The following is a 72,089-nucleotide window of genomic DNA, read 5'->3' as shown; positions in this document are numbered from 1 at the left end:
CTACTGTACATAAAAATACACAACGCCCTTAGGCTACACCTACAGTAGACCAAAAAATGGGCCTTCTTATTTGCAAGTGCAAGGAATTTAGTATAAAAAATTATTTTTTGTAAAATACATACGACAGTAGGAGACACTAACTAGTGGTTTGCTGGTCAAGACAGCCTACATAGGTGTTAAGTGCCCTTTGTACAGACAGCTCGTCACGCTTTTCGTACACAAACATCATGGGTTTTGGGAGTTTCCTGAGTACCTGGCCACGAACAAATGGTACTTTTATAAGCCACCTATGGTCTTTGCTAGACCACACCTAATGCAAGAAACCTAGGTAATAGATCTCCCAAGCAGTAAAATGTGCATATGATTTAGGTGAATTATCTTAACTTTTATCATATCACTCATAGCTGAACGAAAGGTCGTTAATCCACTATACCTCTGTTTCTTGTACTCCTTGTAGGTGGCCAATCTACAAGGACATAAACAAATACAGCTGTAGTGGATTAACGAGGTTCCATTCAGCTATACGTTCATCAGTTTAACACATTTTGACGTCTAGATTTTACTTCTTGGTAGTTCAGTAAACTGTGTATAAGTATTTTTGTTGTGGTTTCCCTTGATGTAAAATTATCTATTGTGCTAAAGAACCAATCGATTTGCTAAATTTGCCTGTGTTGGAAGAAGTGGTTAAAATCTAAATTTTGACCTCGTACAACGGGACAGCTACAGCATGAATGTTTTCGCGATAGCTATACTAACGATCAGTGGGCCAAGGGGTCGTGCATAACTTTTAGGAACATACTTGGTCACTTGCACCGTCGTACACCGGTGGTTCCTACTACGCCTCCATGAGTCACACCCGATGTAGTTTGCATTTCTGTGGATCACTAGCCGTCCAGAATTAAATACCTGACTGTATTAGTCAAATATTCACTGAGTCAATGACAGATCTGCCATAACACTCTGTACGAACGTTTCTTGTTAAGTGGCACGGTTTCCAGCTCCTTTCGGATATCTAGGGAGGTGAAATATACTTATTGACCTGAATCTTTTACTTGCAAGGGTACCGAGCCAGGTGGCGCAGTGATAAGCACACTGGACTAGCATTCGGGAGGACGACGGCTAAAATCTGCGTTCGGACATCATGCTTTAGGTTTTCCGTGATTTCCCTAAATCGCTTCAGGCAAATACCGGAATGGTTCCTTTGAAAGGGACGGCCGGTTTTCTTCACCATCCTTCCCCAGTCTGAGCTTGGGCTCCACCTCTAATGACCTCGTTGCCGAGGAGATGTTGAAAACTACTTTCCTCCTACTTGCAAGCATGCTGTGTTTCGCATGAGCAATTTTTCCTGAATCCGTTTGAATTGACTGAAACACTACTTTTCTCCTGTAACGCTATAATCTTTGACTTTGAGTGGAAGGCACGCGGGAGAAACGATTGTTTGTACTTTTAAAGTACGAGTAACTTTTTAAAAATATACCTTGGTTGTTACATGCAAGGGTGAAGTTGGAGGAACTAGTATTTTCTTTGACTCTGGTGGAACTAGGGATGTCGGAACTCTGAGAGTAGGGGATTCTATTAATCACAAGATCTTGAATACTGTAGGCGAATTATCTTAACGTTTATCCTATAACTGACTGATTTGTAGTGTTTACTGAATTGGGACACTTACAGTGTAGACGCAGGTGGATTAAGAGTAATCACTACAGAGACGTATTTTTAGTATAGGTTTTTGAATAACGTGACTACATTTTCAGAAAATATTGTTTTACTCCCGTGCGGGGTAAAAGCGAGACGGTGAGATAAGCGGAGAATGAAGGAAGTAGTATTATGGGGTTACTGTTCCAAGTAATGGCTGCAAACTGGCCAGCTGTAGGTTATAATGCTCGCGATGCGGCATGATTGACTAACTTCAGTGCTAATCAACTCGCAAACGGCGCAACGTATCGAACTTTTATCTTTATATTGTTAAGAATTACTATCCTACCACGCCGTTACAGGCTTTTCCGATTATTTCTGACAATCCAGTATAACCTAAAAGAAAAATTAAAAGAAAATAGGAGAAAATGGAACGAAAATGTAGACTTTCTACACAGGATCTCAGTTATAAATGCAAAAAAAATGGTTCAAATGGCTCTGAGCACTATGGGACTCAACTGCTGAGGTCATAAGTCCCCTAGAACTTAGAACTACTTAAACCTAACTAACCTAAGGACAACACACACATCCACGCCCGAGGCAGGATTCGAACCTGCGACCGTAGCGGCCGCGCGGTTCCAGACTGTATCGCCAGAACCGCTCGGCCACCAGCGGCCGGCCTGTTATAAATGCACTGGCACAAGAAAGTGGGAGAGCCGTGTAGGAGATGGAGTAACGTAATGGACACTTGGCCTAATATATGGCGTGAAGAAGAAGGAGAAGAAGAAGAAGAAGAGGACATTATAGGTTACACCTGACTGTAGGCGCTACGAATATCAAGGGAATGTACAACTGCTATAACCAGACACATGTTACTTTACATAGTCGTACTCTCAAAGTTATGTCGGACGACAATAGTCCTTCAAGTTTGGTAGGTGGGGCTGTTCAGATGCGACGTTACTACTCTTTTACAATGTGACATTTCTTACTATTAAAACACTAACAGGTCAGGTAATGGCCTTAGTAGGTTTGCAACGAGGTTCTAGAGAAACAGTGTTGTTAACTAAAGGAAATTTCACCCGTAAGTTAACTTTTCATGACTTCTTACAGCGCTTGTCCGAGGTTTCATTAGTTCTGTCCTGAACCAACTAAATCACACTAAAAGGGGGGTTAGCCCTATTAGTGGTTTATTCTTTCTGTCGCCTTTTACGGCTGGCAGAACATACCGGAGGCCAATCTTCTCCCGGGCCTCCACGGAAACTCAAAAACAGGCACTTGTCGGTCGGTGTACGGCAACGATCTAAAATTATATATATAATAATATTATATATATGCTAAAGTCACAGTAATGATTACTATTGACCATGGGCTCACACGTTGCCACTGTCCATCCTTCTTTGTAACCAGATCTTGCTCATTTCCCAATACTCTTAGCTTTTTGCGACATCCTCAGATTTCCTTTCCCCCAATACTCGCTGTTTTGTTCACCTATAAATTCTTTTTATGTTCGCCATTATGATTATTGTTATTTGATCATTATTATTATTATTACTATTATTATTATTATTATTATTATTATTTCTCTCTTGTCTCAGACGTTATGTCTGGTTAAAAATGGAAGGTGACGCGGACCTTGATCAAGCGTGACTTCCTTTTAACAGTACGGTATATGTTACATTGCATTTAGGAACTTTCGGGTAATTGAACAAGTGTCAATAATTACAGATTTCTGTAGTTGTATGTGTAAGTTTGGATGTAGCTGTATTGCATTTATGTACTGGTGGATATTGTGTGGTATGACTCCTGTAGTTGATAGTATAATTGGTATAATGTCAACTTTATCGTGATGCCACATGTCCTTCCCCAGCCAGTTGGATGTATTTTTCAATTTTTTCTCCTGTTTTCTTTTGTATATTTGTTGTATTGGGTATGGATATTTCGATTAGTTGTGTTAATTTCTTCTTTTAATTGGTGAGTATGATGTCAGGTTTGTTATGTGGTGTTGTTTTATCTGTTATAATGGTTCTGTTCCAGTATAATTTGTATTCATCGTTCTCCAGTACATTTTGTGGTGCATACATGTATGTGGGAACATGTTGTTTTATAAGTTTATGTTGTAAGGCAAGCCGTTGACGTATTATTTTTGCTACATTGTCATGTCTTCTGGGGTATTCTGTATTTGCTAGTACTGTACATCCACTTGTGATGTGATCTACTGTTTCTATTTGTTGTTTGCAAAGTCTGCATTTATCTGTTGTGGTATTGGGATCTTTAATAATATGCTTGCTGTAATATCTGGTGTTTATTGTTTGATCCTGTATTGCAATCATGAATCCTTCCGCCTCACTGTATATATTGCCTTTTCTCAGCCATGTGTTGGATGCGTCTTGATCGATGTGTGGCTGTGTTAGATGATATGGGTGCTTGCCATGTAGTGTTTTCTTTTTCCAATTTACTTTCTTCGTATTTGTTGATGTTATGTGATCTAAAGGGTTGTAGAAGTGGTTATGAAATTGCAGTGGTGTAGCCGATGTATTTATACGAGTGATTGCTTTGTGTATTTTGCTAGTTTCTGCTCGTTCTATAAAGAATTTTCTTAAATTGTCTACCTGTCCATAATGTAGGTTTTTTATGTCGATAAATCGCCTTCCTCCTTCCTTTCTGCTTAATGTCAATCTTCCAGTTGCTGAATGTATGTGATGTATTCTATATTTGTGGCATTGCGATCGTGTAAGTGTACTGAGTGCTTCTAGGTCTGTGTTATTCCATTTCACTACTCCAAATGAGTAGGTCAATATTGGTATAGCATAAGTATTTATAGAATGTGTCTTGTTTCTTGCTGTCAATTCTGTTTTCAATATTTTTGTTAGTCTTTGTCTATATTTTCCTTTTAGTTCTTTTTTAATATTTGTATTATCTATTCCTATTTTTTGTCTGTATCCTAGATATTTATAGGCATCTGTTTTTTCCATCGCTTCTATGCAGTCGCTGTGGTTATCCAATACGTAATCTTCTTGTTTAGTGTGTTTTCCCTTGGCTATGCTATTTTTCTTACATTTGTCTGTTCCAAAAGCCATATTTATATCATTGCTGAATACTTCTGTTATCTTTAGTAATTGGTTGAGTTGTTGATTTGTTGCTGCCAGTAGTTTTAGATCATCCATGTATAGCAGATTTGTGATTTTGTGTGAGTATGTTCCAGTAATATTGTATCCATAATTTGTATTATTTAGCATGTTGGATAGTGGGTTCAGAGCAAGGCAGAACCAGAAAGGACTTAATGAGTCTCCTTGGTATATTCCACGGTTAATCTGTATTGGCTGTGATGTGATATTATTTGAATTTGTTTGGATAATTAGTGTGATTTTCCAATTTTTCATTACTATGTTTAGGAACTGTATCAATTTAGGATCTACTTTGTATATTTCAAATATTTGTAGTAACCATGAGTGGGGTACACTATCAAAAGCTTTTTGGTAATCAATGTATGCATAGTGTAGTGACCTTTGTTTAGTTTTAGCTTGATATGTCACCTCTGCATCTATTATCAGTTGCTCTTTACATCCTCGTGCTCCTTTGCAACAGGCTTTTTGTTCTTCATTTATAATTTTGTTCTGTGTTGTATGTGTCATTAATTTCTGTGTAATGACTGAAGTTAATATTTTGTATATTGTTGGTAGGCATGTTATGGGGCGATATTTAGCTGGGTTTGCTGTGTCTGCTTGATCTTTAGGTTTCAGATAAGTTATTCCATGTGTAAGTGTATCAGGGAATGTGTATGGGTCTGCAATGTAACTGTTAAATAATTTAGTTAGATGTGAATGTGTTGAGGTGAATTTCTTTAGCCAGAAATTTGCTATTTTATCTTTTCCAGATGCTTTCCAATTGTGAGTAGAATTAATTGCTTGGGTGACTTCATGTTGCAAAATTATCACTTCAGGCATTTGTGGTATCATCTTGTACGTATCTGTTTCTGCTTGTATCCGCCATGCATGTTGTTATGTTGTACCGGGTTTGACCATATGTTGCTCCAGAAGTGTTCCATGTCTGTTATGTTTGGTGGATTGTCTATTTTAATGTGTGTGTTATCTATTGTCTGGTAAAATTTCTTTTGGTTTGTGTTGAAGGTTGGGTTTCTTTCCTTCTATTTTCACTTTTTTGTATTATTATTATTATTATTATTATTACTGTTATCATTACTACTGGCAGCAGCAATAGCAGAAGTTTTGCCAATATTAACTTTATAAGTTCATAGTCAGCATTATTTACTCACCTTGTCACTATAAACACTGAAATCATTTTAATACCATTTGTCAGATTAAAATTTTTATTTCTAGGTAATTACCATGTAAGAAAGACACTGCACGTGTGAAAGGTCAAGTGTAAGAGAGGGCCTGATGACCATAGTCAGATCAGGTTAAACAAATCAATTATATTTATATGTTGGAAAGGAAGTAAGTAAACTTCGTAATTTTGTCGAATAGAGAAATATGAAGAAATGAAAATCATGATTAACAAAGATATTTGCAATGTCTTACACTGGCCCATCAAAAGCGCCCTGACGTCCTTAATATTATGCGTAATAGACCATTAGACGACACGAGAGGCAGATCCACCAGCATAAAAGGATGTTTTGGAGCATTGTATCGTCACTACAGAAGCAGCAACAGTAGAATGAGTCGACCACGGAAGCTCAGTAACATTGAACGTGATCTAGTCTTTGTATCTCACCTAAGTTAGAAATCCATTCGGGACATTTCAGTCCTTTTATAGCTACCCAGGAGGACTGTTGATGATGTGATTGTGGAGACTCGAAGGAAAAACCACAGCTAAAACTACTAGTACTAGTCTCTGTGCATCAGACTTAAAAATAAAGCGGTACATATGTCGAGCATATCCTCATGAGACATACATTTCTATAGTTAATGTTAAGCGGTCCCTAAGCTGGTGTAAAGAGTATCGAATGTGTAATTTAGAGTGACAGATCCCATTTCACCCAATCCGATGGAAGTGTTTGGTTTCGGTGCATGCCTGGTGGACGTTACCTGCTAACATACACTGATGAGCCAAAACATTATGACCAGTGCCCTCTTCGACACTGGATGACGCCTGGTGGCTTTGCGGACACGTGACGCATTAACAAAAGTATATAAGCGAAGGAGAGACGGACGGGTGATCACTCTAGCGAAGATATGGATTGCAAATGGAGAAATACATTGAGATAAGTGACTTTCACAAAGGACAAATTATTATTACACAGAGCCTGTGAAAGAGTATTTAGAAAACGGTAAAGTTGGTCGAATGTTCACGTGCTACTGTTGTGAGCATATACGGAAAGAGGTACAGTGAAACTACCGCTATGCGCTAAATGGTTGGACGTCCTCGACTCTTCACTGAATGCAGAGTTCGGAGGCTTGTATGCTCCGTAAAGTAGGATAGACGGTGGCATCCCTCCCGAAGGAGCACAATGCTGGTGCTAGCACCTGTGTTTCGGAGCACACCGTTCATCGTCCATTGTCGAACATGAAGCTCCGCAGCAGACCACCCCTCCTCGTTCATATGTTGACGCTATGACATCGTCCATTTCGATTTCACTGGTCACGGGACCATCGAGATTCGACCATCGACCAATGGAAACGTGTCGGCTCTGCGGGTGAATCACATTTCTCCTGCACTCGTACACAAACGCCATCATCGAGGTGAACGACAGCTCGAAACGTGCAGCGCGCCACGGACGTAGGCTGCTGGGAGCAGTATTATGCTACGAAAGACATTATCCTGCGCTTGCATGGGACCATGGACTGAAGACACGCTGATATCGTGCATCCCTTCGTGATTGATGCTTTACCCGACAGCGATGTCATCTTACAGTACTAAAATTGTCTATGTGTCGGAGACAAAAAAAATTACTCTGAGCACTATGGGACTCAACTGCTGTGGTCATCAGTCCCCTAGAACTTAGAACTACTCAAACCAAACTAACCTAAGGATATCACACACATCCATGCCCGAAGCAGGATTCGAACCTGCGACCGTAGCAGCAGCGCGGCTCCGGACTGGAGCGCCTAGAACCGCACAGCCAACGCGGCCGGCGAAACACGTAAGGTGCGGCAATCAAGCAGCTGGGCTGTATTTGCATACGCTATGGTATAATACCGTCAGGCTGTCCGCAGGAAGAGGTGGAGAAATGACAGACAGAAATATACTACAGTGATTTGAGGGGTATTAAAATAAACTCACTTTGATGTCTTTGCGACCAAATTCGCCTTATGCAAATCCCATCGCGTGCCATCGCCGCGTACTCAAATCAGCGGCCTGCTACTTATGCGAATTACATGACCTGCACCTAGACATCTAATGCCACATATCGCCTTGAAACTACCATCGAACTGCCGGACCCCCGATATGCAGAATCAGTTATGTATATCGTTCCAAAGACGGACAAGCAATTAAACAGGTGATTATAATATTTTCGCTGATCGATGTATGTAGTGCCACAGTAAATTACGGACGAACTGGTGCTTCAGTATGGTGGTATCTTTTATGGTCCCCTTATTGCGGTTTACAAAACATTAAATGCAGCAGAGCATGAATGTGTTTTACAGCATTTTGTATTGCATAAAGAACAGGAACTGTTCGGATACGATTACTGATACTGTTAATCATGAAGCAACATATGTGAAGCTAAAGTTTGTGGATAATAACATTCCTGAATTGGAGTGGCCCGCCTTGTGTTCCAAACTGAGCCCAACGGAACACTTTAAGGACGAATTATAACCTTGACTTTGTTCCCACCCTCAGCATCCGACACAACTACCTTCTTTTTTTCCTGCTCTTGAGGAATCATGGCTGCCATTTCTTCACGGACATTTGGAACCATCACTGATATTGCTCCAGCGGTCTTCAAATCGTCATAAGGACGAAGGATAGAAACTCCCCATATTAATGCTCATTAAAAGGTGTCCGTATACTTTTGATCAGATCGTATACAAGTAATGCCAACTTCAGGGTCCGAGAAATGAGCCAGAATGAACTCAAAGCAGTATGCACAAACGATATGAAGTACCACGTTGCAACGAAAGCTGAACTAGAAATGTTTACAATTAGAAACCAGTATCTGCTACTGTGCTTAACAGGCGCTTCTCTGAAACTTTATTATTTGTTACGAACCTGTGTATTAAGTGGCATTAAATACATGGTCGTAGAATGATGCCGCTTTCTTCCAAAACAATGGCTGAGTGCAGACGTTGCTTCGTAGACAGCGAGCTCAGTCGTTCTGCGAGCACACCCGCATGCTGTTCGTGCGACACAGTTTCGCCCCCCTGCTGCTATTCCGCCAGCTTTCGGCACCGCGCGAACGGCAAGAGCAAACGGAAAAAATAAGATAAAACGAAACGCAAACGACCACAGCACGCCAGAGGCTGTTATAAAAAAGATACGGTGTTTCACGGTTTCTCTCTGAGTCTGCAGTCGGTGTACAACGATATGCTGCATCTTGTTGGAGCTGTATTTCATTGCTGTTCTCTATATCGCATGTACGTTAACAATAAAGTTAAATATAAAAATTAAAAACAAAACGACGGTGCACTTCATTCGCGTAGTCTTTTTGAAAAACGCTGACTGAGCAAAGTTGCATTTCGGTCGAAATAAAGGCCACCTCCAGATGAAACACAGTTCAAATTCGTGTTCAGCCGTTCAGATTGAGGTGTTCCATGTTTGTGACAAATTACTCTAGGCGACTGCCAAGATGGATGCGAGAAAGCTGCGATAAATACCGTTCCTCTTTCATATCCAAATAATTCAGACTCTAATACTCTCGACGGTGACAAGAATTTTACTCTTCCCTTTGATGTACTTTCCAAGAATGTCATTAAGTATACCGTTTTTAGTTACTTAACAGCTAAAACCTACAACCGTAAAATAACAGCAAAATTACCTGTCTAAACGCCTTACCGTGAAAATCTCTGCAGCTTAAACAGAATGAAGCAAAAGGTATCTTTTGGCACATCAGCCCTGGTTCGTTAGAGTAACGTAGCCTTCAGGTGACACTCCTATGTCGCCGATGTGTCCGCATTCGGGAGGACGGCGGTTCAATCCCGTCTCCGGCCATCCTGATTCAGGTTTTCCGTGATTTCCCTAAATCGTTTCAGGCAAATGCCGGGATGGTTCCTTTGAAAGGGCACGGCCGCTTTCCTTCCCAATCCTTCCCTAACCCGAGCTTGCGCTCCGTCTCTAATGACCTCGTTGTCGACGGGACGTTAAACACTAACCATCACCACCACCACCACCACCACCGATGTGTCAGATGTGACATCTCACGCTGTGGTAAATGTTACTTTTCCGTAACCGAATGGCTGTTAATTTGATATTTCAGAAGCACTAGAGTATAATTCGGAGCTCCTTGACCGACATTCAGATTACGACTCACACCGCAATACCTACATTTCCTTTGATGCCCACATCGTTTGTTCTAGCTTTCGTCAACGTTTTCGACGAAAAATATTTCTGTGTGTCATTAGTTGCCTCGTATTTCGCCAGCCTTCTCACGTGACCAGACCACTTATTTGCCGAGAATAAAGGGCAGTCCACGCCTTCCCCTATTCCTCTCTCTGTGTGAGGGAAGATATCCATACAGTTGGTCTTACCTGCACCTCTTGTTCCCGTCCCCACAGCCTTTAGTACTTCAGGAAGTCTGCATTGAGGATAACGGCATGTTAAACGTTCTCTTATTGTTTACGTTAATGTTCTCTATTCCTTCTTTGTTAATTTACGGCCAGTAGTATCCAAGTAATATATTGGTTCCCTGTAATTTTTTTTTTTTTGTTTTGAGTTGCTTGAGTTCAGACCTAATTACATTGATTGGCATAGAAATAATGGCTTCATTATCACTGTTCATGTTTTGGCCCAAATGAAACAACCTTGTTTCGCCTGTGTGTCAGCTTGTCGCTACTGAGACGCGCTGACACACTTATAAGAGAATAGCGTTGTGCAGAGTAAGGTGAGTGGCCTACAAAACGAACCATAAATAATAGCAACTTTTGATACACATGAAAATGTATGTCAATAAAAGGAAAAGCTTTCCAGTAAACATCGGAAAACAAGCAAGTTATTTGCAAAACAGTGTGGATACGATTCGGCACTGACTTCAACTATCCTGTGCGAACAGGCCTTGAAGATCCAACGGTACCGACCGAACGCCACGTCCTCATCAACCGATAGGCTGGATGTGGATGTACGGGGCGGGGGAAGGAGGAGCGGCATTTAACCATCACACTGCTCTCTTGGAAGTTGCAAGTTTTCATAACAAGAGCTGCTACATCTCAGTCAAGCAGGTCCTCAGTTTGCTTTATAAGGACTAAGTGGGGCCATCTAACCAACAGCTCTCGGCAGACTCAGACAGCCCCACATCGGCAATACGCCTCCATCTAACTGTGCTCAGATTTCACTCATGGCCTACGTTAACACCTTTAGCGCATTACATATTATAATTTGGTCTACAAAAGTGCATGTTAAGAAAATGTATCAAAACTTTTTCCATTTGGACCCAGTAAAGCGCTAGTCTCTGCATTGACTTGAGGATTCCTTCTAACACCATCGGCTCATCTCATAACTCTAGACGAGGATGTATATCTCACTGCTCCAGTTTTCCAGATGTATCAAAGTCAGTGCTGTAGAGTTCAATTTCTACACGACCCCAGACAGAAAAACAAATAAGATTGGGGGGATGTTATCTTGGAGGACTAGGAACAGGCCTTGCTTGACCTATCCACTATGGACCACATTGGAGCTTAAAATGTCGTCCTGCTACTCCATCATGGATTTACCACATAACCCTGCCATGTGTCATAGGTGAAGTTTCCACCCAATTGGAAATTAATCGAAAATTTTACATTTCAAATACATTGGCATTATTTAGGTAAACATCATCAGATTGAATTCAATTAGGAAATTTCATGTTCAATGACTCTGAAAATTTTATAGTCGGGCATGAACACAGCAATCAGTCGTAAATAAATCCGTATTTTACTGCGAACTTAACTAGATTTCAGCTACAGTATAGCCTCATCAGCACGCTTAGTAGCGAGTCCAGTAGACCAGAAAGCTTGTATGCACACGTGTAGTTAAAACTACTTTAATCCGCTCACAGCTCTTCATACCGAGAGTGTATATTATATAGCAGGGCGGCCAAAATTTCGGCTCATGGTCCAGGCCTGGGTATGAGCTCCAAAGCGCTCAGCCTCGCTTCACATTTCTCCCACTGCCACACCACACTGCCTGAATGTGAGGAGGGGGAAGAGGGGAAGTTTCCAACGCGCTGCATTTAAATGTCGGTGCAGTCGCTCTCCATATTACTTTGTTTTATATTTTTGCATTTCTCAACAATATAGGTCACAAACGAAACAAATTTTCAGTATTATTTAATTATTTCTGACGCGCTGAAGACATATTATAATTTTTACCTGGAACAAACTGTCGCCATACGGACAGACACAGATAATTTCAGGGTTTCGCACTCAAGTTGCCACGTAATCGTCACTCACTTAGTTTAATATTCGTAAAAGGGTCTTTCACATAAATATGTGGATCGAAAAATTGTGCCGACCGGGAGGCCGAGCGGTTCTAGGCGCTACAGTCTAGAGCCGCCCGACCGCTACGATCGCAGGTTCGAATCCTGCCTCGGGCATTGGTGCGTGTGATGTCCTTAGGTTAGTAAGGTTTAAGTAGTTCTAAGTTCTAGGGGACTGATGACCTCAGAAGTTAAGTCCCATAGTGCTGAGAGCCATCTGAACCATTTTTGAAAAATTGTATCATTTTAGCAACCTCATTGAGGAGACCGGGAAACTACCTGAAAAAGCAATGTAGACACCCTAGACAGTTTTATCGTAAAAAGATTTTTTATTGAAATAGGGAATACCTTGCTGATCGATCAGTTGCATCTGCACATCCACAGGGATGCTTTCAACTGAAGCGCCAAACGGTTCCGAAACCAACGCAGAAACAGGTGAGTGATCGACACTATCCTCAAAAATCTTAATAAGACTAGTCTTGTAATTCTTTCGAGGTCACAGTGAATTCTTCGAACGTGGCATGTTCTTTAACGCCAGACAGCTTAGCGAACTGGACTGACTTTGTCAGATTGTGTCCCTTCTACAACATCATTTTCTATTTAAATGCATCCTCATCAAATCAAAAAGAAGTTACCTTGCAATGTGTTACTGTGAGCAGTGACCTGACAAGTCCACTTAAAATGTGGAGTCTGCAATCCAATTCGAATCTTCTAATTTTCGTTCTTGTAATTTTTCATAAACTCAACACTAGCGGGTTTTAAATCGAAAAATCGCTCCAGGCATTCTCTTTGACTTAACCAAAGGACTTCGAAGCTTTATATTAGGCCTCCATAGTCTTCGTTCAGTTCCAGTGGAAACTAATGTAACAGACAGTGAAATTTTACTATTCTTACCACCAATTTCTTCATGTGCTCCAGGCCTACATATTTAGCAAAAGGTACTTTTTGATGTACAGCACAATGAAATCAGCCTGACAATCGGTGTATATTTTTGCTCTTTCAGTGTCAACTAAATCTTTAAATTCTTCCTGCTTGGTATTCTAATATCATTCAGTAGCAAATGTGCGGTACCAGTCGCTTATGAGAATTGAGAATTCTCATCCCTCTCTTCTGTCGTTCCCATTCATTTTGAAGGATTGCGACGAGGGATCGCTAGGCAACTTCTTTTCGTGCAAACAGTTACTGGACATGTCTAAGTATTTCATATAAGAACAAATAGCGAAGTTTAAACAGCACTGACAGCACGATTCTGCCGAACTCAGAGCTGTGGCGACCGAAAAATGCCGCACCGCAATGCTAAATAAAATGTCAAGCTCTTCCGGGTGCTTCTGAGAAGGTCCGAGCAAAGTCGAGTGAGGCGGAGCGAAGCCGAATGACAGGCTGGGCCTTGGCGTGCACGCAGCTCGCACACGCGAAGTTTGGCATGCCGCGGCCGGCCCTGCGATATAGCGATACACCATCAGGTGCCTTACACTCTCGCATACTCCACAGCGAGTCTACATCTGCTCTTGGTACGCGTTACAACCTACTACCTGTCTTCGGAATCTCTGCCTGACCTCGTTTCCTCCTCTTGTTATTCTTGAACAGAATATTCACTATTACTAACCGAAGTTTATTGCGGAACTCAGGTAGTCTTTCTCTTCTCCAATTTCTAGTACCAAACCCATAGTCTCCTGTAACTCTTACTTCTTCCCCTACAGCCGCATTCCTGTCCTACATGACTATTGGATTTTCATCTCTCTTTTGCATCGAATTAGCCTTTCAATATCCTCATATACTTCCTCTATTTTTTTTCTTCGGCTTGCGATGTCGGCACGTATACCTTGTCGGTGTTAGTTTGCTACCTATTCCTTTGAGGACAAGGCTATCACTGAACTATTAATAGTACGAGTAAATCACTCTTGTCCTACCTTGCTGTTCATAACGAAGCCTACTCTCGTTTTACCATATTCTGCTACAGTTAATATTACCCTATACTCATCTGACCAAAGTCCGCCCCCGGAAGCTGAGTGGTCAGCGTAACAGAATGTTAATCCTAAGGGCTCGGGTTCGATTCCCGGCTGGGTCAGAGATTTTCTCCATTCAGGGACTGTGAGTTGTGTTGTCCTAAACATTATCCTTTCATACCCATCGACATGCAAGTTGCCGAAGTGGCGTCAAATCGAAAGACTTGCACCCGGCGAACGGTCTACCCGACGGGAGGCCCTAGTCACACGACATTATTATTATGTGACCAGAAATGCTTGTCTTCTTTCTATTACACTTGATGCATCCTTAAAACACGACAAGCTATAAGTTTATATAAATGCAATCAACAATTTAAAACAGGAATCGACTTAATTTTTCAAGGAAACTCTCGACAGAATAGACGCAGTAATCCTGGAAGAAACTATTTATTTTGGATCTGAAATCACTTGGATTATTGCTAAGATTTTTGAATTTTTGTGGTAGCTTATTGAAAATAGATGAAGTAGAATACAGCACACCTTTCTCCACGGGAATCAAGGAGGTGCGATCAATATGCAGATTGGATTTCTGCCCAGTATTAACTGAGTGAACGCTGCTATTTCTTCGGAATAAGTTTATATTGTCAACAAGAAACGACGTTAAATATATATATATATGTAACGACAGGCCAATGTCAGAATACCCAGATTAATGAACAGGGCTCTAAAAGACTATTGCGAACTTACATCACTTAATTGCCTCAACCAACCATTTCTGAGCCAAAAATGCCCTTTGAGATGGTGAAGAGTTACCCCAGAATATCATACCATACGTCTTATGTGAACAAAAACAATCAAAGTAGACTACTTTTGGCGTCGAACTATCACTTACTTCAGATACTGTTGTAATAGTAACGTCTTTGAACAAGATCCTGAACATGGACTATCCTCGACAGTTCATTATCTATCTGAACACCTAAAAACTTGAACTGTTCAGTCTCACTAATGCTCATTCTGTGTAGATAACGTCAGTTTTTGTTGAATTGTGTGTTAGAAATCAGTAGTTTATTTTTTACAAGCTATGAACTTATGTCTTTAACTGCACTATTTCAAACATTGCCAACGTTACACATAATATCTTTTACTAACAAGCCAGTGTCATACGTAAACAGAAATATTTCAGTATCACTAATTCACCAAAACTACTAGATGGCATTTATATAAATTCAGAACAGGAGTGGCCCCAGCACTGACCCTTCGGTCACCTCCCACTTAACTGTGCTCCACTCGGATTCTACACTACTGGCCATTAAAATTGCTACACTAAGAAGAAATGCAGATGATTCACGGGTATTCATTTGACAAACATATTATACTATAACTGACATGTGACTACATTTTCACGCAGTTGGGGTGCATAGATTCTGAGAAATCAGTACCCATAAAAACCACCTCTAGCCGTAATAACGGCCTTGATACTCCTGGGCATTGAGACAAGCAGAACTTGGATGGCGTGTACAGGTACAGCTGCCCATGCAGCTTCAACACGATACCATAGTTCATCACGAGTAGTGACTGGCGTATTGTGACGAGCCAGTTGCTCGGCCACCATTGACCGCACTTTTCAATTGGTGAGAGATCTGGACAATGTGCTGGCCAGGGCAGCAGTCGAACATTCCCTGTATCCAGAAAGGCCCATACAGGACTTGCACTATGCGGTCGTGCATTATCCTGCTGAAATGTAGGGTTTCGCAGGGATCAAAGGAACGGTAGAGCCACGGGTCGTAACGCATCTGAAATGTAACGTCCACTGTTCAAAGTGCCGTCAATGCGAACAAGAGGTGACCGAGACGTGTACCCAATGGCACCCCATAAAATCACGCAGGGTGTTACGCCAGTATGACGGTGACAAATACACGCTTCCAATGTGCGTTCACCGCGATGTCGCCAAACACGGATGCGACCATCATGATGCTGTAAACAGAACCTGGATTCATCAGAAAAAATGACGTTTTGCCATTCGTGTACCCAGGTTCGTCGTTGAGTACACCATCGCAGGCGCACCTGTCTAATGCAGCGTCAAGGGTAACCGCAGCCATGGTCTCCGAGCTGATAGTCTATGCTGCTGCAAACGTCGTCGAACTGTTCATGCATATGGTTGTTGTCTTGCAAACGGCCCCATCTGTTGGCTCAGGGATCGAGACGTAGCTGCACGATCCGTTACAGTCATGCAGATAAGATGCCTGTCATCTCGACTGCTACTGATACGAACCCACCGATTCCATATTCTGCTAAAAGTCATTGGATCTCGACCAACGCGAGCAACAGTGTCGCGATACGATAAACCGCAATCGCGATAGGCTACAATCCGACCTTTATCAAAGTCGGAAACGTGATGGTACGCATTTCTCCTCCTTCCACGAGGCATTACAACAACGTTTCATCAGGCAACGCCGGTCAACTGCTGTTTGTGTATAAGAAATCGGTTGGGAACTTTCCTCATGTCAGCACGTTGTATTTGTCGTCACCGGCGCCAGCCTAGTGTGAATGCACTGAAAGGCTAATCATTTGCATATCACAGCATCTTCTACGCGTCGGTTAAATTTCACGTCTGTAACACATATTCGTGGGCTAGCAATTTTAATTGCTAGTAGTGTATACATAGCCATTCTCAATTCTGTGAGAATAACCTTCTGTTGTCTGTTCTTAAAGTAGGACGTTAACCAATTCTGTTATACTCTGGTATTCCGTTTTGGTCCCACTTCTTGAACAATATTTTGTGATTAACAGAATCAATCGTTTTAGTTAAATAAAAAAAGAGGCCTAATATTCGAAACCTTTTGTTTAATCAATCCAGTAGCGCACAGAGAAAAGAGAATATAGTGTTTTCAGTTGCTAAACCACTATTAAAACCAAACTGTACATTTGACAGCAAATTACATGAAGTAAAATGATCAATTGTACTTTCATACAAAGTCTTTCCAATAACTTTAGCAAACACTGATGATAGAGAAATAGGCTTGAAATTGTCTACATTATCCCTACCCGCTTTCTATAAAGCGGCTTTACCGCAGAGGACGTTAATCGTTCAGGAAGCCGACCATACCTAAAGGAAAAATTACAGAGATGGCTACGTACAGGACTAACATGTGCAGCACATAACGTCAGCGTTCTGCTAGATACTCCATCATATCCATATGAGTCCTTAGTCTTTAGTGATTTAATTATTGACTCAATCTCTCCCTTGAGTATCATCGCGGAATATTTCAGATATTAGTCTCGGAAGGCCATTTTTCCATCAGAGTTGCGTAACTCCCTGTGCAAACGTAGTTTTTATTTGATTCATCAGGTATGTTCAGAAAGCGATTGTTGAATACTTTACATATATCTGACTTTACAGCTTGACCTTGTACTTCTGACTAGATACTTCCTTCACAACTTTTAATATATTTTGTGTGTGGGCTCTAAAATTTTAAAACCTCTCTCACACCGGCCTGATTTAGCTTCACTGATCGAGATAGTAAAAACATGCGTATGTTAAGGGAATTTTCATTCACAAGGCAGGCTTATCACATTCACACAGTTCAATACTGTTCTATCCTGATTAAATTGAGCTTAACTTAAATTCCATAAGGCAGTGAAGCCATTTCGAAGTCTCGGTGTGACGAAAATTGTCAGTCGATCTCCTGAAAACATTTGTAATAATTATTAACTTTCGGTGATCACATGGGGAAGACCGGAGATCTGCTGGTAAGACCGTGTTAGCCTATTTATTTGAAGTAACTGGATATCTTGAGCATACAAAACGGCAGTTTCGTCCAGTGTAAATCAGACGTTCCCCACTGATCCCGTGCAACACAGCGTAGTAAGCAGACACTGTCAATAATAATCAGTTAAATAATACGCGAACACACTTACTTTAGTTTAGTTCATGTGTTAAATTCCTTCTCATACAGAATCTCATCAAGATGGCGACTAGCTCAACAATACATACATATACATCCTTCTTTCACGACTAATCGGCAAGAAGTCACCTATTCTTTTCATAAGAGAAAACATAGATAGCAGAGAAGCTATTTCATGGAGTAAATGGACGCTCCAAGGAATAATTGGGCTTGAAACTACTTTGCATTGATAATCGGTAAGATAAGAAGAGGTATTTAGAAATATATACTGAGTTATATAATTTATAACATTTCTGAAAATATCGTGGAGAGACCGCTGCAAGAGACATTACATCGCCCCTCGCAGCGAGCAAAGTTGATATGTATCCACTTTGCGAGCTAACTATTGGCTTAGCTAACTCGTTAGAATTTGTGGAACATACGCTCCTATAAATTTTAAGAAGTTAGTAAGATTTTTTTTTTTTTTTTTTACAAGAATTGAAAGAGATTTTGTATCTTCGTTACTAGATACCTAGTCGTTGCTTTCACGTGTACTGGGGCATACCCGCATCCCACGTACACAACCAGGGAAGATGGACTTATATAGTTTTTAATCAGGTCTACCTATTCAGGAACTGGCCTTCACAGGGAAACCCCGGAAAACCTGGAAGCTTAGACCCCAACTAGGTATCACAGATGATAGGAAAGACAGAATAATTTAGAAATTTGAGAGTTATCTAGAATTCATAGGAAAGATAAAATCTGCCTCATAGCCAAAAAAAAATCTTTACACATGCAAATTTTTTACAATCTTCTGAAAAATTTTCTTCATCGATGTCTTGCTGAACTGCGGTGAAAGTGATCGAACAGGAACATGGGACACGGCACGGAGGACAGGCGTCGCGTTGGCGTACCGCACAGGAGACGTAACGGATTTGAGAGACCTGAAGGAACCTCAGGAACAGGTACTCAGGATTGCGGCATGAAACAATCGAAATTCGTCTAATTAATGGTCAACTATTAAAGATTCCTGGAAGAGAATGGTTAGTTGAATTTCTCCAGATTCATTTTGAACTCAAATATGGACCTGATCCATCCAATCTTCCATCTGAGGAATGGGAAAATCCATTCGTCTTATACTTTCCACACCTAGGTGTCTTAATCGATACTGTAGTTGCACAATATCACAACTCCAGATCGGAAAACAATTTTGAAAACATGGATAATTTCATCCATCTTCTTGAGTAAGCCGAAAGGTTCTAATCCTGGTTTTAATTATTTGATTATTTATTTATTTTTCGTTGGCTTTTCCAGGTCGAAGTAGATCTGAATCTTTCCTAATTTGGTTTCACGTACGAATGTGGATAGCATGTCAGAATGTTAAAAACTTTATTATTTGAGGCAATTTCCAAAAAAAATTATATCTTACTCATACATGATTAAAATGAAATTTTGCTGAAATAGAACGTTTAATTAACTCTTGCTGCATGACCTCTCCAGCTGAAATTAATTTTTCTCTTTTATACTCCTAATGCCGCATTTTCTCATGAACATATATGAATGCAATATAACAATAAACAAATCCAACTGGAAAATGACACATTATTATAAATTCAATGAAGAACTTTCTTATTAACTCTAATTTTATAAACACACACTAAGCTGGTTAATTAAATTCTCTTCAATAGAATTTAGCGCGCCAAAAAAAAAAAAAAAAAAAAAAAAAAAAACCAGCGAGTCTTTATATATGTGGACAGTAGCAATCGATTCTAATTTCCTAACGCGGTTCATTTGTTCTCCTGTGAACTGTCAGTTTACAAACACTAACTTCACACGCAAGCGCCGTATTCGACCATATAGTTTCAGTAAACTTATTCTCACTGGAGATTAACACTCCCTGAATGTATATTATTTCACACGCACAAGCTTCGTTGGTGATCATCCTGTAGACAGATAATCCGTAAGTCTTCACAGCAGCAATAGCTACAGTTCCACTTACTTTTCTAAATATTCCTATACTATCACAGAAGCAATCGCTTACTGTTCATTAAACTATCACAGATGCTTGGCATGCTGTCATTTAACCTATCGCAGTAGCTGGGGCATACTGTCCTTCGCACTTCATTTTTATTTATTTATTTATTTATTTTTAACACCCAAATACTTCATACAGACTTTTCATTTAATTTGAAACACTTTCCTTAAAAGTACCTCTTTAGGTCTACATGGGGAAATAATCCTTTTGTTCTTCCAGAATCCGGATATGCTAATAAATACGCACCAGGATTCGGTATATCAACTATTATATATGGACCTGTATAAATTAGATTCCATTTTCTGATGGTCTTCATCAACCTTGATGACTTGATGTGTCTTCTTAAAAGAATTTTCTGTCCGATATTGAAAGTCTGAATCCGTTTGATGTTTCTGTCATGGATTTCCTTTCGCTGTCTTGCTTTCTCCGTAATATTAATGAGAGCATTGCGAATTTTTTCTTCCCATGACATTTTGGTGTCCTCGAGTTTAGGCAAGTTATGTACCCAAAAGTTTCTTTCGTTATCTCTGAACATCAGTTCATTCGGGGTAAAGTTTGTAGATCTATGAGGTAAATTATTATAAATCTGCTCAAACTCGGTCACATAGTTTATCCAGGTAGTTTGTTTACCATGACAGTATGTTCTCATGAATCTGTTTAGTTCTCGAAAAACCCGTTCAATTAAATTCCCTTGTGGATGATAGCAAGATGTAAATATCTGTTTTATTCCTAGTTGTGATACTAATTTTCTCCATAAATATCCAGTAAATATCTTCGCATTGTCGGAGATTATAGATTTTGGAGTCCCTGCATGAGGAATGTAGTCATTTACAAACTTTACTGCGGCAGCTCTTGCAGTTGCTGATTTTATAGGATATAGTTTAACATATTTTGTAAACACGTCACAGAATCCAATAATGTACTTAACACCACCTCTGGCTCTAGGAAGTGGTCCACAAATATCACATGATATAAGTGATCTTGGTGCTTCAGGTATTATTGAGTGAAGCGCGATTTTATTTCCCTTGTTGTCCCGCTCAGCCTTTTGACAGAGAATAGATTTCTGTATGACTTTGTGCACTTTTCGCCTTATATTTGGGAAGTAACAATAATATCTAATGTTATTAGCACACTTTACAACACCAACATGACCCCAGGTCAAATGTGTAAACCAAATTAATCGTTCTTCATATTCTTCGGGTATGCAGACACGCCACTTTGGATTCTCAGCCTTCCCAGATTGAAAAAATAAAATATTATTCACAAACCGGTATTATTCCAAATTGACCATAGGATTTTGTTGATTGAATTGTCGTATTATAGCATTCCACCGTCGATCCTTCTTCTGAAGCTGAGCCATTGTCTTACATAAATGAATACAATATAACTTGTAATTATTTTCTTGAGGAAGAAGCACTGGAAATTCTGCCTTATTATTTACATCCAGTTCAGGTGTTATTCCTTCTGGAGATCTTGACAACGCGTCAGCTATAATAGTTTCTTTTCCGGCTACATGAATAATTTGAAACTGATATTCTTGCAGCGTCAGCGTCCACCTTGACAAGCGAGGATGCAGCAACTTACAAGTTTGTAAAAAGGCTAGTGATTGGTGGTCACAATAAACGGCTATCCTTGAGCCATATACATAATAGCCGGCCGAAGTGGCCGTGCGGTTAAAGGCGCTGCAGTCTGGAACCGCAAGACCGCTACGGTCGAAGGTTCGAATCCTGCCTCGGGCATGGATGTTTGTGATGTCCTTAGGTTAGTTAGGTTTAACTAGTTCTAAGTTCTAGGGGACTAATGACCTCAGCAGTTGAGTCCCATAGTGCTCAGAGCCATTTGAACCATATACATAATAATTAAACGTTTTCAAAGACCAAATAACTGCTAAAGCTTCCAATTCCGTAGTGGTATATGCTCTTTCACAGGTGGATAAAACTCTGCTAGAAAATGCAATTGGACAAAAGGTTTTTTACACCATCGATGTACCTAATTTGAAATAAACAAGATCCTAATCCCACATCTGATGAATCAGTGGCCAAACAGAATCCGACATTCATATCAGGGTGGTATAATGACGGAGCATTTATCAGTTGATCCTTAATTTCACAAAACGCCTTTTCACAATCATTAGACCATTGCCATGGTACATCTTTTTTCAGGAGCCGGTTTAGTGCTTCAGAGTTCATTGCTTGAGTTTTAATAAATCGACGAAAAAATGAAGACAAGCCTATAAAGCCTTTCAGTTGTCTTCTGTTTCTTGGAGCTGGAAAATTTTTTATCGCACTAATCTTCGCTTCTGTTGGAAGAATGCCTTTTGCAATAATCATATGTCCTAAGAATTTAATTCTCTGTAGAGAAAATTGGGATTTTTTTAGATTTGCAGTTATACCAGTTTGTTTGAACACAGCAAAAATCCTCCTAATAAGTTGTACATGTTCCTCCCAAGTTTTAGAGGCAATTAATAGATCGTCCACAAAAATTGTTATTCGACTACGTAGTTCTGGTCCTAGGGCATAGTCCAACGCAGAAATTAAAACTCCAGAGCTGATATTGAGACCAAACGGAACGACCTTGAACTGATAGCTTCTCCCTCCAAATGTAAAAGCAGTATATTTTCTTGAGTCCTTGTCTAACTGGACTTGCCAGAACGAACTTCTCAAATCAATACTGGTTAAATAGGATACATCTTGAAATTTCTGTATTAACTCATCGATGTTCTCCGGATGTGTGCGCACAGGTACTATAATTTTGTTAATTTCCCTTGCATCTAATACCAATCGAACTTTTCCTCCTGGCTTTGGTACAACAAGCAACGGAGAAAAATATGTGATGTTCGACGGTTCAATAAGATTCCAGTTTAACATTTTTTGTATCTCTTCCTGAACTGGTTGCTTTAATCGCCTGGGAATGGGATAGTGTGTGCGGCAAAATGTCTTATGGGGCTTAATCTGTAATGTACAAACATATCCTCTAATAATTCCGGGCTTTTCATCGAAAACTGACTCATATTCTGTTAATATATTGAATAATTGTTCCCTCTGACTATCCGATAGGCAATCTGACTCAGCAATCTTCTGTTCGACTGTTTGTCTGAAATCCTCTTCTTGAATTGACTTGATCGGTAGTCGGCACATATTATTCTTTTCAGCACAAATCAACTGCACAGCAGCACCACGGAAACATCGCTCATACACTGCCTCCTTTCTCAGTAAGATCAGTGTAACAAGTTGATCTTCGATTTTAAAATGCACCTTTCCTTCTACCAAGTCCAACTTGCAACTGCAGGCTTGCAAAGTTCCAATGCCAAGAATACAATCTACTAACAACTTTTCCACTACAAGGAATGTGCATTGTTTAGCTACATTTCCCAATTTTATCTCTATAAGCGTTTGTATCTTGACGTTCCGGGATTTTGCCCCCACTGCACCTATAACTCGTCAATTTTGTACTGGTACGACAGAGATTTTCTTAATTTTACTAATTCTGCGAAATTAAGTTCCGGATACTACGTCTGTAGATGAAGCTGTGTCCAATACTACATTGGTTAAAATTCCTCCCACTTCTGTGATGATCTCAGACACAGGAACCCTTTTATCTTCGACTACACAGGCCTCTAAGACTCTCGTCAATTCATCTGTCGTTAATTCGCTTTCATTATATCTCAACATTGCCACGGAATTAATTTCGTTTAAAACAGGTTTGCCCCTTTTGTATTCCTCGGCCGACTTTACGGAGGATAAAGCGGCCCTCTTCAGTTTAAATGTCGGTTATTATTTCCTCTTGAATCATCTACTACTTCTGTTATGACTGGTTGTTGTTGATGACTGGTTGTGTTATTTGCTTCAAATCGAGGGTCAGAATTTCTGTACGCATTATTATTATATGAAGACTGCTGGTTCTGATAATCTCTCGCATTTCCAAACATTGGGTTGTATCTGCGACCTGTTCGATTGTCTCTGAATCTGCCCCTCGCAGCACAGTTATTGAAATTTCCATTTCCGTTGCAATTGTTTCCGTTGAATCTCTGACTATTCCTAGTATAATAATTATTAAATCCGTTTCCGTTCCGGTTTGCGTTTGGCGCCTCAATCGCTCTCCTCTGCATAACCGGTTGTTTTAGCCGATGTTCATCTTCCTCGATCATATCTATAGTGTCAAGCGTAGTCATGAAAGAGTCAAGGTCATGCTCATTAATATACAGCATTCTATTTCTGATGCTGGCCGGAAGTCGAGATTTTAATATGCCAATCACGTCTTGAAGAGGCATAGGCTTATCCCAATACCGCGATTTGTTTATATATTTCTCAAAGTATTTCTTTAAAGACCCATGTGAAAAGGAAAAACGTTCCGGGTGTAATACCTCCTGCCTTAAGCGTTCTTGTACTCCTTCGCACCAGTATTTTAATAAAAATGCTCGTTCAAAATCTTCATGTGTGTCCCAAGTTGATATCATATCAGATGCCCATATAGCTCCTGACCCCTGAATATAACCGGTCACGAAACTAGCCTTTTGCCACTCACTCCAATTTTTTGGCAATACTCCCCTAAAACTTCTTATAAACACTACGGGATGAACATTTTTCTTGTCTGGGTTGTAGATCTGGAATTGACGTTGTTTCAAAATTTTCTCCTCAGTATTGCTTTTACAATTACAGTCATTATGACTACCCTCATAGTGTTGTGATTGATGTTGATTGCAAAAACGAACGTGTGCATTAATGCCTGTCTGTACTTGGTCGGGTAAATAATGTAGCTTCATTGATAGATCTTGTTATGGGTTCATTTCTTTGCGTGGAACACAAATCTTCTCGAGATAGATTTAAAGATCTCTCAATGTTTTCTTTCCATTGTTTAAGTTCTTCCCCTAGTTGTTCTTTGGCTTCTCGAAAACCTTTATTAATTAAATTTTCTTCAGAACTCTCGGTCATAGATTGTATATTCGCGAGATAGATTTAAAGATCTCTCAATGCTTTCTTTCCATTGTTTAAGTTCTCCGCCTAGTTGTTCTTTGGCTTCTCGAAAACCTTTATTAATTAAATTTTCTTCAGAACTCTCGGTCATAGATTGTATAGCTGCTCTGACCGTATGTTTTTTTTTTTACAATACAGCATCACCGGTCTATTGCGGTCTAACTGTGTTGGTGAGGCAGTAAATTTCCACAGGGCGGTGACTGCGTCACTGCAATTCACTTTGGAGGTGTGGCGGTGGGACTTGTAGTCCCGTACCACCCTCTGACAGTGACAGTACTACATGAGTCAGGCAGAAAAAATTAGCCTAACATGGGCAGGTATGATTGGAAAGTATTGGACGTAGAATGTGGGCTAGTCTTGCCAAAGGATGCGTCCGTGGTGGGCGTGCCAGACCTGTCGTTAGCCGTGGTCGGAATCCGTTTCTTCTAGGATGGTTAGGGGAACCGGATGTCGATGCCAGCGGCGTGGAAGTGTGGTCCCAACGTGGCGTAACCCATGGAGAGTGTCCCGCAAGGCATCCACTTTCTCATAGAGCCGCCGTGCGTTGTTGCGTATGGTCGTCTTTAGGGAGACGATATCCGCTTCCTCGTGGAGAGTGACAATTCTCGTGAGTGGCGGGGCGTGCAGGCTCCACCTGAGCACCTTGTTCTGCAGGCGCTGCGATGTCCGCATCCTGGTGACACTAATCGTGGCCCATGCAGCAGATCCATACGTGAGGGCAGGCAGGATAACTATTCGGTAAATGCGGAGCTTGGTATGCAGGTTAAGTTCCCTACTGCGAAAGAGCGGGTACAAAGCCCTGGTTAGCTTTTGCCCCTTGTTGGTGACATACTCTGCATGACAGTGGAAGAGCAACTTGTGGTCCATCTGGACCCCGAGATAGGTGGTTGTCGGGGACCAGGGCACCTGCACACCTGCAATCGAGATATTGAGGCGGAGGACTGGGCGCCGTTTCGTGAAGTAAACTGCCGTAGTTTTGGCGGTATTGAGAGCTATTTTGTTTGTCCGGTACCAGGTGATAGTGGCGTCCACCTGTCGCTGGAGGCGGGCGACGACGGCGTCAGTAATGCGGCCAGTGGTGTATAGCGCTGTGTCGTCAGCGTATTGTGCAAGGTGGCACTCGGGGATGACCGGCATATCATTGACATAGATATTAAATAGGATGGGAGATAGCACCGATCCTTGCGGAGTGCCTGCCGACAACTGGCGAATGCCAGAACGCATTCCCCGTTGAGCCGCTAGGAAAGTCCTACCACGGAGGAAGTCATCCGAGATCTTGACATAAATATCCGGTATAGGGGTCTGTGTCAGCATCTTGTGTACGAGGTTGTCTTGCCTGATCTTACCGTAGGCGTTTTGCAAGTCGAGAAAAACGGCAGCTGTCGACTTGGCAGTGTTGAAGCCTTTGCTGATGTGTTCAGTGATCCGTAGGACCTGAAGTTCAGCAGAGAGGTGCGAAGTGAATCCAAACTGTTCAGGACGGATCGTCCCAGCTGCTGCAAGAGGTTGGGAAAGTCGGTGAAGGATCACAGATTCAAGGACCTTCGCCATAGTGTTTAAGAGGCTGATGGGCCTGTTGTTGGTGGGGACTGTAGGGTCTTTGAACCTCTTGGGGATCGCAATCAGCTTGACTTGTTTCCACTGAGGGGGGAAAAGGCCAGATGTGAGACAACAGTTTAAAATCTTGGTGAACAAGATGAGTGGTGTGCGGGGAAGGTGGTAAAGATGTTCATTTAAAATTCCGTCCAATCCAGAGGCCGACCGGCCACGTTTCCATCGAAGGATGCGCTGAATTTCTGCCATGGACGTAAGAAGGGGAGCAGACTGGGGTGGGTGGTTGTGGAAAGCAGCAACAGCTGTCAGGACTTTGTTCTTCCTGTAGTTCGTTCGGAGAAAGGTCCTGGACCAGAGGGCGGTTTTGGGCCTCGAACGCATCTGCCAGCGTTTCTACAATTTGCAGGGTATCATATGACAAGCCCGCTGCTGTGCGAATAGGATGGGCAGTCGCTGGCTTAGAACGCCGCAGGGTGCGAATGACTGCCCAGTCAGATTTTTGGTGGAGTAGGAAAGTGGACATCCTGTCCTCCCACTGTTCAGACCTCCATTCGGCGAGCCAGTGGCTGAATTCGCGTTGGAGGCGTCTCATTTGGCGTTTGTCCTGGGGGTCACGAAACTGCTTCCACCTCCGGCGGCAGCGGTTCTTTTGCACCTTCAGCTCTCGTATCAGAGGGGGCAAGACGTCCAGGGGTGTTAAATTTCGAGGTGCTGTGGAGGTGGAGAGTTTCACTGCTTTCTGTATTTTGGCGGTAAAGTAATCCACAGCACGGACTATATTGGCCGGTGTTGTCAAATCGAGGTTGTGTCGAGTGGTGTTATTAAGTACCATGGTAAACTTGTCCCAATTGGTGAGGGTCGCAGTGGAACGAGCATCAAATGAAAGGGCAGCATTGGTGAGGTGCAATAGTACTGGCTCATGGTCAGAGACCAGTTCGTGGATAACTTCCAGCGAAAACTGAGCGGTGATGTTTTTGAAGATGGCCACATCCAGAACGTCTGGCTGGCAGTTAGTACAGACTGGGATATGGGTAGGTTCGTGGGGGCCATAGACTGATAGTGCTAAAGTATCCTCCAGGTCAAGGAGGAGCTGGCCTTTGGGGTTAGACACGCGAGAATACCAAGCTGGGTGCTTGGCATTGAGATCTGCCCCAATGATGAGCCTGTCAAAGGATGACAATGTGCGGAGGTCTGCTTCAAGCAGTGGCTTGTTTGGGCTCAAATACGCTGCTGCAAAGGTAATGGCACCAAGGCGTGTGAAGATGGTAACTGCTGTGGCCTCTATATGTTCCATTGGCTGGAGAGTCTCTTGGGTATGGACAAGAGCTTTGTTGAGGAATACAGCTGTGCCTCCACCACGGCGGTCGAGGCGGTCAGAGCGGTAACGCACCATGTTGCGAAGGCAGAAATCGTCTGCCGGTTTGAGGTGTGTTTCTGTGACCAGTAAAACATTCACACAATAGTCATGGAGGAAGGTGTTCAATTCCGTCTTCATACGTTTTATGCCATTGGCATTAAAAATGCAAGTGACAAGATCCCAAGGGGGCTGGTGGTGGTGTGGAGGTCCATTCGCCATTACAACAATATTTGACTAAGACCCTCCACTAGGGCGATGACCCTGGAGAGCCCATCCTCCGACTGACGGATATTTTGTGCGGTGTCACGAATAATAGCCCGGATGTGGGGTTTCGTGAAAAAGGAGATGACATGGAGGATTTCACGTTTGTCCGCCCGAAAGGACGCATCAGTCTCCACCACTGGGGCAGGGTCCCGGGTGGTCTGCTTGCCCCTACGGCGCGCAGGAGCAGGTGTAGTGGTAGGCAGAGTGGGAGTAGGGGCAGAGGGCTGAGACAGAGCCACAGATGGACTCGAGGGAGCTGCAGCTGGCTCCTGTAGCTGGTGAGCAGTGGGAGCCGTCACGGAAGACAGACAATGAGGAGGAGACCGGGCTGCAGCAGCAAAGGATGTCATGGGAGTCTGGGCAGGAAGGGGCACAGGAGCCACCGAACCATCTGATGCCTGAGTGGCTGGTACCAGAGTGGCTGCTGAGGACAGTGCACCAGGCTGACCCCGCAAAACAGGGTAGTTGGTCATGTCCCGTAGCGGTGGGGGAGGGCGGTTTGTTCTTGGTTTCTTTTTGGGTGGACGAGAAGACTTCAGTGCCTTCTGGTAAACAGGGCGCCCCCTCCAGGATGCCATGTGGTGGGGATCGTGCGTGGGGGTAGGGGCAGAGGGCTGAGACAGAGCCACAGATGGACTGGAGGGAGCTGCAGCTGGCTCCTGTAGCTGGTGAGCAGTGGGAGCCGTCACGGAAGACAGACAATGAGGAGGAGACCGGGCTGCAGCAGCAAAGGATGTCATGGGAGTCTGGGCAGGAAGGGGCACAGGAGCCACCGAATCATCTGTTGCCTGAGTGGCTGGTACCAGAGTGGCTGCTGAGGACAGTGCACCAGGCTGACCCCGCAAAACAGGGTAGTTGGTCATGTCCCGTAGCGGTGGGGGAGGGCGATTTGTTCTTGGTTTCTTTTTGGGTGGACGAGAAGACTTCAGTGCCTTCTGGTAAACAGGGCGCCCCCTCCAGGATGCCATGTGGCGGGGATCGTGCGTGGGGGTAGGGGAGAGGGCTGAGACAGAGCCACAGATGGACTGGAGGGAGCTGCAGCTGGCTCCTGTAGCTGGTGAGCAGTGGGAGCCGTCACAGAAGACAGACAATGAGGAGGAGACCGGGCTGCAGCAGCAAAGGATGTCATGGGAGTCTGGGCAGGAAGGGGCACAGGAGCCACCGAACCATCTGGTGCCTGAGTGGCTGGTACCAGAGTGGCTGCTGAGGACAGTGCACCAGGCTGACCCCGCAAAACAGGGTAGTTGGTCATGTCCCGTAGCGGTGGGGAAGGGCGATTTGTTCTTGGTTTCTTTTTGGGTGGACGAGAAGACTTCAGTGCCTTCTGGTAAACAGGGCGCCCCCTCCAGGATGCCATGTGGTGGGGATCGTGAGTCGCTCCCAAACATCTGGCACAGGTAGGTTTCTCCAATGCAGGGAGTGTGCAGTTCTCCAGTAAATGTGGGCCAGCACACATAACACACCGCAACGGCAGGGAGCAGTAATTCCCAGTATGTCGTAAACGTTGGCATTTGCGACAGATGGCTGGCCCGTTGCGGCCCTCGTACGATTCAATCCGGACTTTCGTGTACAGAGGATACCGTATTTGGTAAATCCGCTCTATGTCCTCCCTCTGGGGAGTGATGACGATTTTGGTGCGGCGGTTGCCCGACGTCTGGTGGGTAAGGTCATCGCCTTTGATTTTACGAAATCGAGAATGGTACGATAGTCGTCCCTACTGTCAGGCAGGTATTTCACATGTTCATTTTGGTAAACAGCTCTCAATTGGCCGACAGTGAGCCGCTGGAGCTCAGTGTTCAGTTTGACGATTTTGGTGCGGCGGTTGCCCGACGTCTGGTGGGTAAGGTCATCGCCTTTGATTTTACGAAATCGAGAATGGTGGGATAGTCGTCCCTACTGTCAGGCAGGTATTTCACATGTTCATTTTGGTAAACAGCTCTCAATTGGCCGACAGTGAGCCGCTGGAGCTCAGTGTTCAGTTTGACGATTTTGGTGCGGCGGTTGCCCGACGTCTGGTGGGTAAGGTCATCGCCTTTGATTTTACGAAATCGAGAATGGTGGGATAGTCGTCCCTACTGTCAGGCAGGTAGTTCACGTGTTCATTTTGGTAAACAGCTCTCAATTGGCCGACAGTGAGCCGCTGGAGCTCAGTGTTCAGTTTGACGATTTTGGTGCGGCGGTTGCCCGACGTCTGGTGGGTAAGGTCATCGCCTTTGATTTTACGAAATCGAGAATGGTGGGATAGTCGTCCCTACTGTCAGGCAGGTATTTCACATGTTCATTTTGGTAAACAGCTCTCAATTGGCCGACAGTGAGCCGCTGTCAGGCAGGTATTTCACATGTTCATTTTGGTAAACAGCTCTCAATTCGCCGACAGTGAGCCGCTGGAGCTCAATGTTCAGTTTGACGATTTTGGTGCGGCGGTTGCCCGGCGTCTGGTGGGTAAGGTCATCGCCTTTGATTTTACGAAATCGAGAATGGTGGGATAGTCGTCCCTACTGTCAGGCAGGTATTTCACATGTTCATTTTGGTAAACAGCTCTCAATTGACCGACAGTGAGCCGCTGTCAGGCAGGTATTTCACATGTTCATTTTGGTAAACAGCTCTCAATTGGCCGACAGTGAGCCGCTGGAGCTCAGTGTTCAGTTTGACGATTTTGGTGCGGCGGTTGCCCGACGTCTGGTGGGTAAGGTCATCGCCTTTGATTTTACGAAATCGAGAATGGTGGGATAGTCGTCCCTACTGTCAGGCAGGTATTTCACATGTTCATTTTGGTAAACAGCTCTCAATTGGCCGACAGTGAGCCGCTGTCAGGCAGGTATTTCACATGTTCATATTGGTAAACAACTCTCAATTCGCCGACAGTGAGCCGCTGGAGCTCAGTGTTCAGTTTGACGATTTTGGTGCGGCGGTTGCCCGACGTCTGGTGGGTAAGGTCATCGCCTTTGATTTTACGAAATCGAGAATGGTGGGATAGTCGTCCCTACTGTCAGGCAGGTATTTCACATGTTCATTCTGGTAAACAGCTCTCAATTGGCCGACGGTGAGCCGCTGGAGCTCAGTGTTCAGTTTCGTGAAATTAGAGGCACCAAATCGCACCGAGGGGTGGGGCTCTCGTTCAATATTGTCTGAAGAAATGCTTTGCCTTTCTAAACTTAACTGCGAGAATTTTCCGGCGAGAATGTTTACCTTATGATCAACCTCGTCTTGTCTCTCCTTCGTGTTATTTATGGATTTATCCAAATTTTGGATGTCCTTCGGGATCTTGTCTAGTGATTGTCTCAAATCCTGCATATCTGCTGACATCTCATTTACTTGTTGCTTTAATTCATCTTGAACTTCAACTAATACCGGAATTACCGCGATAGAACATTGCATCTGTTCTTGTGCTTGAACTATCTGTGGCATTGACTCGACCTGCTCTTTAATAGTATCAATCTTAGTAGCAACATACTCAGTTAGCTCTAGGCGTAACTTCTTCGCATTTTCTTTACACTGCTGAGTGACTTGCACAATTTGAGCAGCTAATTTTAATTCTGTCTTTTCGTCCTGAATTTTCAATTCTTCCGCCGTTTTATTTAATTTATCATTTAATTCCGCTAGATTAGCTTCTAATTGCTCCTGGACTTTCACTTGATGGGCTGCTAATTGTTCATTCATTTCCCTTTTAATCTCTATTTGCGCTTTAGTTAATTCCCTTTTAGTGTCTATTTGCGCTTTAGTTAATTCCCTTTTAGTCTCTATTTGCGCTTTAGTTAAGTCTGTTACATTTTTGGCTAACAGTGTTAACTGCTGCATGATTACAGTCAATGGGTTTATTTCGTCCTGCTCAGATGACATCGAAACACTTAAGCTTTGTTGTGGGGCCTGACTAATGCTGCCGCTAGGCACTACTTCAGTTAAGCTAGCGTCTAATGTTTCACTAACCTCAGAAACAGCTGAGGGCTGTTGCGATTCGCTCTGCTGTTGCATTGACATTTTATAAGCCGCCCTAGTAAGAACCATTAATACACAGAACAACAAATATATAAAGTCACTCGCATCTGAGTTAATAATGTCACTGACCTAAACTTTGCGTAATACTCACTTATAATAAACACTTTCTATCTAAAGTTCAACCCAATCAATCTGATTCAAACCGATAGACATTTAAATATTTATTATAAATTTCTACCTACAAAAATTTAATTGTATATTGTCTGGCCTGAACGACGTTCTCGTAGGTTGTGGCGAAGTTGTGACTTCTGGAACAGGCCTCGTCTTCTTTACTCTCGTGCACATGCAACATAAAATTCACACAATGTTTAAGTAATGCTCAAAAATGAGTCTTGTCACGGTGAAACCAAATTTAATATATTTTGTGTGTGGGATCTAAAATTTTAAAACCTCTCTCACACCGGCCTGATTTAGCTTCACTGATCGGGATAGTAAAAACATGCGTATGTTAAGGGAATTTTCATTCACAAGGCAGGCTTATCACATTCACACAGTTCAATACTGTTCTATCCTGATTAAATTGAGCTTAACTTAAATGCCACAACGCAGTGAAGCCATTTCGAAGTCTCGGTGCGACGAAAATTGTCAGCCGATCTCCTGAAAACATTTGTAATAATTATTAACTTTCGGTGATCACATGGGGAAGACCGGAGATCTGCTGGTAAGACCGTGTTAGCCTATTTATTTGAAGTAAGTGGATATCTTGAGCATACAAAACGGCAGTTTCGTCCAGTGTAAATCAGACGTTCCCCACTGATCCCGTGCAACACAGCGTAGTAAGCAGACACTGTCAATAATAATCAGTTAAATAATACGCGAACACATTTACTTTAGTTTAGTTCATGTATTAAATTCCTTCTCATACAGAATCTCATCAAGATGGCGACTAGCTCAACAATACATACATATACATCCTTCTTTCACGACTAATCGGCAAGAAGTCCCCTATTATTTTCATAAGAGAAAACATAGATAGCAGAGAAGCTATTCCATGGAGTAAATGGACGCTCCAAGGAATAATTGGGCTTGAAACTACTTTGCATTGATAATCGGTAAGATAAGAAGAGATATTTCGAGATATATACTGAGATATATAATTTATAAAATTTCTGAAAATATCGTGGAGAGACCGCTGCAAGAGACATTACAAACTGATCCTATGGTTTCAGTTTTATCCTGCGAATTAAATATTCTATTTGCTTAGCACATCCTCTCTCCTTTCTAATAACATTTTAAGCACCTTACAGTACTGTCTGCATCGGCCACTGTAGCTCGACTGTGACTAATCCTGGGGTTTTGTTATAATCCCCACTTTGTTCTACACGATATTCTGATCCCACTAGTCAGCCACCCAAGCTGCCTTTTACTGCTAGTACCGTGTTTAGAACGTACTAATAAAAAGCAGATTTTAAAGAGCATGAGAAATGTGTTAAGGAAAGCATTATACTCTTGACCTGCCTTATCAGCACTATAAACATCTTCCAACGCTTGTTCCTTAACGAGTTTTAAAGAAACAGTATTTCTGTTGGATGAGCTTTTCTACATAGTTTCTAACTATATATAAATTTTTTGAGTGCAATTATCCTTTATTGTTAAAATTTATGGTCTGAAAGCCAATCACGCTTTTACTAACAGAATGCTCATATAATAATGAAGAATGGATAAAAATATTGTCTTTAGTTGTGCTACTGTTCGCCGGCAACCTGATTGGAAAAAATAGTCTGTATCAAATCATCGGAATTTGGGACATATTCCAGCATTCTTTTTCTTGTACAGTCACATACAAAAGTAATATCGAAGTCACCACATACTGCTAACAATTGGTACTCCCTGTAAAGGGAACCACGACCCCTCTCTAGCGTGAACCGAAGTTCTCTCATGGCAGAGTCAGGGGAGCTATAAGTAAAAACAATTAGAAGTTTAGTTTCACTAAATTCAGCTTCCCCCGCGCAATATTCAAATACCGTTTCGGTGCAGTGCCTCAGCACGTCGACAGACTCAAAAAGACTACTGTTCTTTACGTACATGGCCACTCCCCCATTCCGCAAAGAACTTGTTGAAAAAGAGCCATTTAATCTGTTTCTGGGTAAGGGAAGCATCTGAACTTTCACATTATTTAAGTAGTGCTCTGATACACCAATAATGTCAGAGTCAAGATCTATAAGCGTTTCACTAACCCTCTCTCTAATACCTCTTATGTTTTGATAAAATGTGGTAATTTCCTCACTACTTGGGTACCTGGTCTTCTTTGAAGGTACTTTCATTGCTAGAGAGATTTCCTTTAAGCAGGAACACCTATCGCCTGATTGCAGTCTGAAAACCGTGCAGCTCTAACATAACCACTATAGGAATTTTCACATGAGTGATCCCACCACCACCACCCACTACGCTGTTACCTGTAAGCTTTGCCAATCGCTTTTGAGGTGTAGACGATGCCCAGTGAAACTCGGTCTATACATGGACTCAATTAGTACCACTGCGATGTGAGCCATGCCCTATGCAGTCAGTATCATCTCAAACCCTCGTTAACACGCCTTAAAACAGCGTTAAGATGAGGCCAATCATGACACTGAAGCAGTTGCACTAAGTGCACATTTGCGCCGCCAATTTGAGTAGCTAGCTTTTCCAGGGTCACCACCTACACCATACTCCCCGTCACTATCAAGACTATTCCGAGCTCCAAACACAGTGACTACCTGATCCTCTTTAGTAAATTTCCTGCATAACTCCCCTTAGTTAACGATCACCGGGACCAATCCTGCACTAGGTTTCACAATGCTGGTGAATTGGTACACACTACCCAACACTTCTTGCAACTGTTGGCCCACACCTCTACCTAACAACAGAACCAACAGTACCTTCTTTTTTCTGTTTGAAACTGCAACTGACTTAGGCTCCCTACCTGCTGACGTCTGCTGGATTATTTCCTACGCCTACAGCTGTAGAGGGCTCGTCTCCATTAAACTTTGACAGTTGGTAAAATCTATTGGTGATACACAAAGTAAAACTGTCTGAATATCTCCTCCTTCTAGCTGGCTTCTTACCAATTCCCAGTTACCATTCTCCTACGCCCGTCTCTCTCCTTATCCTGTATAGTTCCTATTTTGCGTTTTGTAACTGCATTTGAAGGGCACAGGTCTTACGCTCCTGCTGCTATATCACATTATTTCTGCTACAAATTCTGCAATTCCAGGAAAGGGTCTCGCTGAATGCCCGATGGCTTACCGACTGCATTCCCCCCGATGAAAACGCTTTGAACAAATCTCACACCGTAGCGCGCTACTCACAAACCTACGAAGAAAAAGCCCATACTCTTCACTCATGGTAAAATGTAAACAATGACTGAAAAAACTAAACGTCTACGTTGCCTAAGTTCAGTTACTACAGTAGAACGATTTAAAATACTGACAATAGTGATATCAAATTTCGCTCTCTACTAAAATAGCAACAATTTCTGGTATGCTACTAAACCACAAATAATCCGAATATCAGAAGGCTTCACACAATTTTTTGTCTAAAACTAAAAATTTAAGCGTACGCTGGAACACACAATAAAACTAAACACAGTGAGTGAATGTTTTTACTGAACTACTTCACTAGAAACAGCGGCTGGAAACTACAGTACTAAATTTAATAAATGACTATAACAACCAAACAACTTCATGAAACACACTGAGCGAAAGTTTTCGGAAGTTTATTAAACCTTTATTTCACCAGAAACGGCACGAGACACCAATGAAAACTACTAAATTTAATAACCGAGTACAGTGCACATCAACTTCGTCAGGATATACGGAGTGAAGGTTTGGATATCGCAAATTGCATCCAGTTTTGGCAAATGGAACAAATCGGTTGGTTCTTATTACATTGTACGTGATATATGGTGTGTCTTAAAGTGGTTGTGGAGGCACCATTTGCTTCATAGACCGTTCCTCAGGAAACCCGAAATATATAATGTTTGGATACAAGAACCAAGCCGCGGATTCCAAGGAGGCTATGCAGAACAAATGTCTGAAGTCTTTACGATATATTCCTAAGATCACGATCTCTGATAACCTTAAAAAATTTTCTTGATATCATAATCTGTTTCCGAAATACATTGCTTTAAATTCACCCCACTTGTACACGTAAATTACAGATGTAAAATCCAGTGTTTGGCGAAAATGTAATTTATATAGTGACGTAGCACGGTGAAATATGCTGTAAAGTGTCTCCGTTATCATCAGAAGAGTTCTGAGAGCCTCGTGTTGTAGTACTGAAGCACATGCAAAAATTTTGTGCACAAAAAATCCCGTGCGAGTTGTATAATTATGTAGTTCTGAATTATTACTGTTTCACCTAAGTAAACTATCAAAGTTTTACTGACCCATGAAGTTCTTTTCATACAATTGACATGCCCTACTGTAGCTGAGAAAGAAGGGATCAAATGGAGAAATGCTATCTGAGCACAAGAAAATCGAATTTATTACGACTCTGACTGAAAAGTTATGTACCAGTTGCCTGATTCTACTTTCCTCAGGACCTTTAAAATTTTTTCAAAACTTTTTTGTGTAAGAACGTATTTGCGTTCTTTACGCTGAGAGAGAAGGAGACAGTGACAATGGGAAAGAGACGGGAAAGTAATGAATAACTACTGGAAAGTACGAGACAGTGGTAGTGGTCTAGAGAGAGCGAAGGAGACAATGGCTGTGCGACAGAACGTGAGGGACACGGTGGTAGTGGAACGTAGTTCACAGTGACAGAACAGTGCAAAGGAAAGAGTGATGGAGAGAGTGCCAGTGGGATAGGAGTTAAGAGAAGGAAAAAGTGGAACTTGTTGAGAGCCAGTGACAGTGATAGACAGAGTCTATGACAGTGACGACGAGCAAGAGGTAGATAACGAAAGTGACAAGGGACAGCAGCAGTAGGTTGGAATGTGAGAGGTAGCAGAAGAAAGACAAAGCAAGAGGAAAACATCCTGACAGTGAGACGAAACAGTATTGGTAGCACAGTACGAAGGGGGCTGTCGCTGTGAGACAGGAGACAATGAGATACAAAAAGAATTCAATTAGGAAATGTCGTGCTGAATGACTCTGAAAATGTTATAGTCGGGCATGAACACAGCAATCAGTCGTAAATAAATCCGTATTTTACTGCGAACTTAACTAGATTTCAGCTACAGTATAGCCTCATCAGCAAGCTTAGTAGCGAGTCCAGTAGACCAGAAAGCTTGTATGCACACGTGTAGTTAAAACTACTTTAATCCGCTCACAGCTCTTCATACCGAGAGTGTATATTATATAGCAGGGCGGCCAAAATTTCGGCTCATGGTCCAGGCCTGGGTATTAGCTCCAAAGCGCTCAGCCTCGCTTCACATTTCTCCCACTGCCACACCACACTGCCTGAATGTGAGGAGGGGGAAGAGGGGAAAATTTCCAACGCGCTGCATTTAAATGTCGGTGCAGTCGCTCTCCATGTTACTTTGTTTTATATTTTTTGCATTTCTCAACAATATAGGTCACAAACGAAACAAATTTTCAGTATTATTTAATTATTTCTGACGCGCTGAAGACATATTATAATTTTTACCTGGAACAAACTGTCGCCATACGGACAGACACAGATAATTTCAGGATTTCGCACTCAAGTTGCCACGTAATCGTCACTCACTTAGTTCAATATTCGTAAAAGGGTCTTTCACATAAATATGTGGATCGAAAAATTGTACCGACCGGGGTGGCCGAGCGGTTCTAGGCGCTACAGTCTAGAGCCACCCGACCGCTACGATCGCAGGTTCGAATCCTGCCTCGGGCATTGGTGTGTGTTATGTCCTTAGGTTAGTAAGGTTTAAGTAGTTCTAAGTTCTAGGGGACTGATGACCTCAGAAGTTAAGTCCCATAGTGCTGAGAGCCATCTGAACCATTTTTGAAAAATTGTATCATTTTAGCAACATCATTGAGGAGACCGGGAAACTACCTGAAAAAGCAATGTAGACACCCTAGACAGTTTTATCGTAAAAAGATTTTTCATTAAAATGGGGAATACCTTGCTGATCGATCAGTTGCATCTGCACATCCACAAGGATGCTTTCAACTGAAGCGCCAAACGGTTACGAAACCAACGCAGAAACAGGTGAGTGATCGACACTATCCTCAAATATCTTAATAAGACTGGTCTTGTAATTCTTTCGAGGTCACAGTGAATTCTTCGAACGTGGCATGTTCTTTAACGCCAGACAGCTTAGCGAACTGGACTGACTTTGTCAGATTGTGTCCCTTCTACAACATCATTTTCTATTTAAATGCATCCTCATCAAATCAAAAAGAAGTTACCTTGCAATGTGTTACTGTGAGCAGTGACATGACATGTCCACTTAAAATGTGGAGTCTGCAATCCAATTCGAATCTTCTAATTTTCGTTCTTGTACTCCTTCATAAACTCAACACTAGCGAGTTTTAAATCGAAAAATCGTTCCAGGCATTCTCTTTCACTTAACCAAAGGACTTCGCAGCTTTATAGTAGGCCTCCATAGTCTTCGTTCAGTTCCAGTGGAAACTAATGTAACAGACAGTGAAATTTTACTATTCTTACCACCAATTTCTTCATGTGCTCCAGGCCTACATATTTAGCAAAAGGTGCTTTTTGATGTACAGCACAATGAAATCGGCCTGACAATCGGTGTATATTTTTGCTCTTTCAGTGTCAACTAAATCTTTAAATTCTTCCTGCTTGGTATTCTAATGTCATTCAGTAGCAAATGTGCTGTACCAGTCGCTTATGAGAATTGAGAATTCTCATCCCGCTCTTCTGTCGTTCCCATTCATTTTAAAGAATTGCGACGAGAGATCGCTAGACAACCTCTTTTCGTGCAAACAGTTACAAATAGCGAAGTTTAAACAGCACTGACAGCACGATTCTGCCGAACTCAGAGAGCTGTGGCGACCGAAAAATGCCGCACCGCACAACCTGTGCGCTTAGGTAGCAGTGAACTCCCCCACAGTAGCGATGATTTATATGCTGCAGTGACTCTCTAAACAGCAAGATAGCCATCTGTTTGCAAATCCATCTTCTCTAATGTAGTAGTGTTACAACGACAAAGGCTGTCGTGTATTACCACGTATTAAAACTGTTCTGGAACGTTAACAAATGACTACTGTTCTAAGAAACCATTTTTTTAACTGCAAAAGAAGTAAAGACGAACTCAGCCAACAAATGTTTGGAGGTTGGTGACGTAAGTTTTCTGAGTATTTCAGTGTAAGGAACCCGTGGTTTCTGTTAACGTATTACCCTGCAATTGCACTTCGTTTCATTTATCTTTTATGTATATTTCACTGAAAACATTGCGCAACTATTGGCCACATGTGCTCTATGTTTTACTTAGAAACAAAAGTTTTTCTTCACTGACGCTGCTTGTTATTGATAACAGAAGGGCCCATTTTACTCTGTGCTCTCAAGTTCGCATTCAGCGCCGCTCGGATATACCGTGAATTTTGATTTGCGGCAGAGTTAGCTGCACGTTAACAGCGGGACATCGCAGTATCGATTGCTTTAGTGATGAAAAGTGGGCGAGTGTGAAACTTGAGTATAGATTCACTGAATGCAGTTAAAGAATGCAATGCTGGACTGTTCATTGCAGGGCCAGGAACCACATCACAGAAATTTCGTATCTTCAACTTTTGCAACTCTTCATCAGTAGGAATGTCCGCCCCAGTAGCTGAGTGGTCAGCGTGACGGATTGCCGTCCTCTGGGCCCGGGTTCGATTCCCGGCTGGGTCGGAGATTTTCTCCGCTCAGGGACTGGGTGTTGTGTTGTGTTCATCATTATTTCATCCCCATCCGGCGTGCAGGTCGCCCAATGTGGCGCCGAATGTAATAAGACCTGCGATATGGCGGCCGGACCTGCCCCGCGAGGGGCCTCCCGGCCAATGACGCCAAACGCTCATTTCCATCAGTAGGAATACACCTGTCCATACTGCGTGTTAGTGAACCATTTGACTTGCGTCACTGTTTACACCATTTCGAGCATCATTCGTTAGCGTGCCAAATGTTTCCCCAGTCTAATTTATTTCTTACTTTTGAACAAATGGTTTCATAAGACATTTGACACTTTTCAATTTTTCTTTGCTTTTACTTCAAGGATTTTCAGAAAGCATGATCCTCTTCACAACCCTTTGTTTCCCTAGCACCTTCTCTTGTCGAATTTAGTACCTGATTCGAAGGAAACTACTTCAGAAGTTAAATATGGCATCAATGTAACTTTTTACTCGCATCAAAAAAAGTTTAGCATCATCTCGGTCCAGAAAGTTCCGGAATCTGTACACAAAATTGGAATATAAATCAACATAAACATCACTTCCGCTCTTTTGTCTTGGTATACTATCCAGAAGTCCATCAAGGCACTGTTGGTGCAGATTGTCCCACTCCTCAACGTCGATTCAGCGTAGATCCCTCAGAGTGGTTGGAGGGTCACGTTGTCCATAAACAGCCCTTTTCAATCTATCTCAGATATTTTCGGTAAGGTTCATGTCTGGAGAAAATGCTGGCCTCTCTAGTCAAGCGATTTCGTTATCCTGAAGGAAGTCATTCTCAAGATTTGCTGGATGGGTCGCGAATTGTCATCCATGAAGACGAATTCCTCAGTAATATGCTGTCGGTCGGCACTATCGGTTGGAGGATAGCATTCACGTATAGTACAGCCGTTATGGCGCCTTCCATCACCAAGAGCGGCGTACGTCGGCCGCATATAAAAACAGCAGGAAAACTCCACCTTGCTGCACTAGCTGGACAATGTATCTAAGGCGTTCATTCTGACCGGGCTACCTCCAAACACGTCTCCTACGATTGTTTGGTTGATGGCATATGCGGCACCCATTGCGGAAGAGTACGTGATGCCAATCCTGAGAGGTCCAATCACCATGTTGCTGGGTCCATGTGTACGGCGCTGCATGGTGTCGTGGTTGCAAAGATCGACTTCGTCGTGGACGTTGGGAGTGAAGTTGCGCATCATGCAGCCTACTGCGCACAGTTACGGTCGTAACACGATGTCTGTGGCCGCACCAAAACCATTATTCAACATGGTGGCGTTGCTGTCAGGGTTCCTCCGACCCATAATCCCTAAGTAGTGGTCATTCACTGCAGTGGTAGTCCTTGGGCGGCCTGAGCAAGGCATGTCATCGACGGTTCCTGTCTCTCGGTATCTCCTCCATGTTCGAACAACATCGCTTTGGTTCACTACGAGACGCCTGGACACTTCCCTTATTGAGAGCCCTTCCTGGCACAAAGTAACGATGCGGACGCGATCGAACCGCGGCATTGACCGTCTAGTCATGGTTGAACTACAGACAACATGAGACGTGTACCTCTCTCCTGGTAGAATGACTGGAACTGACCGGCTATAGGCCCTCCGTTTAATAGGCGTTGCTCACGCATGGTTGTTTACATCTTTGGGCGGGTTTAGTGACATCTCTGAACACTCAAAATTGATAGCCGGCCGGATTGACCGTGCGGTTCTGGGCGCTACAGTCTGGAGCCGAGCGACCGCTACGGTCGCAGGTTCAAATCCTGCCTCGGGCATGGATGTGTGTGATGTCCTGAGATTAGTTTGGTTTAATTAGTTCTAAGTTCTAGGCGACTGATGACCTCAAAAGTTAAGTCGCATAGTGCTCAGAGCCATTTGAACCATTTTTTTGTACCTGTGATACAATATCCGCAGTCAACGTCTATCTTCAAGAGTTCTGGGAACCGGTGTGATGCAAAACTTTTTTTGATGTGTGTATTTCAATTTTCCCTCTAATCACTAATGAAGCCTTTTCTTAACTACGCTGACTACTTTCAAGAAATTAAATATTAATTTGCCAAACATACACTTCACGTAGGTGTATTTGATACCCAATTTGTCCTTTCCCCGCTTTTCGTTTGTCTGTGAAAATTTAGGCAATACTGCATTTATCTCATATCAATAATTATTTTTTTGTTAATTACAATGATTGCTTTAGAGCAATTAATTTTTACTGCAAAGATAGACCTCTTGCTATTCAATTTCGTACCGAATTTGTCCATATTATACTCTCAGTTCGGCTATGAAAAGTCGGACAAGCTTACTCTCCCTCGTTACTAATTAATTTCCTTAATTTCAATTTCCTGTTAAGTAAATAATTTTTTTCTTTCTTGCTGGACTAGACCCCCCCACTGGTCACAATAACTCATTGCGTATTTTATTGGGAGTTTTGTTGCCGTTTCGCTCCAACATTTGAGCAACAGAACCTTAGACAGGATCGATTTATAGTGCGAGCAGGCCTGTACTTGGAGAGGAAGGTGGGAATCACTGTTTTAAGGAACGAGCACACTAAGAGAACAGTACAGGTTTGTTTCCTGTCAATGCGAACAGTGCATACCGTATCTATTTTCATAGTTTTGCAGATATTTTCAGTGCTATCGGTGCCATACAGATAAGATAAAAGGAGATAATAAATCAAATCAATTGCAGTTACTGGGCGGCGAGCCAACGGAAACAATAACACCCTTAAATTGGTTCCAATAAATCTGAGCACTATGGGACTCAACATCTGAGGTCATCAGTCCCCTAGAACTTAGAACTACCTAAACCTAACTGACCAAAGGATATCACACACATCCTTGCCCGAGGCAGGATTCGAACCTGCGACTTTAGTAGTTGCACGGTTTCGGACTGAAGCGCCTAGAACCGCTCGGCCACTGCGGCCGGCCCCTTAAATTAATCTTCTCGTGTATACATAGTTCCAGTTCCCCTGCATAGAAGAAAATAACTACCTGCTCGATAACCTGTTTTCCTTACTGACACGGAGCTACAGTTACAAATCACGTGAATTTTTCCATTTCGTGTATGTGTTCTGTCGCTATGATCGTCGATGGCAAGTATTTTAAATACCAGTTTGGTTCACATTCACTTAAAGTGAAAAACACGGAGAGATAAATCGAAGTATGAGCGTCGCACTTACCTATATATATAAAGAGACTTTGTTTTGATATCCATCTGTGGCAAAAAAAAAAAGAAAAAAAAAACAAATCTTGTAGCTGATTTGTGGTTGAATGATGACCAAACTATAGAACAAAAGAGAGCAGGGCTGTAACATCGCAGTTGTCGTTAGAAAACAATGACGAAGCGCACCCACCACAATTTGTGTATCGCAACAGGATCGTTACCTACGTCGCCCGCCCCCCACCCCCGTAACCCGTAAGCGATGTGTTTTCCGCACCGTGGTGAGTTAGCGTTGGACCGCTCACCTAGCCACTCTGATTCCATTAGCAAGCAAGCAGTACCTGCAGCGATTACAAAACTCGATTTACATTCAGGACCGAACCATAATGGCGGCGGTGGCGTCGCGTTCACTGAAGGTGCAATGACAGAAGCGGGCAGACATGTCGAGACCGGCCAGATATGAGGGCTAAATTGTTCGTACCCGCCCCACTCTGGCAGCTACACCGCTCCAGGCGCCGGGGCTGTCCAATTATCGGAGAGGGATGCATGCGGGATGCGAGCAAAGCTACCGCATTACGTGGTCCTCTGCCGCCCCACTCAAAGCCCGCGTGTTTTATGCACGACCGCGGATCATGCGAGATAACGGGAGCGCCCTCGTGTAGCGCTCTCTCTCTCTCTCTCTCTCTCTCTCTCTCTCTCTCTTTCACACACACACACGTACGTACGCGTGAAAGTACACCTACACACACAGACGCACAACGCACACATGCACGCACATGTACGCACTTTATATCCAATTACGCAACTACCAAACAAGTAATTAACCCACAGGTGATCATGCCTCGAGCAGAGATCATGTCGTAATAGAGCTGCAAGCTTTTTAGGCTTAACGGAAAAAAAAACAGATCTTTGTGCTTTTGGTATAGATTCATAGTGTACAAGAGAGATTAAATATATTTATATATTGCACTGATTAGTCAGCAAAATAAATGTTAATGACTACTAGCCACACTCTAACCACTGATATTCTGCATTTAAAGTATCTGTTGCTGCCAAACTCTATTTGCTAGTCGATAATCTGGAGGGGTAAAATGCTAACGCCGTCATTTATACAAACGTTCACAACTCCCGCAGACTACTAGGAGTATTTATTCTGCAGGCGATCTGGTCAAAGGAACAGCAAAAAATAATTTTAATACATTGAGAAACACCTGAAAAAACGTTTTGTACTTAACGCCAACACTTTGTTTAAATAGAGACCTTGTGAAAGATTAAGTTTCAACTAACATTTTCAAAAAAATCTAACTGCCACTGTGACTCTGACAGTCATAGGCCTTCTCTACGTATTAAACTTTAAATCCGACACATCATTTCCAACGATGGATCGCTTGGTGAATACATGTGTTCTAGAAGTCTGCATTCTAGAAATCAGGGAAATGTTTCATCTGGAAAACCACCTTGCTGTCGTTATGGAGTTGACTGCCACGCTCTTGTTTCTTTATCAGAAAAAAGGAAGAAACTGCTGTTTGCCTTATGAGGAGAATACTGCAATACTGCAATAATTTAACAAAAAATACCCTTATCCCATTCTGCCCCGTGGATGGGGCGGAACGGGAAACATGCAAGACTTTCTTTGACAAATTCTAGAAAATGCAAAATGCATTGTTTTAAGTGATTTTAAGATAAGGTACATTATGTTACAGTACAAGGTGTTTTTTTTATCCCTTTAAGAAGTCTTTCGTTGTGTTCCCTTATTTTATAGGGATTGTTAAACATTAAGTATCCCGTTCCGCTCCGAGTTCCACTATAAGTAGAGAAAGTTCGATCAGCCCCACTGAGCAGATAGAAGACTGTGGTACGGTAGGTCAGTACTTCGTATTCCTAGCAAAATTCATGAGGCAGAGAGTGTTTTAGGATGATGGCTATCACATACCTTTGCTGCCTGAAATTTTGAACTAGTAGAGCTGTCCTCCTCCTTCGAACCCTATCGACTTACCCGTTGTCCCCAAAGGCACGTATATTATCCACTGGCAGCCTCTGGGCAATAGGAGACGTAACCGAGGACACCGAAATGGACTTTGCATACTGTAACAACCGATACCTCGTGGGTGGTGGGGCTGAGACACGACCGTCCTTAAAGCCACCAACAGGTGGTTCTGGCCTTCCACAGTGAGACTTCCTGCTGTTTCTGATGTTATGACTGTCTTGCTAAGACAGCACTATTGCCACACACGCACTTCGTAAATCTTACAAATCAGCCTTATGTTGGATCGAGGCTGCTATCGTTCACAAAATTGCGGAATTTTCTATCACATAGAAGCGGCCGTGAGATTCTTCACCCAGTCGCTGCCGGCTAGTAAAACTATGTCTTTCACTGGATTATCCAATTTGAACTATATAGTGGCGGACAGGAAACCAATTTCCATTTCTGGAACTCTCGGTTCACTTAGGCCCTTTTGTTCATTGGTCATCGTGAAGTTTCTGCAACTACCGGCCCGAGGCGAGGGAGGAGTCTCGTGGAACTTGAGTGAGGAATTGTTTGTTTTGTATCCCGCCTAGAAGGCGGCGCGTGGGTCTGCTCCTGTAAACTGAAGGATATGACGAATGAAGGAAGTGAGTAGGAGCAGGAAAAGGTGAAATTACTTCGGTACTGCAATTAGGTTATAACTCTTTTGTTTAACTTTGCGTACAGATGAGCACGTAAGTGCGAAGCCGTTCGTCCATCAAATCTAACAGCTACTAGTACTTGGACAAACTATCACTGAAGGAACACAGTTTGTAACAGGTAGCCCCCTATGAAGCAGAAGCAACGTTGCTAGGTGGTCTCCTCGGACTCAAACGGGTAGAATCTGCAGCGGTGCTCGTACCGGGTAGAATCCGCAGCGGTGCTCGTAGAGCTGGACAGCGCCGGCTAGAGGGCGCTGTCGTCGGTGTCGGTGTCGTAGTGCCAACCTACGAACTTGGACCTACGCCGTGGCATCGTAGCTAGGCTTGGCGGACCTGGAAACGCTGCTAGTGATGAGATATTTTTGGACTTCAGTCTTCTGCCATGTCACTCGGGGGTTTAAGGGGCTCCGGAACGCCCTATTCTTGCAATGTTAAAATAACGCTTATAAATTACATCTTTCCTCACAAAGTATTTGAGGTAGGAAGTTGAACTTTTTACAGATTATTTATTGGAATATGGGCTACAACTTAACACAGGGATTTTACAAAATTTTAGTTCAGTTATTAAAGATGATTTTTTTTAATTGTAATGAAAATTAACAACATTTTTTTGCAATTTTTTATTTATATATTCAAAAATATACAGTTTTTTGGAAAAAGGCTGTGATAAACTATGCAGAAGGTACGGTGTAACATTTACTGAAAGTTTGAAACAAATATGTTTGGAAGATCCTTAGAAAACATGTAATTAGTATGAGAAAATAAAAGTTTTGGGAATCGAGCGACAAAGATTGGATTAACTTTTTAGTGCATTCCAGGTCCATAGGATGGATTATCTTCATCCTCTGCAAACTCCTCCTCCAGCTTCCTCTTGTTCTTCCTCCTGTTTACTCTTGCTTGTATTTCTAGACTCTTTACAGCCCTGTCTGCAGCCCGAAGGCGTTCCTTGTCTAAAGCAAGCATCGCTCGTTGCTGTGTTCGTAGATTTTGCTGCCATTTTCTTCAGTTGCAGTTACTGCAACACTTTTCCAAAAGGTGGTCATGTATGAACACTTACCACATTTCAGTTGTATTTCACTAGCAAGTCCTACGTGCTTTATTATGGAGACTTCCAGACCAACTTTACTGCAATGAATACATCTTACACAGTTTGAAAAAATTCCTTTGAGAACCGACATATCAAATATTTCATTCACATCCGATTCGCCCATAAAACATTCATAGTTTTCACTCATTGAACCAAGCTTCTTCTCTGAAGTATTTTCTTTCCCAGTTTGACTGCTATGGGCAGGTGTACTTGAGAGGTTAGGTTCACTCACTTGGTTATCGTCTTTATTGTTTACAGTAATAACACAAAATGGTTCAAATGGCTCTGAGCACTATGGGACTTAACATCTGTGGTCATCAGTCCCCTAGATCTTAGAACTACTTAAACCTAACTAACCTAAGGACATCACTTACATCCATGCCCGAGGCAGGATTCGAACCTGCGACCGTAGCGGTCTTGCGGTTCCAGACTGCAGCGCCTTTAACCGCACGGCCACTTCGGCCGGCAGTAATAACACATACCTTTGGCTTTCCAACATTTCTCCTTTTCTTAAAAGCCTTCAGAGGATTCCTAATAACTTTACTTTTACTCATTATTATACTTCAACAAAACAGAGACTCAAGAAACAGAATTAATTACGAATATTTTCGAGATAACGACAGAGTAAATAAACATGAAACAATCGACAATCACACCAGCGATATATATTGAACCATCACAGGTTAGCCACAACACATACTTTATCCCACATCACTAAAATGTACCTGATGAACACGGACGTTAATAATAACACCATTTGACAGCAGTTTAACAACGCCACAGTGGGTCACGCCCATGTAGAACACATTTCAAAAAAAATTTAAAAATGGTTGTAGTCTTCGGAATTGAATAAATTATATATCTATTAAAAGGTAATAGTCTGCAGATTCAGAAAACGCAAAAAAGTAAAAATTGAACTTTTCATGATTTTGAGCCTCTCCGGAGCCCCTTAACTTCTTCATGACATTGAGATTATTCAGTCCTGCCGGTATCGACAAGATGAGAAGTTGGAATTCCCACAGTGGACCCGTAACAACCACCAGCACACACTATTGGCAGTTCAGACGCCTCAGCGGTCGGCGTTCTACCTTCGGCTACTATTACTGCGGCAATCGTAAGACTGGAGTTTGTGATACATGCTGTGCAGCAGAGTAGTAAAAAGAGAGATTTTACCTAAATTTACAATTCTGCGTGTCTGAGGCGCTGCAGGTTTCTTCTACAAGACAACTTACTATTTCTTGTAGATTTTCAGTCGCTGACCCGTCGTGAACAAATTGATTGCTGCTGGTAACAGTTGTAGGTCTCAAGATTTCTAATGAGTTTTCAGCTCTTTAATTCCAATTTCTATTCCGGTTAGGTGCTCTGTTGTTTTCATGATAATTTGATTCCCCTTCTACCACGACTGAAATTAATACTTGTATGTCTGTAACTTGTTTTCGGGCCACTACAACATTCAACTGGAAAACAGTGTAATGCTGGTCGCGACCCTGTGTGATTCAATACTCAACATCCAGCTTGTTAAATATTAAAGAAAGCGATGTCTTAGTAGCTATATTTGACTCCAGTCTAGTCACGAAGCCTTCTGCCGTTCTTACAAGGTGTGACCACGATGTTGGGATCACAGATTTGCTTCAGTCGTCGTACATCTTTAGTAGGCAATTAAAACAACGTAATGTGCAAGTAGCAGGATGCACTACTGTGGCAATTCCGAGAATATTTCAGGAGGAGTTTTACACGTCTATGATGTAACTGATATATTTGTTCGTAGGGTCGGAAGTTGAAATTTTTGGTCGTCAAACGGCTAGCGTTCCAGCTCCGTAAGACGAACGTGTATGCGGTGGCGGTTCGACTCCCGCTCAAACTTAATTTTCAATCTATATTTTTCATCACTGGTCATACTATCTAATTGATATGAAATTTGAGAGTTAATATAATTTTAAAAAGACCACGTGTGTTTGCATGAATTTGTAATGAATTTCATATTATTTGACTACTCATTATTTTTAATTAAATTTAATTATTAGAACAAACATATTTATAAATATCGACAAGTAAATGAAGAAACGCTTAGAGTTTTCCTAAAAATTTATGCCTGCCATGGTGTGTGAAATCCCTTATACATGAAATCTGATAAGGTATCTGGTACTATTTTGCATCGCAACACCTCGAGATGCAGACACAGAGGCAGGCCCTATTTCGCAATTAACCTGCGTAGCAGTGAGACGCAGCTAATGTGGCAAGAACGAATAGTGTAGGTGCAAATTTTTTGAATATTGCAAAATTTACAAAAATGGGTCAAATAGCTCTAAGCACTATGGGACGTAACATCTGAGGTCCCCTAGACTTAGAACTACTGACTCGTAACTAAGCTACGGACATGACACACATCCATGCTCGACGCAGGATTCGAACCTGCTACCGTAGCAGCAGCACCTAGATCAAAGCTGCCACAGCGGCCGGCGCAGAATTTACACTTGTACTACAAAAATGTATGTGTGAGCGGGAGTCGAAGCGCCGCCTCTTACACATCCCTCTTACGAAGCTTGAACGCTAAACGCTTCACCACCATGAACTCTAGCAGCCGGCACCTGAGTAACATAACAGACGCGTAAAATTACTCCTGCAATTTTCTCGGAATTGCCAGATTAATGCACATTACTACTTGCACATTGTGTTGTTTTGATCGCCTACTAAAAGTGTACAAAGTTTGAAGTAAATACGTGATCTCAAAGTCGTAGCCCCCCCTTGTTAGTTTCTCACGAATAAAAATAAAATTTTATTAGATCTAACTAAGTCATTTAGTAGTTATTAGATTACCCAACATACCCATAGTCCAAATTGTGGAACCATAAGTCACTGATAGTTTTAAGTCCTTAATTTCATTGTTTCCTCTGCGCAACAGTAGCTATATCCGTACAGTCCACGGGTATTTTATCATGTCTTATGACACTATGATAAATTAGCAAGATTTGGTAATTTGCATACCTACATGGAGTACGCCGCGAAGAAGACACCACACCACTGCAATCCCAAAATAATAATTATCACCAGCTTTCCTTAACGTACTAACCGAGCGAGGTGGCGCAGTGGTTAGACACTGGACTCGCATTCGGGAGGACGACGGTTCAATCCCGCGTCCGGCCATCCTGATTTAGGTTTTCCGTGATTTCCCTAAATCGCTCCAGGCAAATGCCGGGATGGTTCCTTTCAAAGGGCACGGCCGACGTCCTTCCCCGTCCTTCCCTAATCCGATGAGAACGATGACCTCGCTGTCTGGTCTCCTTCCTCGAAACAACCAACCAACCAACCTTAACGTACTTGTATGTTTCCCTTTATTGGCGTTGCTGAAACTACACATTTCCAGTGTTCACTTTTCTCGTGCGTCTCAGAATCATAGTAATACACCCAGCGCACATCTGAATATGATTAGCTGAATGAAGAAGTTATCTGGATCAGCCTGACACAGATACAACATTTATACAGCTGCCTTGGTTCGATGGACGTTTGAATGTGTGTAAGAAGTTTTGGAACCGAGTGAATGGAGGCCTTGTCATGTTCAAAAGCTCGTGCAAGGTGTTGAATACAAATCAGTGATTTTCATATTCTCCAGTGTTGCCTTGATTGTGCATTTGTCCCACTTCTGATGTGACTGTCGGGGATACCATTTCCTTACTTGTTTGAGCAAACCTCAAGCTGCTGCACCTCTTAGATATTTTGATTTATGATAGTGCATCTTTGTAGTACACTTTCACGAATTAAACATGGGTTATTGCAGGGTTGTTTCCTTCAAATTGTCACTGAATGAAAACAAAATATAGTTGCAGGGTCTCTTCAATGAAATGATCTAAGGAGTACAGAGCGTGGACTGAGAGTAAACCGAAGAATGACAGAAGTTATAAGGAATAGCAGAAACGAGGGTAGCAGTAACATTAACATCAAAAGTGGAGACCCCGAAGCAGAGGCAATTCTGCCACCTTGGGAGCAAAATAACACATATCAGGTGGAGAAATAAGGGCACGAAAGCTAGGTTAGCACAGGCGACGAGGGCACTCCTGCCAAAAAGGGAACTACTATTATGAAAAAATTAGAGGTAGAAATTTATGAGAACGCATGTCTGGAGCACAGGATTGTATGTTAGTGAAGCACGGACTGTGAGACAACAGGAAAAAAAGAGAATCGCAGCGCTTGTGATATGATGCTGTGACGGAGATTTTCTCTACCACAAACTAACACAGCGTAAATTCAGTGATAAACAATAAGTGCAATTATGATTATACACAACTTGTATATCACTAATTTCATATTTGTGAATATAACGTTGTTGTTGTGGTCTTCAGTCCAAACACTGGTTTGATGCCCCTCTCCATGCTACTCTGTCCTGTTCAAGCCTCCTCATCTCCGAGTAGCTTCTGCAACCCACATCCTTCTGAATCTGCTTGGTGTATTCATCTCTTGGTCTCCCTCTACGATTTTTACCTTCCACTCTGCCCTCCAATACTAAATTTGTGATCCCTTGATGCCTCAGAACGTGAAATACCAACCGATCCCTCCTTCTAGTGAGGTTGTGCCACAAATTCCTCTACTCTCCAATTCTATTTAGTACCTCCTCATTAGTTACATGATCTACCCATCCAATCTTCAGCGTTCCTCTGTAACACCAAATTTCAAAAGCTTCTATTCTTCTTTAAAATGTTCATCGTCCGTACATCGCCGTACTACAAACAAATACTTTCAGAAAAGACTTATTGAAACTTAAACCTATACTCGATGTTAACAAATTTCCCTTCCCCAGAAACGTTTTCCTTGCCACCGCCAGTCTACATTTTATATCCCCTATACTTCGACCATCATCAGTTATTTTGTTGCCCAAATAGCAAAACTCATTTACTACTTTAAGTGTCTCATTTACTAATTAATCGCCCAGAATTACTTGATTTAATTCGACTATATTCCATTATCCTTGTTTTGCTTTTGTCGGTATTCATGTTATATACCCCTTTCAAGACACTATTCATTCCGTTCAACTGGTCTTCCAAGTCCTTTGCTGTATCCGACAGAATTGCAATGTCATCGGTGAACCTCAAGATTTTTATTTCTTCTCCTTGGATTTTAATTCCTACTGAAAATTATTCTTTTGTTTCCTTTACTACTTGCTCAATATACTGATTGAAGAACAGCGTGGATAAACTACAACCCTATCTCACTACCTTCTCAAGCACTGGTTTCTTGCTTCAAATGGTTCAAATGTCTCTGAGCACTATGGACTTAACATCTGAGGTTATCAGTCTCCTAGAACTCAGATCTACTTAAGCCTAACTAAGTTAAGGACATCACACACATCCATGCTCGAGACAGGATTCGAACCTGCGACCGTAGCGGTCGCGCGTTTCCAGACCGAAGAGCCTAGAACCGCTCGGCCACTTCGGCCGGCCCCTCTCTTGCCTCTCGACTCTTGTAGCTGCCACCTGGTTTCTGTGTAAATAGTAAATAGCCTTTCACTCCCTTTGTTTTACCCCTGTCACTTTCAGAATTCGAAAGAGAGTATTCCAGTCAACATTGTCAAAAGCATTCTCTAAGTCTACAAGAACTATAAGTGTAGGTTTGCCTTTCCTTAACCTGTCTTCTAAGACCAGTCGTTGGGTCAGTATTATCTTGCGTGTTTCTACGGAATCCAAACTGATCTTCCCCGAAGTAAAGATTAAATCTCCTACATTGAATTCGTCGTTTTACAAACTAGTTCTTAGTTTGTTAAGCTGGGGCGATAAATCAAAGCGGGTTAGTTAAAGTAGGAACGTAGGTGAGCAAAGTTGGACAGAACCAACATGTCGTTCCAGTAGTGCATAAAAAGTGACAGTCTTGTAGGAAAGAAGCAGTTTAATTTGTAGTTACGGAAGTAGTAACGTGGAGATGAGAATTTTAGAGACAGTTGGAGCAGTTTGAACTGCAGAGACGGGCGAAACAGAGAAGTACCCAGAAAATTATAGCAGCATTGTCGCAGTAAAATACGAAATTTTGCAGACAAGATTTGTAGAACTTAATATTCAGCGAAGATCGACGCAGAAAAACAGATGATTATCTAGACGAGGAATCAAGATATCCAAAATCGAAAAAGAGACGAGTCATTATCACAAAACGCAGTGCACCGTGCACTAGCAGAGACTGTAAATGAAATATAAAAAGGCTTCATTTTCACTAGAATTACAGAGTCGGTGTGTATTGAGTTACAAAAATGACTGGACTGTGAACAGAGTAACTATTATTAAATTGCTCAGTGTGATGAACACGGCAAATACTAAATTTGCTGTGATGACACACTGACCAAATATATCCCTACGTTATCGTATATTGTTGTGTTCAAAACTGTGTCAATGTTTCCACCCACCAAATTCCATTCCCATTTCCCATGAAAAAGAGTTCTGAAAGAATTTTTCAACGAAGTTTGTCAGTCAAGAAGCAGCACTCTGGCAGCACTCAGAGATAGAGGCGGTTTGTAGTTACTTTAATCATTTATGAGGTTAGAAATTGCTATCTTTGCATCTTCCCGCCAAATCTGGAACATCTTCTGGTTTAGGAGCGCCAGAGATTAGCAGTTTCAGCCGCAGGTGAGGAAGCTATTAAATTTCTGTGGTAGCAGCCGTTATGTTCGTTGCAGTTTACAGGCGCTCAACGCGGGGCTTGCAGCGCCATAATGTTCGTCGCATCTGTGACTGTTCTCCTCGGAATTGAACGTTACGTATGGATATTAACTAGAGGTAGACAACAGTAAAATATATTTAGACGGAGATATTCTGAATAATAATAATAATAAAACCCGAGTACTAACTAAACTGTAATGTACCGCATACGGGTAGTCCACAGTGATCGTTGAATATGCAAAGAAGGCAGCATTCAGTTGCAGAATCCGCAGTTTACTGCAGACCTAGATTTAGACTGTAACTATTCACCATTGGTGCTTTACCATAAGAGTCGTGTAGGAATAACCGTATTAGATTACATATGTGTGACAATAGATGCCAGCATTTACGTGGCAGAAACAAATCTTGTGTGTTAATTTCTGGTAGTGCACCGATGATGACTACGTTACAGTCGAAATCTGCAATAAATTATGGATTCTGTGACTGACTCTTGTCCTTCATTCCATATGAAAACTTAATATAACATTCTCTACATTCAAACACTCATTCACAGTTAAGCACTCGGCAGTAATACTTAATTCAAACAGGGGAACATTCCTCAGCACTCCATGTCAGAACAATCCCTACTTGAACTCTGTACGAAAAGGAAAAAAAGAAAAAAAAACCACACACACACGACTTCGTTTTATTCTGAAATTTGTTCGACCATGGAATCGTGTCAGTATGTTAACGAAAACACAGCGTATATACACGTCTTCGCACGCAGCAGTAGTAATCTTACGATAGTTATTTCGTGTCACAATTTCTGTTTAGTCATCATTTTCACATACAGATCATTCAACATGGTCAACATATTTATAACACTTAAACATTCTTAACTTTACATAAGAGAATCTACTCTAGTTACACTGACATACGATAATTAAGTCAAGACGAGAGAGCAATTTATCGATGTAAATAGACATATAAATATTATCTTGATTCTCTATTTTTACCTTTCTTATGTGTGAGTGACTGAACGCGCGAGCACGTGCGCGCTTGTGTGTGTGTGTGTGTGTGTGTGTGTGTGTGTGTGTGTGTGGTTCTGTGTATGGAATGGAAGCAACAGTAGAAGGGAGGCCAGCTGCGAGTAGGTTAGGTGGAAGTATTTGCCTAGTACTCAGTTACTCACAAGAAACAGTAGCCGGAGAAAAGGCATCATTTGGTGTGTTCATTGACAGCGAATGTTCGCCGGGTATTCAAGTGTACTTCAGCAGCATGCCACCGATATCAAGGCACTCCATCAGTATTTTTCATTTTATCAGTTTTGTTCAGTCAACAGGTCAGTCCGGATATTAATTTATTAACCGCCTCACTGCTATAACATGATACTGAAAATTATGTCGACCGACTAGAAGTGAAGAGGTTCTCGCTGGAATCGAAGAAAAATATGAAAAAGACCGACAGTAAGAAGGAACAGACTGGTAAGATGAGTGTTAAGACTTCAGGACAGTGGTCGTCAAATTGTGGCATGCCTTCGTAGTACGTTACGAGCACCCAACAGTACGGGCGCTGGAAGATGGATTCCGCACTCACCCCCCCCCCCCCCCCCCTCCCTCCTCCTACGGTGGCACAGTTCAGAACAGTTCGTGTCGACAGTTAACTGTTTCATATCGCTGCCTCTCTCAGACATCCCAAAGTTGTGACACTGTGATTGTTTGACGAAGTGGTGTTGTAGTGTCGGCTACTGTGGGAATCAGCACTGACGCAAACAAGGAAGGAGAGAAGCTGCAATGGCCAGTGGCAGGAGTCCAAAAGCATCTGTACAAAACATTTTCCAATTAATAGAAATTATATTTCTAAAAAGAAAAGAAATTTAACTCCTCTTGATTCCCGTTCTTCCTGTGCCTCCTACATAGAAGTACTTTATTTTCTATTGGCACTCGCAGAACGAAGGCCAAGCATCGTCCTCCCACCACTCTATACTACTGCTCTCGAAGAATGCGACGGAACTCGGGCCGACCAGCGATGGGCGGCTGGTTCCATCAGCTGAACTCTTCCTGGACGTGTGGCGCTGTCCACTCCTCCCATTGGCGCGCTGGTCAGCGCTTTCTCGGTGTCATTACACGGCGCTGAGCTGGTCGATATGTAGTCGATGCTTCACGATTGCACAGTGTAATCTGTATGAGCGGACGAATAATTGATTAATAACAGTAATAGTATTTATATTAAATGCATTATGCATTATGAAACACGATCACAGGTGTTTACTGTTTCTAATGTCGTTTTTCTGTCTCAATGCGTTGTGTTACAACTGCATTAATCCAGTTTCATATTGCTTGCTACAGATATGTACTGCACGTGAAGATGACCACCTCTGTAGCGCGCATTCACCAATCCGAGTTACTTTTGCATCAAAATTTATGCTGCAATAGCTGATCGCTACAAGTCGCGCAGGCGGATGTCACTGCAGGACACATCCTCTAACCCCACAGTGGTTGCGCTACTTATCCCTCTGCAGCTGACGTAAGCGGATAACTTTAATTAGCTCACGACTACATTCACTAGCATGCGTTAAAGTTAAGCACATCTTAAAGTATCACTCTCTCTGCAAGTATTTTTGCGTCTTACCCAGCCGGATATCCACACTCTTAAGTAGCTCTCGCCGTTAGTTGACGTTTTTGTATTCATCTGTTAGTTTCTAGATCCGTAATAGTCTAAAATACGGCCGCGAACGGCGTGTCGCAAGAATATTTGATTCGGGCCGCATGTGAAAACTCTTAAAGCATCTTAAATAAAACAAACTTTATTAGCATTCTTCATCTTTGTTCTTCATGACTACTTGTTTTTCAACGTATTGCCCCAGCGACGAACACACTTCTCCCACCGAGAGACTATTGTTGATTCCGTCACTGTAGCCGGCAGAAGTGGCTGTGCGGCTCTAGGCGCTACAGTCTGGAACCGCGAGACCGCTACGGTCGCAGGTTCGAATCCTGCCTCGAGCATGGATGTGTGTGATGTCCTTAGGTTAGTTAGGTTTAACTAGTTCTAAGTTCTAGGGACTAATGACCTCAGCAGTTGAGTCCCATAGTGCTCAGAGCCATTTTAACCATTTCAGCCCGTCACTGTAGAATGTTTATCCTTGTTAACAAAGTTACAGCCTCACCTCTTCTTCCGCCTTTTCGTCACTATTAAAGTGAAGTCCCCAAAGTTGTTCTTTAAGCTCTGGAAACAGATGAAAATCAGATGGTAAGAAGTCGGGCCTGTGTAGAGGATGACCGACATCAGTAATCCCAAGGCATCGGATTGTTGCAGATCCCGCTGCGCTCGTGTGTGCTCTGGCATTCTCATGCTGCTCCATGTGTTGATGAACTGTTAGAATTCATGCCTTCGGTTTCCTGAATGTCTCGCAGTATCTTTCAGAGTGTATGGTGTTGCCTCTAACCATGCATTACAAACACACCATACCCTGAATATCCAAAAACACCGTGAGCATAGCTCTACCTGCTGACGAAATGGTCTTGACCTTTCTGGCCTCGGTGATCCTTTGTAAAGGAACTCAATTGATGGTTTTTAGTTTTCTAGGTAAAAATGGTGAACCCAGATTTTGTCACCTGTCACAACGTTGTCAAGAAACCCGTCACCATCACGCTGAAAATTCAAAAGTAGTTTTTCACATACGTCCAGTCTCCTCTAAACCATTTGAGAAGTGAGACTTGGGGCATCCACCGTGCGCATAGTTTGCTGTGCGGCAGTTCTGCAGTGATGATCTTACACAGTCTTGTGATTGACCAACTTGACTCCGATGAGTCTCGATATAATCATAATGGTACACTACTTCTATGGATTTCAATTGCAGCCACGTTTTCTGCGGTTTGAAATACGATTACAACACCTTGTACTGTCCTTTAAACTGTGCTGTGAATGCGTAAATTTAGCAGCGTCGAACACAAATATTTAAATATGTCTACAACTCTAAATTTTCATTCAATTAGTACATTACTCGGCTACAATATGACTTGAGCATGAATGTGAACTAAATTGAAACACACAACGGTTTTTATATGTTGTCTGTAAAGAAGTAAAACTGTTTAGAATTTTTCAGTTAGGTACGTTGACTACTTTCATACAGACTTAGTTCACTCTTGAATATCACTTCACTTTTATAACATGGAGACACACAACACTGGATTCGACGAAGTTTAGTGAAAAGATTTCTGAGCTTTAGCGGAGAAAGTATTGTGCTCCGACACCAGCAAAGAATGGTAGAAGTTAAAATAGATTCTTATAGCATAGGTTTTGATACACAATCAAGTTACCTTTACGTGGATTCTTTTTACAATGGCAAATATATTTGTCTGAATTATTCGGCAATATCCACTCGCCGCCTAAAGCTTTCACGAAATGGCGGCAGATAAACGTCACATGGGTGTATCACAGGATCGATCTGTTACGATTACATGAAAATAACTGACTTAATTCGATTTGAAAAACATTTATCGGCATTAGATAATTGTTCTCAGCATTTTCAATCTGAAATAAGATTTTAACTCTTACCAATGAAATTATATAAATATATTACCGCTAATGGCGGCGTTGCAGCTCGTCCGCAGCGAGGCAAAGATGGAATGCAGAGGATCAAGATTAGTAATATTTTTACAGACAGTATGAGATAAACTTGAATTACATTATTCTCTATTTTTCTCGAATAATTTACAATAGGTAGTTTATATAACAGTAATAATGCTAGACTTATTATAGGCAGTGCGTCTTGCTAGCATCATGGCTACTTTAACAAAAAGAAAGATTGCAACAAAAAATTAATGATAATAATAATCGTTCTTATAATTAAAATATATTGTTGTTTTCAGTCTATTTTCTGTGGCTTGTGAAGATAATGTTACACCGTCTCTCCACTAGCAAAACCAAGCTGTTTCTGTGACAACAAACTTGTCTCTCACGATATCACATATTGAAAAAATAATAAAAAATGTTTCTGTCGACTGTAAAATACGCGAATGGATGCTATAACCTGTTTCTCACGCACCAACACAGTTACAATACACAGTGCCCTGTTTCATGCTATAATTCGTAGCCTTCTAGAGGCAGAGGGTTACAGTTTGGCTCAGCGAAGCGGGAAGTCGACTGAGTAATGTGCGTGACGTATATTACCTAAACCAGCGTTGAGAACAGAATAAAAAATTGGGATGCATTAATTTTCAGCACGCCCTCGTAATTTACGAAGATTATCAATTTAACAAAAAATAAGATTGATACATATGCGACCCGAGGTGGCACGCCGCAATGTCCATATTCGCTCTTGAGCACAAAAATTTGACGCCCCTGCCTTAGGAATCAATTTTCATGGTTTGCAACCTGGGGCTACCCCCTGATGGGTAAAACGAAATTTTCGGAGGTATAAAAACAAAAATGTTGAATTGTGTTTCCATCAGGACGCAAAATTACTTTTAAATGTCATTGCTATTATCACGATTTCGTAAGGTTCTGATGTCGATTACATAAGTTACTGATACTATTTTTTTTTAAATACAAATGTGTCAGTATGCTGTAGGCCACATCTTACAAAATGAATATACCAAAATGAGTGTGTCATGTATGAATCAAAATGAATGTATCATCAAATTCTTCACACAGTTCGCCCACTACACACATATTTTGTACTATGCGTTTCTGATAACAGTAAAATAGTGACATATATAGCAATTTATGGTCTATTTCGGGAACTACCTAAAGCTCGGAAAACGAACCTCCCTGAGATATTTAAGCACACAGACACACACACACATTGTATATATAAAGTCAGTATAAATTTGAAAACTGAATAAATCACGGAATGATGTAGATAGAGTGGTACAAATTGACACTCATGCTTGGACTGTCATGGGATTTTATTAGAACCAAAAAACTACAACAGTTCAAAAAATGTCCGACAGATGGTGCTTCATCTGATCAGAATAGCAATAATCAGTAATTAGTAAGACAAAGCAAATATGATGTTCTTTACAGGAAATGCTCAATACGTCCACCAGCATTCCTCAACAATAGCTGTAGTCGAGGAATAACGTTGTGAACAGCACTGTAAAGCATGTCCGGATTTATGGTGAGGCATTGGCGTCGGATGTTGTCTTTCAGCATCCCTAAAGATGTCGGTCGATCACGATACACTTGCGACTTCAGTTAACCCCAAAGCCAATAATCGCACGGACTGAGGTCTGGGGTCCTGGGAGGCCAAGCAAGACGAAAGTGGCGGCTGGGCACAGGATCATTACCAAACGACGCGCGCAAGAATCTTTCACGCGTTTAGCAATAAGGGGTGGAGCGCCATCATGCATAAACATCGTAGGTTTTAGCAGGTGTTTATCAGGCAGGCTGGGGGTGATGCGATTGTGTAACATATCGGCGTACCTCTCACCCGTCACGGTAGCAGTTACAAAACCAGAATCACGCATTACCTCGATGAAAAAAGGCCCGATAACGGTAGATGTCGTAAATCCAACCCAAACCGTGACTTCCTCGTCGTGCAATGGAGTTTCCACGACAGTTCTAGGATTTTCGGTAGCCGAAATACTGCAGTTGTGGGCGTTGACAGACCCTCGGAGCTCGAAATGAACGTCATCGGTCCACAACACGTTACTCAACCAATCGTCATCTTCCGCCATCTTTTGAAACGCCTACACCACAAATGCCCTCCGCTTCACTAAATCGCCAGGTAACAGTTCATGATGCTGATGGATTTTGAACGGATAGGATCGAAGGGTACCCCTAAGTGCCAACCAAACAGTAGTGTATGGAATGCCGGTGCGACATGCGACTGCACGAGCGCTGACTTCCCCGTGCATAGACGAACTCGCTACAGTCTCCATTTCTTCCTGAACTGTCTCAGCAGCATTACGCCTTTTGCTCGGGCGGCCACTACGGGGTCTATCGTCTAAACAACCTGTGGCTTTGAACTTCGAAATCATTCTTGCCACAGCTGCATTTGTCAACGGACCTTTACCCGTTCGAATCCCCTTCCTATGGCGATAGGATCATAACGCTGAACTAGCACATTCCTCATTCTGATAATACAGCTTCACTAAAAGGGCGTTTTCATGTAACGTCAACATGCTGCCACTGCTGGCGCATCTGATTCTCTCTCTCATTGCAGCTCCTTTTATACACGATTGTCATGCGCAGTCACTGACGTTTTGCTGTCCAGCGCCATCTGTCGGACATTTTTTGATCAGTCAGTATATATATATATATATATATATATATATATATATATATAGATAGCTATTCTGAGATGAAGAGATTGCACACGAGAGGAATTCATGATGGAGCCCATCAAACTAGTCAAAAAGCCAGTGAAGAAGGGGGGGGGGGGGAGGGAGGAAAGGCGCAGTACGTTTTGTTGTGTCCTGTAGCGGCGTGCTACGGTGCTATAATTCGTGGAATTCATTGTGTACAATGGCTGCAGACAAGTAAAAAATTAATTACGTAACTTTATTTTTTTTCGAGGCGGCAATTAAAACTTGACGAGTACGCCTGGTGTGTGCGTGGGCCGGCTTTTGGGAAGCAGAGTGGTTTCGGCTGCAGCCCACAGAGCTCCGTCAGAATCCGGACGCGGCGTATTGCAGAGGTTAGTGCCGGCGGCCGGGGTCTCGCCCGGCCGTAAAGGCGGCGAGCACAATGGCAGAGCCCGCCGCTCCGCCCCACCGGGAGACAATAGCGGCCGACTGCCGGCGGGGACACCGCGCGCAGCCGACACCTCCACTCGCGGGCAGCGCAGCAGAGCTGCATGGACGCTCTAGCCGCGGAAAAAGCGTGGTCCCTGTGTGCAGCGGCCTGCGTGCATCGCTTCCTATTTCACAAAAATAATGAGCACTTTTCTCTACAGACGTTGCAAAACACAATTTTAAGGGGCTACAACTAGAAATAGGACCTTAAACAAGAAAGTGTGAGAGAAGAAATTGGAAGAAAGAGATTAAGGTGGAATGTTCATGTTAAGAGGATGCATGAGCAGAGACTCCCCAAAAGTATGCAAGAACTAAAGATGGATGGGAAAAGACCTAGAGGGCGACCAAGAACACGGTGGAAAATGGGAGTGAGAATGTCTGTAGAAAGGAGAGGTGTGACCTGGCAGCAAGTGGAGGAAGAAAAGTGATGGGAGGACCGAGCCAAATGGAAAGGACTCATCAGCACCCAGACCCGGCAGCAGCTGGAGCGGGATTCGGATATAGACAGACACTATAAATATCGACTTCCTGGAATCTTATCAAAAGATTTGAACAACGAAAACTCCCAACTATTCCATATTACTGAACAGTACATGATCTTACCGAATATTGAACAATATTAGTGATTCTATTAATGACCACTTACGAGAACTGAAAGGGTAGTTCGTCGTGGGACCACCAAGCCAGGTGGCGCAGTGGTTAGCACACTGGACTCGCATTCGAGAGACGACAGTTCAGATCCACGTCCGGCCATCCTGATTTAGGTTTTCCGTGATTTTCCAAAATTGCTTCAGGGAAATTCCGGGATAATTTCTCTAGAAGGGCATGGCCCATTTTATTCCCCATGCTCCCCTAATGCATTGGGACTGATGACTTAGCTGATTGGTCCTCTCCCCCAAACCAATCAACCAAACTTAATAACAGGTTAGGATACTAACCAAAATACTAACGCGAATTCTTTACAGACGAATGGAAAAAACGGGTAGAAGCCGACCTCGGGGAAGATCAGTTTGGATTCCGTAGAAATGTTGGAACACGTGAGGCAATACTGACCTTATGACTTATCTTGGAAAAAAGATTAAGGAAAGGCAAACCTACGTTTCTAGCATTTGTAAACTTAGAGATATCTTTTGACAATGTTGACTGGAGTACTCTCTTTCAAATTCTAAAGGTGTCAGGGGTAAAATACAGGGAGCGAAAGGCTATTTACAATTTGTACAGAAACCTGATGACTATTATAAGATTCGAGGGGCATGAAGGGAAGCAGTGGTTGGGAAGAGTGTGAGAGAGGGTTGAACCCTCTCCCCGATGTTATTCAATCTGTATATTGAGCAAGCAGTAAAGGAAACAAAAGAAAAATTCGAAGTAGGTATTAAAATCCATGGGGAAGAAATCGAAACTTTGAGGTTCGCCGATGACAGTGTAATTCTGTCAGAGACAGCAAAGGACTTGGAAGAGCAGCTGGACCGTGTCTTGAAAGGAGGATATAAGATGAACATCAACAAAAGCAAAACGAGAATAATGGAATGTAGTCGAATTAAATCGGGTGATGTTGCGGGAGTTAGATTAGGAAATGAGACACTTAAAGTAGTAAATGAGTTTTGCTATTTGGGGAGCAAACTAACTGATAATGGTCGAAGTAGAGAGGATATAAAATGCAGACTGGCAATGGCAAGGAAAGAGGAGATATTTGTTAACATCGAGTATAGATTTAAGTGTGAGGAAGTCGTTTCTGAAAGTACACTCCTGGAAATTGAAATAAGAAAACCGTGAATTCATTGTCCCAGGAAGGGGAAACTTTATTGACACATTCCTGGGGTCAGATACATCACATGATCACACTGACAGAACCACAGGCACATAGACACAGGCAACAGAGCGTGCACAATGTCGGGACTAGTACAGTGTATATCCACCTTTCGCAGCAATGCAGGCTGCTATTCTCCCATGGAGACGATCGTAGAGATGCTGGATGTAGTCCTGTGGAACGGCTTGCCATGCCATTTCCACCTGGCGCCTCAGTTGGACCAGCGTTCGTGCTGGACGTGCAGACCGCGTGAGACGACGCTTCATCCAGTCCCAAACATGCTCAATGGGGGACAGATCCGGAGATCTTGCTGGCCAGGGTAGTTGACTTACACCTTCTAGAGCACGTTGGGTGGCACGGGATACATGCGGACGTGCATTGTCCTGTTGGAACAGCAAGTTCCCTTGCCGGTCTAGGAATGGTAAAACGATGGGTTCGATGACGGTTTGGATGTACCGTGCACTATTCAGTATTCCCTCGACGATCACCAGTGGTGTACGGCCAGTGTAGGAGATCGCTCCCCACACCATGATGCCTGGTGATGGCCCTGTGTGCCTCGGTCGTATGCAGTCCTGATTGTGGCGCTCACCTGCACGGCGCCAAACACGCATACGACCATCATTGGCACCAAGGCAGAAGCGACTCTCATCGCTGAAGACGACACGTCTCCATTCGTCCCTCCATTCACGCCTGTCGCGACACCACTGGAGGCGGGCTGCACGATGTTGGGGCGTGAGCGGAAGACGGCCTAACGGTGTGCGGGACCGTAGCCCAGTTTCATGGAGACGGTTGCGAATGGTCCTCGCCGATACCCCAGGAGCAACAGTGTCCCTAATTTGCTGGGAAGTGGCGGTGCGGTCCCCTACAGCACTGCGTAGGATCCTACGGTCTTGGCGTGCATCCGTGCGTCGCTGCGGTCCGGTCCCAGGTCGACGGGCACGTGCACCTTCCACCGACCACTGGCGACAACATCGATGTACTGTGTAGACCTCACGCCCCACGTGTTGAGCAATTCGGCGGTACGTCCACCCGGCCTCCCGCATGCCCACTATACGCCCTCGCTCAAAGTCCGTCAACTGCACATACGGTTGACGTCCACGCTGTCGCGGCATGCTACCAGTGTTAAAGACTGCGATGGAGCTCCGTATGCCACGGCAAACTGGCTGACACTGACGGCGGCGGTGCACAAATGCTGCGCAGCTAGCGCCATTCGACGGCCAACACCGCGGTTCCTGGTGTGTCCGCTGTGCCGTGCGTGTGATCATTGCTTGTACAGCCCTCTCGCAGTGTCCGGAGCAAGTATGGTGGGTCTGACACACCGGTGTCAATGTGTTCTTTTTCCATTTCCAGGAGTGTATTTGTATGGAGTGTAGCCACGTATGGAACTGAAACCTGGACGATAATAGTTTAGACGAGAAGAGAATAGAAGCTTTCGAAATGTGGTGCTACAGAAGAATGCTGAAGATTAGATGGGTAGATCACATAACTAATGAGGAGGTATTGAGTAGAATTGAAGAGAAGAGAAATTTGTGGCACAACTTGACAGAAGGAAGGGATCGGTTGGTAGGGCATATTCTGAGGCATCAAGGGATCACAAATTTACCATTGGAGGGCAGCGTGGAGGGTAAAAATCGTAGAGGGAGACCAAGAGATGAATACACCAACCAGATTCAGAAGGATGTAGGTTGCCGTATGTAATGGGAGATGAAGAAGCTTGCACAGGATAGGGTAGCACTGAGAGCTGCATCAAACCAGCCTCAGGACTGAATTCCACAACAACCACAACATAGGAGAACTGAAAGGGTAGTTCGTCGTGGGACCACCAAGCGAGGTGGAGCAGTGGTTAGCACACTGGACTCGCATTCGGGTGAACGACGGTTCAGACCCACGTACGGACGTCCTGATTTAGGTGTTCCGTGATTTTCCTAAATTGCTTTAGGCAAATTATGGGATAAATCCTCTGGAAGGGCATGGCACATTTTCTTCCGCATCCTCCCTTAATCCAATGGGACTGATGACTTCGCTGATTGGTCCTCTCCCTCAAACCAATCAACCAAACTTAATAAGAGGTTAGGATGCTACCTGCTGATTTTATTAATGAAATGTGTCGTAAGTGATACTAGGTAGTATGCAAAATTATTAGAAGTTATAATTGCTCTTCTATTTCTTCCTCTTCTTCTTCTTCTTCTTCTTCTTCTTCAGCACACGAGTTACGTGTTAAGGTAGTCCACCTCTTACGTGGACTTGCTATGTCTCTTCTTATACTGCATTTATAACTGAGAGCTCTTACCAGTGATCCTTCTCTACACATTCAGCCTACATGTTCCCTCCATTTTTAGTATTCCGTGCCTTCGTCCTTATAAAACGGAACCCTCGCAGATTGCTTCGTTGCCCGTCCTCTGTCTGTTAAGAACCATTTTTATTAGGAACGAGTAGACGTATCTTGTTCACACTTATGTCACTTACTAAAGTTTATGTTCCCTTGGATGTTTAAAAATTTTAAGCTTCTAAGTCAATGCAATACAATAAAATGGAAATGCTGTGTGGCTGGGGCCTACCGTCGGGTAGACCGTTAGTCTGGTTCAAGTCTTTCGAGTTGACGCCACTTCGGCGAATTGCGTGTCGAATGCAATCCAATGATGCAGCCTTTTAAGTCAAATATTTTGGTAGTCGCAAATTCACTAACCAAAAGCTATAGGGTGCTTCCTGAATCATGAAATTTGGCAAGAAGGAAGGTTACGCAGAACAAGTAAAAGGAAAAATTCTGAATTCTTAATATGTTGTTATATTACAGGAAAAAAAATATTTCTTATGTCATTTGTAATCTGATTTCAGACGTAATTAAAACGTTCTCGGAAATCTTAGAATCCTTGGGACCGATATCTTACCAGGATATATGTCGATCACAGACAAAAACTGTCAATACTCTCGACTCCTAGAATAGAAACTGTTTATATATCTAATTGAGTTTGTGCAGGACCTTCAGTCAGAGAATCCCGCGCGCACCTGACCAATTTCTTTATGTTTTCTTTAATGTTGTTTTAGGTTATGTATCCTACATTTTTCTTTATAACCTCATTTGTTTCATGATACTCTCTTGTACATCTTGCTACTCTTCTTAGAAACCTCGTTTCTTGAGCCTTTATGCCACTATTTTAATTTCTTGTTGTCACCAATGCTTCCTTGCATAAGTAAGTGTTGGTACTGCAGTGTTTTGTAAAACTTCAGCTCGGTTTATTTTCTAGCTTTATTCTGTAAGTTTTTTACAATTTCTTCATGTATGAAATTTTATTTATTTCACTTTTGATGCATATCATTGTTGTCTTCATATGTGAGGCTCATTATAGGTATTTCAAATGTTTAAGATATTCCAACACTTCAGTATTGAAGACTACTTTTCATCTTATTGGTTGAAATGCCGTCACTTCCGTTTTATCCACAGAAACATCAACTGGAAATAGTGTTATGTAATCTGCATACTGGATTGCAGTTAGTATGGTGTCGCCATCTAGAAATACTTTTTTTTTATCCATCATATCCCATTTACTGATCACTTCATTCGTGTATAAGAGGAGATCAAAAAGTTTCCTTTTTATAGTGTCGCTGCAGCGTATATAAATCCAAGCGCTACCTCGATGCGAGAATATAAGCACCGACATGTAGGCAAGGGGTTAGTGTGGACTTCAAACTGAAACTTTTACCGCTCATTACATACAGGGTATTACAAGATGGTAGCGACACATTTCGAGGGGTTTTAGAGGTTGTCTTGAGGAACAAATCGAAGATAGGAACCCGTGCCCGGGAATGTCATCCAACGACGCTGTTGACCGACGAAGTTACAGGAGCCGGCATCTGCATCCAGGCTACCCTTTCGGCAGTAAACATGGTAGTCACGCTCGTCAGTGGAGAAGAAGGAGTTAGCAGTCCGTAGAGAGGCCTTCTTTATCTCCTGCGAATGTGTTTCTCATTTTCCTCTGTGCATGACGGTATGGGACACAGGTTTGCATCTGCAGTTTATTTTTGTCGTCTGTACCGAGAAACATTCGAAATTTTAGGAGGCTGCTAAAGAAAACTAACTGGGGATGGAAACGTATATCCGAAACTGTCATTCACCGAGGCAACAGAGCACCGCATTCATAGGAGGCGAGAGGCCTGTCTACGCAGCGTCTAGCCCCACCTTCTAGCCTGGCGATCGTGACACTCAGTAGTGATCACTGAATGACAAACAACATTGCTAGACGTTGTAATAGTAGAAGTTTTCGCCTCACAAGCATTAATATACGCTCAATAATAAAAGCCTGATGGCCTAAAGTTATCGAACAATTGTAAAGTAAAAGAAATGAACCATCGCACAGCAGCGACAGAATCTATTATTGTTTATCTTTACCGTTCTTGCGCGGTCCCTGTAAATTTCTATGTCCATGTAACCATTAATGATATAAAAAAAGAATTCTGTTGTTTCAACACAAATGGGGCACTGGGCGCCTCACCTTTTACTGTTTGTATTCCATGAAAGGCGGACGCGGACTTGCTGCGTTCCGCATCGGTATTTTACATTTTATGCGAAAATATTCAGTAAATAGGCTAATTGTTATTTTTACAATCAGAAAACGTGTAGTTTTTGTAACTGATTACGAACAGACAGCATCAAGATGACTTTTGACTGTTACGTATAAAGTTTTTAACCACAATGGTCATCTATTGTAATTTAATATGAAAGGTACGTAGCATAAAAAACGTGTGGTAAAGATAAGTGTGCTTATTTTAGTAAATGAACCTTGATGATTTCCATTTCCCCATTTACTTAATTGATAATTATTTTGTGTTAGTTCATCACCAGAAATTACGATCACGCTGATGGGTCGAACGCAACATGATGCAGAAGGAACATTATCGTTTTCCTGTTATTTCTGAATCAGCTTTTTTTTTAATTTGTGTAGTGTTGCATTTCTTTTAAAGTCTATAAATCTTCTGGTCCCTTAGTTTTGTTCCGGGTATGACTACATCGCGACTATAAAAATGCACAGCAATGATAATGTTTCTTCAGAACGATCTTAAATAAATCAATCTGCTGCTCTTGTCCAAAATAATCCAACCAGGTATTTAATTCTCAACGTATTTTATTATAATAGTGCAATCAATCCCTGACCCTGTTGCCAAGTGGCCCAACAAAATATTCACTTTTTTGACATTTTTCAAAAAATATAAAGTAACAATTCTTTTTCTTTTCGTCCGCAAAGAGCAACGCTACAACGTTCGGCTTACTGTGAACAGTGGCACATTTACTGGCGAAGAGGTAGCCTATTGTCAGGCACAGGCACCTAACACTTCGACGCTCTGTAACATCCTTGGATTCCTATCTTGTTCCTCAAGACGCCCTGTACTACTCATCGATGTTTGTTGGGATCGTTTTGTAACATCCTGTACAGTAAAGGATGCTGGCGAAATCAACATCCGTGTTTTACGCCTTTGTTTAAGTTCATAGGTTTTGTGATTATGTTTCTTATATCTGATACGTTTCCGACCTTTGTGCATTGCCTCTTAATAGCATTTACGAGATGACATGAATAACCTCATTCAAACCTCGTATTCCTAGAAGGCGCAGTAGTTAGCACACTGGCTCGCGTTTGGGAGGACGACAGTTCAAATTCACATCAGGTCATCATGATTAATGTTTTCCATAATTTCTCTAAAACTCGTAACACAAATGCCTGGATGATTCGTATGAAAGGGCACGGCTGATTTTCTTCCTACCCTTCGCCAATTCGAGTTTTTCCAGTATCTCAGAATATCTCTACGACCAGATGTTAAACACAAATGTTCATGACTACCTTTCTTCTATTCGCATTACAAAATACATTTTCAAAATCCGGAAACAGGAAGATGGGTTTCCGTATTGAATTACCGTTTGTAATCTATAACCATAGAAGTCTGCGGGCACGTACTTACCGCTACAATGAAATACAGAGAGCTGGTGGTTCATACATGCTTCTTGAATCAGAGTGGCGGGAGACTCCAGACTCAGTGGACTGATTATTTCTTAGCGAGGATATTTCCACTCTCGTGATTCTGCATGTTTGCGGTTGGCTGACCTGAGTGCGATGGCTGATCTGAAAGAGCAGCGTGCCTGTATAAAGATTCGCTTTAAGCTCACCGAAAGCACCAGAGTCATACAAGCTTTTGGAGACAACGCTTCAGATCAGACACTGACTTACGAGTGGTATAAACGCTTCCAATACGTGCGAACGTCGATTGATGAAGACGATTGTTCCAGTCGGCCATCAACTGACATCATATCCACAACAAGTTCATAAAGTGAGGGATCTAATTCTGCAAAATCGTAGACGGATCATCCACGATCTCTACAACACCTTCGGTACATGCGGATGTCTTCTGTGAGAATAACTGAAGACGAGAAGGATTGCAGAGAAATTTGTGTCAGGACTGTTTCAAGACTGTCAGAAGTAACTCCGCGTGGTGGTTTGCTGTGAACGTAAACAACGGCTCGAAACCCATCTAAACTAGTTTATGGTGGTGACCCTGAACCTAAGCGACAATCGTCGTTATGGAAGAGCCATTTTACACTCAGTCCAAAGGACACTCGACAAGAGACAGGCCAAAAATTATAGTACATTATCAATATTGCTATTATTGTTATCTTCTTTCCTTTCTCAGACCTTAGGTCTGGTTAAAAATGGAAAGTGACGCGGACCTTGATCAAGCGTGACTTCCTTTTAACTGTACGGAATATGTTATATTGCATTTAGGAACTTTCGGGTGATTGAACATGTATCAATAATTACGGATTTCCGTAGTTGTATATATAAGTTTGGATGTAGCTGTATTGCATTGATGTACTGGTGGATATTGTGTAGTATGACTCCTGTTGTTGATAGTATAATTGGTATAATGTCAACTTTATCCTGATGCCACATGTCTTTGACTTCCTCAGCCAGTTGGATGTATTTTTCAATTTTCTCTCCTGTTTTCTTTTGTATATTTGCTGTATTGGGTATGGATTTTTCGATTAGTTGTGTTAATTTCTTCTTTTTATGTATGATGTCAGGTTTGTTATGTGGTGTTGTTTTATCTGTTATAATGGTTCTGTTCCAGTATAATTTGTATTCATCATTCTCCAGTACATTTTGTGGTGCATACTTGTATGTGGGAACGTGTTGTTTTATTAGTTTATGTTGTATGGCAAGCTGTTGGTGTATTATTTTTGCTACATTGTCATGTCTTCTGGGGTATTCTGTATTTGCTAGTATTGTACATCCGTTGTGATGTGATCTACTGTTTCTATTTGTTGTTTGCAAAGTCTACATTTATCTGTTGTGGTATTGGGATCTTTAATAATATGCTTGCTGTAATATCTGGTGTTTATTGTTTGATCCTGTATTGCAATCATGAATCCTTCCGTCTCACTGTACATATTGCCTTTTCTTAGCCATGTGTTGGATGCGTCTTGATCGATGTGTGGCTGTGCTAGATGATACGGGTGCTTGCCATTTAGTGTTTTCTTTTTCCAATTTACTTTCTTCGTATCTGTTGATGTTATGTGATCTAGAGGGTTGTAGAAGTGGTTATGAAATTGCAGTGGTGTAGCCGATGTATTTATATGCGTGATTGCTTTGTGTATTTTGCTACTTTCTGCTCGTTCTAGAAAGAATTTTCTTAAATTGTCTACCTGTCCATAATGTATGTTTTTTATGTCCATAAATCCCCTTCCTCCTTCCTTTCTGCTTAATGTGAATTTCTCTGTTGCTGAATATATGTGATGTATTCTATATTTGTGGCATTCTGATCGTGTAAGTGTATTGAGTGCTTCTAGGTCTGTGTTACTCCATTTCACTACTCCAAATGAGTAGGTCAATATTGGTATAGCAATGGTATAGCATTGGTATAGCTTTTGTCTTGTTTCTTGCTGTCAATTCTGTTTTCAGTATTTTTGTTAGTCTTTGTCTATATTTTTCTTTTAGTTATTTTTTAATATTTGTATTATCTATTCCTATTTTTTGCCTGTATCTTAGATATTTATAGGCATCTGTTATTATTATTATTATTATTATTATTATTATTATCTGAAGTGATTGTCGCTTAAGAATTCGTCCCTCTTGGTCAGATTGTCGATGAATTTCTCCACGTTATTCGAAGGAGAATATTAAAGAGAATGTGGTGTCACCGCCAGACACCACACTTGCTAGGTGGTAGCTTAAATCGGCCGCGGTCCATTTAGTACATGTCGGACCCGCGTGTCGCCACTGTGTGATCGCAGACCGAGCGCCATCACAAGGCAGGTCTCGAGATACGGACTAGTACTCGCCCCAGTTGTACGACGGCTTTGCTAGCGACTACACTGACGAAGCTCTTCTCTCATTTGCCGAGAGACAGTTAGAATAGCCTTCAGCTAAGTCCATGGCTACGACCTAGCAAGGCGCCATTAGCCTTACATAGTTTGATAGTTATCGTATGAAATGTCTCATCAAGAACGTTGTAAACCAAAGGGCTATATAAAAGTTAAGTATTCTTGCTACCATTCACTACTTATCCTGTTCCAGAATTCACGCCCGTCTGCGTTAGATAGCGTGCATTTCGGCCTCCTCTATCTACAAGGTGTTGGCACATTTGCCAACACATCAGAGAACAAGACTTTGACGAAGTTCCGTACAGAAGACTGTAGACACTACGACAATGTACGATCTGTTCACATTAGTCATGAATTTCTGACTGAATACAAGATGAAAGTTGTTCCCCAACCACCATATCCACCAAGTCGTAGCTCAGTATGGCTTCTTCTTCTTCCTTAAGGTAAAACTGAAGTTTCAGGAGACAATGGAGATGCAGTGCGTGTTTGCTCAAGCCGTTCGCCTGTATAACGAAATATCCTTACACGGTCATGAATTACGAATGGCTGTTATCACTGAAAGAACTGGTTATCGTTTCCAGTTTAGCATGACAGTTAAAACAGCTCAATATAACGGGTTTCTGGAATAACCGATTTTCGGTGTTTTCGAAATCAATTTTACTA

The sequence above is a fragment of the Schistocerca americana genome, chromosome 6 (genome assembly GCF_021461395.2).
Source record: "Schistocerca americana isolate TAMUIC-IGC-003095 chromosome 6, iqSchAmer2.1, whole genome shotgun sequence".
NCBI classification, from domain to species: Eukaryota; Metazoa; Arthropoda; class Insecta; order Orthoptera; family Acrididae; genus Schistocerca; species Schistocerca americana.
This window is presented reverse-complemented; position numbering follows the sequence as displayed.